The following is a 60,948-nucleotide window of genomic DNA, read 5'->3' as shown; positions in this document are numbered from 1 at the left end:
ATATTTATTTTTCTGTGTAACAATTCCACAACTAAAATTAGATCTGGCACTTCTTTTTCAAATTTCAGCCCAACACTGATAGGGGGACTTTGGTCCACAATATCAGATTAATTAATGCACCAAGCCTATTTGCATAATGATCTTTTTAGCAAAATCGGTTTTTGAACCTTGAGTTCTGTGGTTCGAAGTCAAGACCTTACCATTTGGTCATCTTTGCTTTTGATCCATAAAAGATGTCAAGCTGCTAAATAAATTATTTGAAATTTTTTTTAAAGTAATATAAGAAAAGGGAAGTATATTTGCAATCAATAAAAAATTTACCTTGTGAATAAAGTGACAAAAAAAAAAAAAACCCTCACCTTATCAATATGGAAGAAATACAATTATCTAACATACGCACACACATGTGTAAAACATAATTTTAGCAGTTGTGTGGTCGAATAGAAGAAATACAGAAACTTTTAAACTTCGATTTATTTCACAAGGGCAGGCATAGATTACATACAAAAAATGAGTGGTAAGAAATATATCAGTCTACATCATGACACAAGAGCAAAAGAAACAGACAATAAGCATAGTTAGGAAAGAGACAACAATAAAACTGATTTCCATTACAATACAAGTGCAAAACTGACTAACATATTTCCCTTCAATGGCTTTACTGTGAGATTTTGATAGGGATTTCTTTGACACTTGAAGTCTTAGGAAAGAGAAATTTAGGTATCTTTAAAAGAATGTGATAAACAAAGGATTTTTATCCCTTCACTTGGATAGTGGGAAAATGCTGAAGTGAACAATTTTATACAGTGCATGTAAAATTAATTAAATAAAAAAGTGCAAATTGGATCAGAAAATAAGAGAACATTTTAGAATGAAGTTAATATGGGTTAAATTAAGATAAAAGTTAGGAAATTATAAAGACTTAAATTAGATTAAGAGATTTCATTATAAATATATATAGTATTTATATACAATATAGTATTTTATGAGAATTGTTATTTTTTACAAAATGAATGTTTTGGAACAAGGTAAAAAATTAAATCATTATAAAATATACTTACACAGACGAATAAAATAATTTTATTGATATCTGACAAAGAATACAAATAAATTAAATGTCCATGTCAAAATAACATCCACATACAAATAGATGAATGAAAAGCATTTATATACAGACACATATTGCATATAGGATCAATGACAAAAAATTATATATAAACTTGTTCACTTGCAAGACTGTCAGCAAATGGTTGAACCAAAGAGCTTGTAGTAAAGTAAAATATCAATCCGAAAGTAATGGAGATTGGAAGGGCGGGAAGAGCTTTCTTAAAGATAGCTAGTAGGAGCAAGGTCAAACATAGACCCTGAAAAGAATAAAATTAAAAGTTATTGAAATAGAAAGTTTTCTAATTAAAAATAGATTTTTTTTACATAGTTAACAAATCATTTACGGAAAATGAATAAACATATACTTATATGTATATACGTGTAAAAGCAAGTATTATGTAAAATAAAAGTTATGCATAATTTAATATTAGACAATCTGATGGTTAAGCATTGATTATTTGTAGAATTAGGATCAGTGAGGACACCAAAATTATAAATTAACAGCAGTAAATCTAGAGATCTGTCCTTATTGTAGCAATAATACTAATGCAACATAGTTAACAATATATAAACAGCTATGTTGTGAAAAAAACATGAGTAAATTTACAATATTATAAGACAGCAATTTTGTTTCCCTCTCAAAATTTTGAATTAAATCTTGAATGTTGTAATTGTTTATAAAATAACACACAAAATGTTTAAATAACATTCAAAAACTATAGCTATTGTAAGTGAAATATAACTTCCTGCATATAGCAAAAATCTCCCACAAATGACGAACTGGAACTGTATAAGATTAGAAACATTTTTGAAAAGTATAAATTTATTGGAAATATATTTTAATGAGAAAATACAAGTCTTCAGCCCAATTAATTTAGAATCTAATCTTCTAAAATTATAAATTTTCAGTAAACTAAAGACTCAAACTTGGGAAGTATCATCATTAACATTATTCTGTTATAAATAAAATGAAATAAACATAGTGTGTAAAAAATATATATAAAAAAATGATTTTTTTACAAGAAAAATTTAAAAAGTTCTTAGGACAGATACATTATTTGATCTTTAAATAAAAATATTTCATTCTGGATATATTTTTCTAAATGCTCACATATTAAAAACTGTTAGTTCAGAAAGTATAAGCTTTTAATTTTTCATAAAAGTAAACAATCAAGATTTTTTTAATAAGCTGGGATCAATGCAACTAAATCTTTGAACTCATCAAATCTATATTTTATAGCAAATATATCCACTTATTCGATTGGCATAAAATTTATTGCTGTTCAGATGTCAATATTTCTAATTTAAATTTTAACAGAGCATTATCTACAAAATAATTTTTAATTTCCTTCAGATTATACAAAGAAAACAAAAACTTTGTACTTACAATAAGTATAGCAACAAAGCAAGCCAAAGTTGTATTCCAGTCCCCATGAGAAGATGCTTTTCCAACAAGAACACTGTAGAAAATAAAATCACCAAGACCAAGTTTCACTCCCCCTAAAATTAAAAGCAAGTACATAACTGTAGAGGCTGTTGTTGGCTCTACAAATGATACTGAAGATAAGCTAATAAATTGTGGTGTAGCTAAAAGTGGAGAATATGATGCTTCTGTAAAATTCAGTTTATTGAACTATAATAAGGAGCATGGAGTTCTAATTCCCTGCTACTAACGGTAAGCATCACGTTTGGAGTTCAAACCTAATTCTGGCAGGTCATGACACGCACAGTTACAAAAGGGTGCACCAACAATGGGAGTTCACCAACTTGGCATGTTGGTAGCCAAGTACTGAACAATAACCATTAGACTTTTCAAACACATTAATTATATGAATTTCGTCATAAGATTAAATTTATTAAAGCAAGAAATATTACGCACATGTGAAGGCAAAGTGAAAATGATAAAAAGATATGTAAAATTAAAAGTACAATTCAGCTTACTTATTTGTAATGCTAATTTGAATTTAAACAAACCCAATGAATTTATTACACTAAAATACTGTAATAAATTAAATAAGTTATTTAAAAAAAAATCGTAGCAGCCAACTATAAAGGAATCTTTAGTAACTGATTTTTTTAAAAGAAGCAAGTTTCACACCAAAATGTGCTAATTGTAATGGACTTTCATATCAAAAGAAGTTATCTCAAATTCTCAAAATTACAAAACACTTAAGGGGGAGGGGGCAAAATATTCACCACTTAGTAAAAAAACACCTCTTGAACTCCAAATAAATAAATAAAAATATGATAAAATCTTCTCCAGATAGAAGCCCAACAAATAATTGAAAACATTATACCAAAGGAAACTATTTATAATCTTGAAGAATTCTCTACCTTACTGAAGCCAAGAAATACAAAACATTTGTTAACATGTTATGTAAACTCTTTATACTCTCAAACTAATTGGTAAATGAGAACCAAACAATCATGAGGATCCATGTACTCCTAATCTTACCAAAAGCCAACTTTATGCCATCATCAAACTATTAACTTTAAACACCTCATGAATATATTGAGATTGCCACTGTAAAATTGTCATTTGACTGTGGTAGGTTTAATATTAATATCCTTCTAACATAATTTACAACTTCTTTATCTTCTTCTCACTTTTATAATACTTTTCTTATTTCTTGAAAATTAAATCCATCTAAACTGTTACCAACTTTGATCTGTAATTATTTGAAGTTGGATATTTATAAGGTATGTATATGGTGGAGAAAAAAAAATTAATTTCTCTTTTACCAAATGCAATGACAGATTTCCAAAGCAAAACCGGCAATTTCTTCTGTAGGCATAACTCATTTCTACGTAAATTCTGATGAGAATTTTTTTTTTTTCAACATATGGAGAAGTGAAAAGCATGTAGATGAAATCTTGGACCAAATAATTCTACAAGATCAATCAGAAATTAGGCAGTTAGACTTAGTTGAGTTCCAAAGTTACCAAAGGGCTTTAACTGTATTAATTTGTAAACTGAATTAAACATCATATGTGAAAATTTGGTCTAATAATGTTTTTTGGAAAAATGAAATAAACTAACTAAATAAAATGTAATTTGCTGAATAGTACAATTGAAATGAAAAGACTCCAGAATTAACCAATTTTTCCATATTCTCTGAATATCACTCATTCCATCTAACAAGAATCTGCTTTTAAAATTTAATTGTTCAGAAATTCCTACATATTAATCTTTTTAATGACTATAAATAAAATTCTAGATAAACCTTTTGCCAAAACCACTTTCAAGACACGGGCAATTAGACATAAGGTTAATCGTTTGTTTCAGTTGTTTTCGATTTCTGAAATATACAATTTTACCTAAAGGAGAGTTTTATATACTTCTAATTAAAAAGGATAGTTATATTTCCATAGCAGATAAAGATCTTTTTTTTTTTTTTGCAGTGTAAAAATATTTTTGAAATGTCAAAGAGTATTATTTTTAAATATTATGAGGCTGAAATCCAAACCTATGCTCTAATATTGCCAGCATTATATGAGATACAACAATATATACACTTCATAATTTTAGAAAGCAGATACTACAGTGTGGATGATTTGCATAGCATCAGATCATTTGGTTAAACTAATTATTGTTATTCCTTTTTTTTTTTTAATTTTGCAAAAAAAAAAAAAAAAAAAAAAAAAGAGATTAAATGCATTTTAACTTAATTGAAACACATTTGTAAAGGTCAGAACATATGTATATAAACTTTTATTCAAAAGATTTAATCGTGTTTTTATAATGAACAATATTAATTTACAATAAATGAATAATCTAATCAGACATCGTGCATCAGCATATTGTAAAAGGTTACATATAATAATGACTGTTAAATGAAATTAGATATATTAATGGTTTGCTTTTACTTACATTTTTATAAATTTTGAATATGAATACATAAATCATGAAGACTGATGTGAAAAATTAAATATTTCAGTTGTCATAAATTATTGTTTAGCTCGTAAAATGTATATGCTACAAGATAATGAACTTTTTTCATAGTGTGCAGTTTTCATTATATGTTTGAGCCAGTTATTCCTTCATAAAACATATTACACAAATGCATGCCACAATGATATTTTCTTCGTCATGCATATTAATATTGTTACAATTTTGTAACTCTGCTTCCCAGCATACTAAGTCATTTAGTAAGGAAGACAATTTTACAGAGGGCTCTTATGGATGCTGAATGGATACCAGTTCAGACAACCCCCAGTAGAAGACAAAATAGAAGATTCCAGAATCTACAGAAATTTTAGTGATGGGTTCACAAGGACATATATTATGTTGATCTTTAAAAAACATTCTTTGCTCTTTTATGCGAACTATAAAAAACTGGGGAAAAGAGATGAAGTCATTCAATTTCTGAGACAGCATGGAGTTGTGTGTTGAATAACAATCGCATAGAGCTCACATAAATAGTTGAGTGAATTCTGTTTAAGCATTTCATGTTGTTTTGATGCTTGTGTGCTGTTGTGCACTGTAAGTGGTTTGACTATGTTTTGTTATCTACGTGTTTGTGTCTTTACAGAAAAATAATTCTTTATTATTTTATAGTGTTAGACTGTTTCACTGTACACCCATTACGCTGGACCAATTGATTACTAAATTTATGGACTATGAATTTTCAATAACAATATATATATATATCTATTTTGTATATATATGAATATATTATTATGCATATTAAATTACGTGCAATATATATTATACACTGATGATATAATGGTTATATGTGTGTGAGGTGGGGGGGGGAAGGATGTTACAGAGATGACATTTTAAAACATTAAGAATATAGTAATTTGTTTTCCTTTTATTTTCAATTTTGTTATTTTTAGTAGTTTATTGATTATATAAAAAGATGAACATACACTAAAACTTTGCATCACAAAAACCAAATTCGTAATTTTAAAAATCAAATTGTACATTTTATTACATAATTTTACAAATCTATCAATTCTAGACCTACTCACTTTAGATATTACTTTTTTTAATCCTTGAAAAAGTAATATTTATGTTTCATTTCTTTGTTTGTGTGAGATTAGATATTAAATTCTGGTAATTGCAACATTTATATTTTTGCTCAAAAGCAAAAGGTTCAGTTTCAATAACAAGGCATTTGAAATATATAAGGGCTTTTCACTTCACCTTCCAATTACAAGAATAGGATTTTAAGTATGCATAGCAACAAATTTAGAGTATGAAATACTGCAATGGGAAGGTTATTGGCTATAAAATAATGATTTCACAAGCTAAATGGCTATACTAAAATTTATCCTAACAATATTTTCTAATACGGTCTTGCGAATGATTTTCTGATTTAACTTCATTAGCAGTTTTATTTTATAAGAGGGAAATACTGATAGAAATATAAATAATATTATAAAACTATCAAATTATCAATCACTTAAACTTGATACATTGAAAACTTAAAAACTTATAAAATCCCTGAATCATTTATATATTTCACACAAAGTTTAAAAACAAAAAAGAATCCTCATTTCAAAAATATAAATATTTCTGATTAAAAAAACAACAGATACACTATTATTATAGATATAACTAGATCATGGTTATAAATCTACTTTTATAATCCTAATTACATTGAAAAATACTTTATTTATAGCTACCACCATACTGCTAAGTTATCATTAAATACATATAGAATAAGGGTCAACAACTAGCTTTTTCAGTTAAATGCAATTTTTAGAATTACAGTTACCAAAATAAGTTACGTAGAGTCACAAATCAGCAATTTGATTATAAAATTGCACTCAGATAAAATGGAATTTAATTTATTATCAACATTGCAGTTATAAAATAAAATTATAGAAAATTTGTATATATAAATTAACTTTTGGCAAGTGCTTATATCAGGATTTAAATATTCTATAACAACAACTTAAATGAATGTTATATGAGAAAATTAAAATGTGTATTTCATTAAAAAATACATAATTTCTAATGGAATTTCCACAACTGAAGCATGATTTTTAAAACTTGTGATGTCAATTGATTCATGCCATCAAAAGAAAAGACAAATAGTCAAGTAAAGTAATTAGGATGGACTAACAGTTTTCAAAAAATATTGCTAGAAATATTTTTCTGAAATTTAAATATATATATATTTAATTTTTATATATATCATTTGTTAGCTTTAAAAAAGAGCTGCATAGAGCTCTGAAGCCTTAGGTTGCCACTCTGTGATGTAGAGTATAAACAGAAAATAACAGTTTTTTAATGACTTTTACCCTTTTATACTACAAATCATAAACAAATGAAGCATGGTTTTTCCACTAGGTTGCTTCATTGAAAAAATCTTTCAAAGATAAAGAAGCATAAAATAAAATATAGAGTAGAAAAAAATTACATAAAAAAATTAATTAACTGAACAAACTTACTCTCTTCTTCTTCTGCGTGGTCCCCATGATTGGGTACTGACTGATTACGATTTCTATTGGACCAACCAGTAGCTCTGCGGCTTCTCTCAGAACGCTGACTTCCTCTAACATCACGAGGTCCATTTTCTTCAGGTGCGTCTGCATTAGCACTGTTATTTCCTGCAAGGAAACATGATATTTAATAAATAAATACTTAACAGATATTAGTAAAACCCTTTTAAATCAACCGTAAAACTTTATACATTTGAATTATATAAGTATTAGCTTAATATGAATTATTTTTTTTTAGCTAACAGAATAGCGACCTCTATGTCCCCAAGAATGTTAAACTGCTACTTTTATCCTTTTTGCCAATTTAAACTCATAAAGAAATTAAACATTTTACAATAACAGAATTTGTATTTCTGAACCAGCTATATATTAGTGTTTTTGAATAATATCCTCTTCTCACATTACTAGAAATTCATAATTCTTCTCTTACTAGAAATTCATAAATTTGTTATCATACTTTTAATAAATATTATTCTAATTTTCAAATTTTCACTTTTGAAGAAAGTTTTTCAGGCAAAAGCACTCTAACTTATAAGATGTCAGATAAAAAGCCCTCAACAATATAAATTCAAGATTCATCTCCATTTTTATATTACTGAACATGTTAGGTTACTGAATTCAGGATTTTGACTACATCTAATAAAAATAGCACTAATATGTTTACAGAACCAATATATGAGATATCATAGAGTCCCATGACAAATGTAATTATACATGCTATTTAAAATCTATCAAACTATTTAAATTAGTTCTATAACAACATTTCTGTCTTTGTTTTGAAAATGTGGATTGAACTTTTAAATAAAAAAATAAATAGCTGAATAGCTCATAAATAGCTGAAGACCTTTAATTTCAAAGCAACATAAGAAGTTTGCTGCATTTTAAATAACCAGTAGATAATACTAAAAAAAAAAAAAAATGCGAATATTGAAGAGATAGTTTAACACATAAAAATATTAGAGCTTCCCGATCCCACTCCAAGCTCCCCAGTCAACTTGATATTGCTAATTCAAAAATGAGTATCAAAAAAGGTGCACTACATTCATTAATTTTACTATTAATAATTAATTTTAAGTGATCCATTAAAAAATTTGTAACTGAATTAAATTTTGGAAAATTATCCACATACCTTTTTCCAAAGAGTAACCTCTATTAAAAGAATTTGAATATTCAATAATGCATATATATTTCTATCAAGGCAACAAGAATTGAAACTAAAACTCAAACATCCAATGAGAGAGATGGTGAGAAGAGAGGGGGGTCCATGAGAACAAAGGCAAATTTTGGGTACGAATTAAATAATAATAATAACAATGCCAATGCCCCATGCTGAGTTTTTTTTGTTGGCATGAAATACTTCTAAATTTGAAGTGAAAAAAGTTTTGCTTCTCCCACCCCAAATAAACCAATCAATAGTATAATCAGTGGGTTTTTATGAGCTGCATAATGAATTGCTTTGATCTGCATTTCTTTTGCTTGTTGGTTCATTGTCTACCTTATTTCTTCTTTTTCTCTTTCTATTTCAGTCAACCATCAGATTCACAGAGTCACAAAGTAAGCATAGAGCATCCACATAGCAAAGAAGGAGGGGAAGAACTTTTTTAAAAAAATAATTGTGTGGGTACTGCAGTCCGTTGATTAAGACCACTATTTATTCGAGTAGTAATACAAAACATTACTGAGAAAAAGAATTAAAGTAAAAAAATAATCTATGTCTAAAATAAATAGATACAAATATAAATAAAAACTTTTCAGCAACCAATTAAAAATTAAATACAAAATCAATAATAAAGATCGACTAATAATAATAAAAAAAATAATAATTTGAATATCCTTCTAAAATGCCAAACAATGAAGATAAATTACATAAAATGAATGAAAAGAAATATTTTTTATCCCCATACATAATGGGCAATATTCTAAAGGAATGGATGAAAGACAAGTTGCAGCCATTATGAGTCAGATTTCAACATTTCAAGTTAATATAACTATCTTTTTGACATTTATGACCCAATATTTGGAAATAATTAATTGTTCATTAGTATCACACAATTAAGTTTATTCAGAAAAAATCTGTTATATATCTTTCAACAACTCCTTAGTTACTTTTGCTAATAGTACATAGATTTAAATAAATGACTGAATGAAAAATGCCTTAGTCATCAAAAAAATTATTAGACTAATAATAAAAATTAAAATAATATAAAAGTTTAATTAGTAAAAATGTAATTATAATGATTAAAAGTATTTATCATATTATTTTAAAATAATGATTCACAGTTCACAATCTTTCACAATATATTTTTCAGAAGGTTTTCAATGACCTCCAACAATTATAATCTACTCTTGAATGTACTGGGGCTTAGTAAGATTTAAAAAGGATAGCCCAGTTCTCGCAAAACATTTCAGTAATTTTGGTAATTTGTAGAAATATAATAAAGTAAAAAAATAATGAAAATAATAATGCTAAAGACCTTCATCATTGTCCGTTCTTTGATCACCAGAATGCCTTGATTTGGTTGTGCGATCTGTATCACTCATTGTGACATACCAAGCCATTGCAGCTATATAAAAAAAAAAAAAAAAAAAAAAAACAAGAAAGTCAAGAGTTTCCTAAATTGTAAGACAATAAAAACAAATTATATTGTATATAATATTGAAAATTGAAATACAATATATTGCAATTTTTTTTTTACACAGGAGCATCACGAAAAAAACAAAGGTATTTTAATTTTACATATTAAATTGTTTTTTCAACAAATGAAATTACTAACATTCAACAAATATGTGTTAGATAAATGGGCGAAAAAAAACACAACATTTTAAACGTTTAATTTTAAAATAATTTTTTTTTGAAAATTTTTCACTTTTTATATATTAGCATTTAACATTTGTATATTGACTATCTTTTCTGTATTTACTTATAAACCTATACCAGACCACTGATGCTGAGAGTAAAATTATTTCTAGGAAAAGAAACTTAAAAAAAAATTATTTACTCTTTTCATGCAGGCCCTACTTGCAGAATCTTAAAACAATTTCAAGTAATTTGATTCCTAAGTTTCCATCATTATTAATTATTAATGCAATTTTAGAATAAGTACACACTTACAAGAATAAATTAGTGCAGGAAAAATAGGTTCATTTCTTTCTTGAGCTGTTTCGACTAGAATTCTCAAAGGGCCCTTAGGACAGAGGACAGCAATTAAATCTGGAAATAAAAATGAATTATACAATCATTATTAAAAAAAATACAAAAGCAGTATATATAGATTAATACAATAATAATGAGGAAATACCTAACAAAACATTCAAACATTCCATTTAGATTTCAATCAATAATGAACAAATGGAATTATGAGTTCTTAATAGAAGAGGAACAAGAAATATATATTAATATTATTTTGTTTTTATTTTAATATAAATTGACTTTATTTTAAATTAACATTTCTTACTTTTACAGAGAAAAATCATGTTTAGAAATAAGAAAGAAATTCAGAATAAAATATGATTTTTTCTTTCTTTTAACACAATGTATATATTATTAAATAAATCAGAACATTAATTATGATCTTATGCCCAAATAATATAAATTAGAATCTTATTTTTGAAATTTTCATGAACTTAATAAATACCATATCTGTGCTAAGTGAATCAATATTTGTAAAACTGAGACTCAAATTTGTTACCATGTGATAGGTTGCAATCCAAAATTTTTATTTGATTAAATTTTTTATTTTATTTCATTTTTCAAAAAATTAATATCTAAAAGTGGATGAAAAACTATTCAGATTATAACTTGTAAACTATTCAGATTATATCGAAATTTTGACATAATAATTTACAGTTTTCTTAATGCCATTCTTTTTACCTACACAATACATGTCCATTTGATCATCAAAACTTTCCAATGTATGATGCAGGTGATTGAGTGGTCATTTAATTTATAACAACAAAGATTTGAGTTTGGGGCACATGCTATTTAAAACAACAACAACAACAAAAAAAAAAACAGCAAGAGCCCCAAACAAAGCATGAGTAACACAAACTTATTTTTTTAGAAATAAAAACATATAAAAAAATCAAAATAGTTAGGCTACTATTAGTTTCTTTTCATCTCACCCATTTGGATAGGCAAGATTAACTTGAGTCATTCAAAAAACAAAATCAAAGGCATGAAATAATCATACTAGAAATAAATAAAAAAGCCAATTCTGGGAGAAGAGACTGAGATTCTGCATAGTTGAAGGAAGCTCTGTCAAAAGAAATTACTACTTTTTAAGTGCCAGTATTGCAATTTTTTTAGCTTAAAAGAAAAGAAAATCATTAGCCTGGGATTGTAAGAGGAACAAGTATTATAACATTTTTTTAGGTATGTAATATCACTGACAATATACTTTTCTGAGAGCAGAATATAAATTTCCTCTTTGGATACTGCAGAAAAAATATTATCATTTGAACTCTGAATCTGACTGTTTCATGAGAATTTTCGAATGCCTGAATTCAAACTAACTGCTAGTAACTAATAACTAATTACTACAAACAAACTAATTTGGTAAGAAAATATTAACACAGATAAAAATCTGAAAATGATGATTCAATATGGAAATGCATACCAAATTACAAGGATAAAAATAAAGATATAAAAAATCTCAGCATAATTTTTGAGTTCAAATTTTCTAAAACCATTCTAAGCCTAGATATTAATTTGAAATCATAAGTAAAATTTTAAAAAGTAATAATTAAAACTTCAAATATAATTATTAAAGGGCAAGATGAACTTATTCGAAAGGGCAAGTGGAAACTTAAGAAACTTTTTAACAAATTCTCTAATATTTTACTAAAAAATAATACCACTGCTATAAACAAACATCTATGAATATTAATTGAACTATTCATCAATTTAAATAAATTTAAAAAAGCAAAACATAAGAAAGATTTAAAGCTAGAGACTTTTGTAAAGTTTTTTTTGTTTGATATGTAACTTTTTATTAACCACTGAATTAAAAGTCCTTTAATCAAACTATCAGATTCTAAAACTTATAAATAAAAACAGAATTATAATAAATCATACAATAACTTGATCATAAAAACAACAACAACATCACAAATCCTTTATGGATTTTCAGTTCAATTAAAATGACAACACCCTCAAAGCATAAGATGTCATTTAATTAAACAGTACAAAGAATTTAATAGTTTAATGGTTATGAATCTAAAACACATCTAGAAACATATAAATAATAAAGCTATTTGTGACTAATTTGTTTAAAAACAGCCATTTTCTGAAAAAAAAAAAAAAAAAAAAAACATTTTTCCGTTTTGGGAGATGCATTGAGACTGAGAAAAAAAAGAAAACAGTAAAGAAGTTTTTCCATGCCTTATAATAGAATTTTCTTTTATATAACTCTTTGTAATTGGTATATATTCAATACATGAAAAAGAAATAACTGAAAATGAGCTCACCCCATACTGAAATGACTCCAAGAACAACCCAAGCTGTCCAATTAGGTAAGTACTTAATGAAAACTAAAGCCATAAGGGCTGAAACCAGAATCAAATAAGCTTGTTGTAAAAGCAATGGTCCTTTCCAATGTATGCAAATCATTCCTACGACTCCAAAATTCCACATAATGACAGATACTGTAATGTAATCCATTGGAATGTTATAAGCACGAAGAACTTCACTGAAATAAAAAGAAATTGCGATTTAAACAAAAAAACTACAAATCTATAATTATAATGAACTAAATAAGATATCTGTCATTGCTCAAAATGAAAATATTTACATATCTTTAATTTATAAAAAAAAAATTAATGACAACTCTCACAAAACTCTTCTCATGCTCCAGTAATTATAAGCAAAAATTGAATAACTTATAACAAACAAATATAACAGATAAAATTACATATATTATAGCTATCATATATCAAAACAATTATTTATGGTCACTTGTATAAATATCAAATGTAAAAAAGTAAAAATATATTAAATAAAAAATAATTAATAGACTGCAAATACACATGTAAATAAATAAATGTTACACATATATAGGCAAATTAAAAAATACTTTTATATAAAATGAGAATATAAGCTGCACCAATCTTTAAATCTTAGAACTTCATACAAGTTGCCTGAGCATATGATTTTTAAAAACTGCAGAAAGCTTAGTTTTCTGCAAGTTAGGAAAACTTCTTAAAGGATGAAATAAAACTTCAAATAATAGCAAATGAATAAAATGGTTCAAAAATCTAAAATACTTTCAATCAACAGTAATACAAAAATAGTTTTTATTTTATATACAGAAATACAATTTTAATCATTAAAAAATAACTAATTAATAAATACTATTCTTTTTTATAGATAATCTATACTTATAATAAAGTTCAATGTGTGTGTGTGTTGGCGCTCTACAGGCCAGATCATATGAACTACAGCTATCAAATTTGGTACGTGTATACCTTGGAGGCTGGAAATGTGCACCTTGGAGCGATTTTTTCAAATTTTGAATTAAAATTTTAATTAATTAAAAATTAAGTATAATTTTGGCATTTTTTCCACTATAACTTCTGAAAATAATTACAGCCCAAAATTGATTTATACATCATATTGAAGATTTAAAAAAATTATCTTTTCAATGATACTAATGTTTTAACCAAATTACATTTCTATTTTAAGTGAATGAGTTTTAAAAAAAATTATTTAATTATATTTTTCAACAATTTATTTCACTCAAAATAAAAATAAAATTTAAGCTGCATGTTGCATGTTAATGGGAAAAAAATTAGCTTTTATCAATGTGTTGCCATCACATTAACAAAAGCTCAAATAAAAAAATAAGTTAACTACTGTTGCAAATTAAACATATAAAAGTGCAATTTTCAGCACATGTCTGTATGATATGAAATAAATGAAATGAATAATATTTCAAAAAAGTAAATGCAAGAAAAAAGTTCCTGCTATCTTTAAGATCCATATTATTGATTCAATAAATCAGTTTTATTTAATGCATACATAATTTAATATATACAGGATATTCACTCTAATTAAATTCCGACAGCTAACATGTAAACCTTATGCATCTGCTAAAAAATTGTTTAAATTTTAAAGATTAATCAACAAATTCTCGGATAAATTATGAATTATAAATTTTTACATGGATTTTCAGTCCTGTAAATTATATTTAACAAAATATTATTGAGACATACCAAATTTTATTTAAAATAAATCCAATCAACTAAATCACAAAAAGTGTTTGATTTATGTAAATTTGAGTATTATCATTCTAATAAAAACACTTGATTTTGGACCTTTCCATCCAATGTCTTAAAGAAAATACTCCACGCAGTATCCGGAGTTTCTTAAAGGTTGATTATTGGACGAATGCTTGTTTATGTGTGTATGTGTTGGCGCACTACATGCCAGACCATATGATGTAGAGCTACCAAACTTGGCCAATATTTTCTTTGGAAGGAGTGAATGAATATCCGGGAGAAACTGCTTTGAAATTTTAATTAAAAATTGAAAGAAAATTTTGCATATTTCCGAGATAACTTCTGAAAATTCTACAACTCAAAACTGATATTTTTACATCATCTTAAAGTTCAAACAATAATCTTTTCAATGATGCTAATGTTTTAATATATAAATTAAGTTTCTATTTTTAATTTCTTTAAAAAAAAACTATTTTAATCACATTTTCTAACAGTTTATTTTGCACAAATTGAAAATAAAATTTAACCTACCCGAGCACATCATGAGTGAGCAAGAAAAAATTGTCATCACCTTGACAAAAATGAAAAGATTAAGTTAAATTTCAAAAATTCTTATGATAAATTAAAGACCTAGGAAAGTGTAATGTTCAACATGTGTTTGCAAGAAATGGAATGAATATGAAATGTAATATTTTTTTTAAAAAATGAATGCGAATTTTTTTTGACGTTTAAAAATAGTTATATTATTATTTCAGTTTTAGTTAAGGCATACATAGTTTAAATATATATACAAAATATCAACTCTAATCAGTAAACAGCTAATTTTTAAAACTTTATTGATTGGTGTATATATCTAAAAAAAATTGGCTAAATTAAATAAATAATTATATTTTAAGTAGTTTGTTATCAATAAATGTTTTGATAAATTATGAATTTTAAATTTTTATGCAGAAGCTCTGTTTTGTGAGTCATGTTTAATAAAATATTCTCAAGACACTAATATTTTAAGTAAAAAAATTCCCACTTTTTTTCAATTAAAGTTGTTTGAGTTATCAAAATTTATATGTCTGCATTCTATAAAAACATGTGATTTTAGACCTCTCCATCACCTTCTTGAGGAAAATACAGCAATCAGCTTTTGAACTTTTCCTGCTACTGATTGACTAAATTAATGAAATCATTGATTGTTCTAAAATGATGATATTCAAAACTTTATAACTCTTTCAGGCTTGATTGCAGAGGATTGAAGCATTTAGTTTCTCAAGATAATTTTATTGGATATGCTTTATAAGATCAAAGGATTGCATAAAAGTTAGATTGCATAATTGTTTTCAAAAGTACATTTATTGATTCAAATAAAATTAAATATTATTTCCCGTAAATCTAAATAATACATTAGTAAAGTACATAAATACATAATAAATAATACATAAATAAAGTTAAAACTGTATTTTAGGATGAACAGAGACATTTTTATAGATTAATTCTTTGAAATATTACATAAAAATATTTTGTGGTACACATGAAATTAAAATGTGGAAAGATTTGATCTATTTAGATTATATATATAAAGTGGCTCAAGAAATTGAGAGTACACAATACTTTTAACAGATAAATCCTACTTTCAATATAAATAACACATTACCGGGAAGTGCAAACATATTTTTATTTTTACACATAACAAATGGTTTAATTTAGAGTAAAATTAAAGAAAAATCAACAAAAAACTTCTAAATTGAAAAGTTTCAGAAGCATTTTAAATAAATATGCGTAGAATTTTGTCTCAAAAAATTGAGAATACAATGAAATGAAATTTTTGCAATATCACGCATAGAAACAAAGTGTCACTATTAAGATGCATGTCTTTTGGCTCTTAAAATGGCCTCTAAACGTCATGGTACCAATTCGACCAATTTTTTATGATATCTGAAGATATTTTACTCCATTCTTCTTGCAACACTTGTTTTAAATGGGTTTTGTTTCTAATTTTGTGTTTTTGGACCACTGCTTCGAGAGTGGTCCACAGATAGTCAATGGTATTGATGTCGGGGTACTGTGGTGGTGTGTGTAACTGCTGTTTACAATGAAAAAGGCACCATCTTTTGGCGTTACATGTATTCTGTTCGACATCATTGTCCTGCTGGAAAATGGAATTTCCATCTAAATCCAAATTTGTAACACTTTCTTTCAGATTGCTGCGACTATATGGTTCATCCAACTTGTTGCAGAAACTTTTCAAATCATAGGCAGAAGTGTAGGTGCTGAATCTCTGCGAAATGCCATTGGACAAGCTGGATATAAAAGTTGCATTGTTAGAGAGAAACCATTCATCAGCTTGCAAATTCAGAAAAAGCATTTGAAGTTTGCAAAAACTCATCAATTGAAGCCCAATAACCTTTGGAAGAAAGCTATATTTAGTAATGAAAGTAAACTCAACATTTTTGGCAGTGACAGCCATCGTATTGTATGGAGAAAGCCTAATACTGCTTTGGATCCAAAAAATTTATGTCCTACAGTTAAACATGATGGTGAATCCGTCATGATTTGAGGTTGCATGGCTTCATTCGGGATAGGAAATTTAATTTTTATAGATGGCATTATAAACGATATGGTTTTCTTGGATACAAATCTAAAGGAAAGTGCTAAAAATTTGGGTTTAGATGGAAATTTCATTTTCCAGTAGGACAACGACCCCAAACAGAATGCACGTAACGTCAAAATATGTCTTTTTCATTGTAAATAGCAGTTACACACATTACCACAGTATCCCGACATCAATACCATTGAATATCTGTGGACCACATTCGAAGCAATGGTCCAAAAACACAAAATTAGAAACAAAACCCATCTAAAACAAGTGTTGCAGGAAAAATATCTTCAGATACCACCAAAAATTGGTTGAATCGGTACCATGACGTTTAGAGGCCATTCTAAGAACCAAAAGACATGCATCTTAATAGTGACATTTTGTTTCTATGCGTGATAATGCAAAAATTTTACTGGTGTATTCTCAATTTTTTGAGGCAAAATTCTACGCATATTTATTTAAAATGTTTCTGAAACTTTTCAATTTAGAAGTTTTTTGTTGATTTCTCTTTATTTTTACTCTAAATTAAACCATTTGTTAAGTGTAAAAATAAAATCATGTTTGCACTTCCCGGTAATAAGTTATTTACATTGAAAGTCTGATTTATCATGTAAAAGTAAAGTGTACTCTCAATTTTTTGAGCCGCTGTATATCTGGTTTTAGGAAAAATGTTTTCGTATTTATTGAAGCACTGTCTCTTCCATTTCAGATTCTAATTTAAATCTTTTGGCAGCTGACAGTAAATTAGAAAGATATATAGCACAATGAACAGAATATTGTGGGGCTTCTATAATAACATGAATTATGTGAGTATAGAAAATTAAAATTTAAAAATATTTTACAAAATGAGCAATTAAGAGACCACATACATATTTAATTGAAAGTTTAAGGGAGCATTAAGCTGGTCACCAAAGACGGTTAGTCTTAAATAAAAAGAGTTACATTCAATCAACTAAATCAATCGCTAAAGCTGACTGATTTATGAAAATTTAAATATCAAGATTCTATAAAAACGAACAATTTTAGATTACTTCATCGACCGTCTCAAGGAAGCCAATTATATCCCGGAATTTCTCAAGAGTGATTGGTCTAGATTACAAAAATGGTGATTGTTCTAAAATTGTAATATTACAATTAATGTAATTGTAATATTGTAATATTCAAGAAATATTTTATTGCAAAAGATAAGCACATTTACTTATTTATTTAAAAGTTGGAGTGTGAAGAATATTTTGCAGAATATGATTCACTAGGACCAAGGGAGATTAAGAGTCACAATATTTAAAGAATATTTATAAACCGAAAAAAAAAAACTATTATTGACATCAAGTAAATCCTTTTGAAAATAAAACTAAAAATTGAATTTTACAATGATTCCATGAAATTTTTGTTGAATAATTCTTTGAGATATTATAAATTATGAAAATTATTCTGTAGTGTAAATAAGACTTTAATGTCGAACGACTTTGCTTCCAATCTCAAAAAAAGACTCTCTTGATTTCAGTAAAAAAATTTTTTTAATATTAATTGTAGTTTAATCATTTCATTTTTAATTTCAAGTTGAAATTTTACGGGAGCCAACAGAAAATTAGTGATACATAGTACATAATGGCTTAAGGCCTTTATAATAGTAAGAGTGAATTACATGACTATTGAAATTTGAAGCTTAAAAATATTGTGATGTAAAAGCTATTACAAGACAAGTTAAATAAAATATTTAATTGAAAATTTTAATGAGCATTAAGATTGGTGAACCAGCTGGTTGCCAAAAGGCAGCTAGTATCAAATAAACAGCAACTAAAAAGAAAAATTATACTTTTAAATTATACTAACTTTTCTAAGAACTTTACAGATGCAATTAATTCAATTTCAAAGAATTGAAATGCAGATGCTTTTCAACTTCTTTATTTCACAATCAAGATTTTAATAAATTATTACTGAAAAAAAAAACAGACAATAAGGGCAGTGGTTGGTATTTGGACAATTTGGATCATTACTATATGGTTTCGAATAGATGATATGATGTTTTCTGTTGAGGAAGGGAAAATGAATACATCATTCCTTTGCCAAAATCATTCCAGATAATAACAGAGAAATTGTATCACTATTTGTAAAAACTATCATTGTCATCTCTTAATCCAAGAATAGGAATAAAAACATCTTAAATATGGGCAACTGTGATTTGATGTGTAAAGAAATCAAAGGCAAAAGGATGAAGATTATGGAAATGAGTACATGAAACAAAATAGAGGCTGTACAGAAGTTGATACCTATTATGGATAGAAAGTGAATTCCACAATAAGAGAATTTCAATAACCCCAAGATTGAAGTAGAAATTTCTGGGATGAAAAGTTAGGATATGACCATAGAGGGAGATAGTTATAGTTTTAAATGATAACACCAATAATTCATCAGAACCCAAGCATTTGCAACTGTATAAAAAATAATTTTTGCAACAGTATTTTAATTATATGCATAGTCAAACCTAAAGAATAATCTACAAAAAAACTATTAAAAATTCATGCAGCAAGGCTGATAAAAAGAATGCAGTTATTGTAATTTTTTTTTTTTTTTTAAGATATCACATACAGAATCCAATTTCGTCGAAAAACTTCTGTATATTTTCTTGTTAGTTTTATTCTTACTATACTAATTTTATGAAATTTAAATTTACTATGCAATATTAGTATTTCATTACCAAATTAACTACCATTTATTGATTAAAATACTGAAACTGTTTTCAAGAAAATGGAGTTAATTAAAACTAAAGGAATAAAATGACATCAAAAGTTACACTATATATTCATTCAATTCACAGTCTTTTAAAAATATTTCAATAAAAAATCAACTTACCCCAAATAAATATAAGCAAAGAGAAACAGCAACATTAGAGATGACAGAATCAGCCAGCCATGAATAACCTGTAATCATAACATGAAACACTATGATATTTAACAATGTATGTTACACAGTATGCACAAGAGTGAAATGTTAAAGTAAAAACCTATTATATATATATATATATATATATATATAATGATATTTTAAAATTTAATTTAAACTTAATTAATTTCCTAATTTTTAGCTTAATTTAGCCCCGATTAACTTCATTCTAAAATATTCTTTTATTTACTGACCTCATTTCACTTTTTCTGTCTAATTAATTCAACAGAAGCTTTGTAAAATTTTTGAATCGGCTAAAGACCGACACGTTCTCATACTCTGAGAGAAGGGATAAATTATTGCTGATATAAACAAATTCCACTAAAAGATCCCTGTGTTTCCCTTGCCTGTGACTGACATGTGTTAGAAATCCCTATTAAAATCTCACAGTATATATTCACAGGGATAAAATTTTCATTAGCTTTCCCTCATTTTACTCTGTGTCATTCTGTGTTGCGTGTATGCTTGTCGCTTCTGTTTGTATATAATGTGTGCCTTCCTGGGATAAAATAAAGCAACATCAAAAAAAAAAAAAAAAAAAAAATCGAAAGTCTTTTCACTGTCTTCGAAACTATCCTCTGCTTCAAAAATTATGCTAATATATATATATATATAAATATAATAGATGCAATAGGATAACAGACACAATATAAATTTCTTGTAATAAAAAAAATCTAATTATTTAAAAAATTTATCTAATATATAAAATTCTCGTGTCACAGTTTTCGTTGCCATACTCCTCCGAAACGGCTTGACCGATTTTGATGAAATTTTTTGTGCTTATCCGGTATCTATGAGAATCGGCCAACATCTATTTTTCATCCCCCTAAATGTTAGGGGTAGTCAATTATTAATTAAAAACTAACTTTCCCGCCAAAAAAATCTTCCATTTTCCACACCGCCAACTTTTCCGCCAAAAAAATCTTCAATTTTCCCCAACGCCAAATGATTTAGGCTTTAGTTCTTTTTTTCTCCCAACAGTAATGAGACTAGGGTTAAGATTTTTCGGCGGATTATTTCAAACGATTCTGTTTATTTTCTTAATGTTTTATGCATTTAAAATTAAACATTGTTAATTAATCCATGTTTCAGATTCATTCTGAAGTACTTTTGAATTAAAATAGCACAGAATAAAGGAAATTAAAAATGTCTAATCTTCATAGCGTTACCCCAACTGGCGTAGAAAAATTCACGCATTTGCGTTACGTAAAAGGCGAAGAAAATTCACGCATGCGCACTGTGTTCTGATCGTTGGCATGGCAACCCTTATCAACGGACGATTTAAATTACTTTTAGGTTAGTTGTATGCTTTTATAAGTAAATTGTATTTATGTTAGTTATATATTTTTTGTATATGCTTATAGTTTTAAGTACATCGTTTTTTAAGTAGTTTTTTTTAACCTGTTTACAATGATTTAAATTATTTTTAGGTTAGTTGCATGCTTTTGTAATTAAATTGTATTTATGTTAGTTATATATATATTTTTTATATATGCTTATAGTTTTAAGTACGTCGTTTTTTAAGTAGTTTTTTTTAACCTGTTTTCAATGATTTAAATTATTTTTAGGTTAGTTGCATGCTTTTGTAATTAAATTGTATTTATGTTAGTTATATATATATTTTTATATATGCTTATAGTTTTAAGTACATCGTTTTTTAAGTAGTTTTTTTAAACCTGTTTTCGACAGATTATTTTAAACGATTCATTTTATTTTCTGAGTGTTTGATGCATTTAAAATGAAACATTGTTAATGAATCGATCCGTTCATGATGAATCTGAGAAAATTTTGTTGACAAATTCTTGAGATATTACATAAATTAAGAAAGATATTCTTTAGTGCCCATAAAGTTTAAACGCTCAGTGACTATTATCAGTAATCATATTATTAAAAAAAAATGCTTTGTTTCAGTAAAAAAATATTATTATATTAATTGCAGATTAATCCTTTACACTTTAATTTAAAGCATAAATTCTACGAGGGGTAACAGAAAATTAGAGAGATACATATCACGTTATGACTGAAGGCCTTTATAATATTATGAGTGAATTATATGACTATCAAAATTTGAAGTTTTAAAATATTTTGCTGAAGAATAAAATATTTTGCTGAAGAAGTTGGAATTGCATAAAATATTTAATTATTAAAATTTTAACGAACACTAAGATTGGCGAACCGGCTGGTCGCCAAAGGCGGCTAGTATACATATATATTTTAATCATTATTTAGTAATAGCCCATACATTCATTTGTTTGCATGCTTGCCTTGGTGGAAAAATGTGAGAAAAGCTATTTTTTAGAATTTGATGATAAGAAAAAAATCGGTGTAACCAATGATTGAAATACGAGAAGTTCAGTAAAGCACTGAAGAATCATTCCAATCAAAATGAATGAGATAAAGAAGTGAGCATCTTCATTTATTGAACAAAATTTCTGAACTACATAATCACCACCAATTAATTTCACTACTCTGAAATATATCTAACCACTAGGAATGCTCAAGTATAATTTAAAATAATATGATATCTTTTGTAATAAGATGCAATCAAAATTGACTGACATGAATGAATTAATCATATTAATCAACTTAATTATATGACATACATTTTATCAAAATAGAGAACAAAAGTATATTCATTTTTGATTTTTCAATACCTCTGAATTATGTATTTTTGCTTTTTAACATTTACGTACATATTTCTGTGAACAGAAATTTTTAATTTTAGAAATTACATGAGTTAGTTAATAATAATTAATGTTAGCAGTTAATGCTATTCGATATAGTTAAAATTTATTTCTAGTAATGAATGTATTTATAATTTCTTAATATTAGCAGAAATGCATTATTATATGACAAGCAAGAAAAGTGAGCTGGGATTACAGAGTGATTTAAAATGAATCACAAAGTGATTCTTGGCAGTTGATGGACAAAGCAAGCTGGGGATGCAACCCAAATGTATAATAATATGATAAAACAATGATGATAATAAAAAATAATGATTATAGCCATATGGGCTAAGATTCATTTTTAAATATATCTAAAAATATGTTTTAAGCCTGAGATGCATGGGAACAATTTATAATGATCATATTTTGCAAAGAAAAACATAAGAAATTTCACATAGAAAATAACTTTTAAAATAAAATAAAAATAGGAAAAAAAAAATAATGATGCATCTCACTTTATAAAACCGGAACTTATACAGGACAATCAGCAGCATAGTCATTACAACAATCACACCCATTAGTATAAAAGCATTGGCAAATGACTGCCATACTTTTGTAGGGGTATCAACTGTTTGGTCTGTGAAAGGAGTATATACTCTGCAAGAAGAAAAGATAGAAAGATTATATATAATTCTTAATATATTTAAAAATCTGAGAAAATATATTACTGTAAATGAAATTTTAAAAATAATCAAAAAGTGTAAAATGAATAAACTTACAGATAAGTGTTTGTCTGAGTGTAGAATGTTATTGAACTGGTTGTAGCAACAACAACCAACATACAAAGTGAAACTGGAATGAAGAGTTTTATAACATGTTTGGCACCATATTTCAATTCTTCCTCTTCTTCTTCATCCCAGGATTGAAGATTTGATCTGAGATTGATTGAAAAAAAGAGTACTTTAGAACAAATAATATATATAATTCTATATTTATAACTAATAGCAATGCAAATAAAATATGTACATTATTTAATAAAACACCTGCAAAGTATTCTATTTTCTATGTAAATACAGAATTAAGCAAATCACATTAAAAAAAAATATGGTACATTGACTTAGAATAATAATTTTGCATGATTTCACATAATTCAAAATATTTACCTTTAAACTACTTTATTAGCAAAACAAAGAATTCAAATAATTTTTTTTGTTTTGATATTACATTTCTCTCTATTAACTTCAGTTTCTTAATGTTTAAAAAACTGCTGTCTTTAAAATTGTTAAACTTTTTTCCTTTCTTTTTAACTAAGGTTTTAAGTATTTGATCATTCATATTGATTGCTGAAACTTGAATTCTACATTTCAAAAGTTCACAATGTTTCTTTTTCTATTTAAAAGAAAGATAAGTGGCCATCTATTTCATAGTCTCTGACTTCAGGATCTAATAGAAATTCTTTTGACAATGAATTTAAGAAAATCAGTTATTTTGCTCAAAGCAATGAAAATAGCCATTTTTAAAGAAAGATCCATGTTAAACTAATGGAGTTAAGCATTTTTAATGAATATCTTCTTCCTAATAACAGAAGTCACATCAAGTTTTATGAGGCATTTGAATCTACTAAGTAATGATGTTGTTCACCTCATGGTTAAATAGGCATGGCGGCTTTTTTTAAAAATTTCATTTTTATAAATATACAAAAATTAATGTCTATTATTGCATTAAGGAATTATCACATGTAATTAATATGAGAAATACCTAAATACACTTTACTATTAATGCCAATTAAAACTGATAATACGCAGGGTGTCTCTGAATTCATGGGCCAAACTTTAAGAGTAGGTATAACACATATAAAGCAATTTTTTGTGCAGCAGTATAGGGTCAGAAATGAAAATTGTTGGTGAGAAAATGAAAAGAAAGCTCTTTACTTGCATAATGTTAAAGTAAGTGCACAAATATGCCACCACCAATATCAATACAAGCTTAGTGGTGATGGACTGGCAAATGATAAGCATGCTCTTTTGAAGATGCTAGATATTTCAAATGAACAATTGCACCAGTGACTGAAAGCTTTGCAATGAGGTCTTCCTCATAGTCAGTTGGAGTTTCATCAGCACAAGGTTTTTCTGCCTTATTTGTACTTAAATTTATTTGTTCCACTTACACTTTTCATTTCCAATCCCATATTCCATTCAAAAAATGTTTCTTCATATATATTTTACCAACCCTTAAAGTTTGACCCTTGAATTCAGAGACACTCCATATAATAAACTATAAGCAAACAAACCTAGGATGAATGATGTAACAGGTGCTTCCATAGGTAAGGAATAACATTAATAACGATACATTTTCATTTTAAATGCAGAATTTATAAAGCAAAATATCAATTATTTATGTTTTAAGTCTCCTCAAATATTCAAATTATTTTTTTATATATTATAATTGGTACATTTTAGTTAACATCGCACCAGTACAAACATTTAATGCTAATATTTGACCACTATTTATACTATGTTGTAGCCAACATTTAGTGACAACATAGAGCTTAGTAGCAACTAGCACTAATATTTTAATTTGTTGATGAAGTAGTGCCATTTTAATAGAAAAATATCATGTAATCATAGTTATGGAATTCTAATAAGAGATGCTTTTCCTGTTTTGTTAAATTTAGTTATTGCCAACTTCAAAATCCTTTTAAAAGTATTCTTTATAAGCATTTACTTTAACACACTGATTACAAACCTGTTATGAGCAGATCGTCCAACCAATTGATTGGTGGCAACAGAATCTTCTGAAGGTGCATGACTAGATTCTCCATCTGGAAAATTAGCTTCACCGGGAGCAGGCTCTTGCTGCAAAAATTATCAAGGTTAATCTAACAGAAATTATGACTTTTTCCTTGCAGCAAACCAAATACATTTAAACTATAACAAAATATAGATAATTCTTTATTATTAATATCATATAACATGTAACAAAAGATATCAATGATTCACCACAACAGAATTTTAATAAAATCTCAGAATAATATTAATAATATAAAATCATAACATTAAAATAAAGTTATTATTAAATAAAAATTATATTACTACTTCGCAATAGATGATCTACAACTGAATTCTAAATTATAAAACAGAGTAGATCATTTTCAAATCAATTTTAAGCTTGAGGGAGAATACAAACTAAAACAAGTGTAGCTTGTAACCCACATATGATTAGATACATACATTAAATAAAAACCATTCCAGTTGAATAATGATACATTTTAAAATAATACTTTCATTTGAATATGCATTGTGATATTTAATGATTGAATTAATATATTAACAGTATTATTGTGTTAAGATAATTTGGTCAGAATAATTTAACCACTGGATTCAAATTGACATTTATCAAAATATGATGCCAAACAATTAATTTAATCTGTTTTTCAATAACTAAATTTTTATTTCAACATTACAGTACCTATTAAAATTGTTTAATCAGGCTTTCATATTTCATTTAATTCCATTTTTGTTTCAGGAAAAGATACAACAATATGATTCTTAAATCAAAAATTCCATATATAAACACACACACACACATCAGAAAATACATTGGATTCCATTTACAGCTTGCTGAACAAAATATCATAGTAAGTTAACAGTAAAGTCAAGGGTGTTTAGATATACAATTGTACATAAAATAACAATATAACTAGCAAGACATGTTTTTAATCATTATTACAAAGATCATATCTTATAGAAACCACAGTTTTTTTTAAAAATATATTTATTTAATATAATTTTTTAATTGTTAGCCTTATTTATTTAATAATTATAGTAATATCTGTCTTTACAAAGGATTTATACTATGAAAGAAATTCTTTTATAAAAGTATACCAGAGAGTTGACAGGAGAACAAAATTTATATTAAAATAATTCTAGAATATAATTTCAATTTCATATTTTTTATAAGATATGAAAAAAAAAAAAAAATCTGAAAATTAGAAAATAATAGATGGTACTCAATATCTATAAAGTGTTTTTTCTCAGTAGTAATATAGAAAGTGACAAATATCACAATAATGTCTTAAAATATTTATCTAACTGTAAATAAATCAATAATTAAGCAAGCAAACTATATTTTAATTTTTGCTTCAGAATGTTTGAATAAAATTTCATTAATATATGATTGTACTCATCTTTTCATGGAATGGGTACAAAAAATTAGTAAATCTATAACTTCATGCAAAATTATATCCAAATTTTTAGCAATAAAAAGTAGAGCCAGATATAAAATTTGATATGCAAATATTTGGCTTTCATCAACTTATAAAAATAACTGATATGAAATCTTAGTAGAAATTCAAAACTATAGTAGATTAAGCAAGCACTATTGCCTTTTCTGGCTGCATTATGTTTTGCTTGCTTTAAAATTTCATTTTCTTTGTTTCCTTTGAGGATTATACTATGCTTTGGATTAACAAACTAAAAAAAAACACACTTTAATATTTAGTAGTTATTCCTAAACTCACCAAGTTCCTAAAGAATAAAGTACTTTTCATCATATATATTCAGCATTTTCTAGCTTATATTCCTATATTTTGGTTTTAAACAAGTACAAATGTCTATTTTGAGTTAAAGCAGGTTTCATTTATTATTATTTTTTAATTCGGTATAACATGATTTGAAAATTCCTCAAAACAGAACAAAAAAAAAAAAAAAAACCTACAATGAGGTGGTACATATTTATTTCCTTTACTATTCTTAAAGTTCTTAAGAAACAAGTAATAAAATTTCAAAACTGATACAATTGGTTCTTTCTCGACTGTGATAGCAACATTTATTATAATATTTTTTTTGTAAGAAAAATATTTGATTTTAGTTTTAAATATTATAATTTCTACTTCAAAAGATCAGTACTTGAAACAGAAATTACAAAACACTTAACAAGCCATTTAGCAAATTGTAGAGAATAAACTTCTTTACTAAACTAATTAATTATACTATTAACTATAATACAGTTAAGACAGAAGAAAAGGGAGAAGAAGAAAAATAGAATTAAATCAGAAAACTTACAGAACATACATTCCTTACCGGTGAGTACATTTCACTACGTCCCCCCACCGATGGATCAGATACTGACTGTGGCATTCTTTCTCTATTTGCTCCTGTTAGAATAGATTGAAGACTACTATCTGTTTTGGAATATTGACTATTGACAAAAGAAGTCATGAGTTTAGTATATTCTGTTGCTGATTCTCCGTCACTCTCGTTCATATGCTAAGAGGTAAGTAAAAATTTATAAATGCATTTAAATTGATCTGAAGATGCCATATATCAGTGTCATACAATTATATAACAGAACTTACATATTATTAACATTGAAAATATCCCATAAGTATTATATGAAAAATGTTTTTAATGTGATATGTTTAAAATAAATATAAAAAGTAATTTGATTTAATCTTAAATATATTGTAATAGTAATTATATGAGATGAAAAACCTTTAAAAGCCTTGTTGCAATTACTGTACTGTAAATTATGTAAATACAAAAATTTCATGAGCAGTTGAAGTGATGAAACAAGAGTTAAAATAAAATTTGAAAACTAATATTAGAAAATTATTAAATATACACTATGTAGTATATTTAACAACGTGGCATATTCATAAGAAGTTTTTGATATTTTTCTTATTAATAGTGCTAAAATACAAACAGCCCATACTTATTCATTTTTATGTCAACATTTATGCTTATTGACATCGCTTTGCTATGAAGGGAAAGATATTGAAGTGTTGCTTTAGAAGAAGTGTAATACTTAATACTTATGCAATAAATAGTTCAAGTTAATTTAAACAGATAAAATACAATAAATAATAGTGTTTTACTATTTATTTAACCCATGCTAAGACTGTGGTAATTATACCTAACATCAAATTCATCAGTTTTTGTATGAAATTATGTAGGTTGTCCTATGTTCACAAATTTTTCAATGAAACAAAATTCTAGAAGATTTATTTCATATTTCACACCATAATGAAATGTCTTAGTTAGTGAGCCAAATCAATTAAGAAATCAAATTAATTATATTTAATAAGTTTGATGAAACACTTTCTAAAAACTAATCTTTATCCCAAAAATATTTCCATATATTATACCATTAATAAAAAAAAAAAGCCCTTTAAAAGTTTAATGTAATTACTTAATGGTTTTACTATTATCTACAGCACTTTCCAGAATAATTAAGCAAATTTATTATGAGAATTTATAAACTTAAAAAGTATTTTTAATACTTGATGTTCTTATTAGATATATTTTAAATAAGAAATTTTGTTATTACAAATTAAAGATAATCATTTCTAGCACATCTATATAAATTAATAAATGATAAAGTATTTAAAAACTTTTACATGTCAGAAAATTATATTTTTCACAGATGATCACATATGTAAGAATTGTAAGTAGGTTTATATGAAACAAATAAAAAAAATATGATATGTAGACACTGTCGAAAAAAAAATTAGACAAATGAGAAAATGTTAATTTTATAATATTAATAGATTCCGAATTCCTTTAGGATAGATAAATCATAAATTTATTATGTTTAAAGTGCTTTAACAAATATCAGGTCTATTATAAATATATAAACCTGATGAGGAGAATGTTACTAATAAGCATATCAGAAATTTAGATAATATTTAATGGCAGATGAGACTCGCATGAGAATTAAAGTCAAAGATAATAATTATTAAAAAAATTAATATTATTTTCTGTATAATTTAGCAGAAGTGAGCTTTCAACTGTACAGTTCATTACCTACTAAAAATTTGAACAGGAGTTTTAAAACTTAAAAGTTTGCCTTTATTTTTCCATGAAATTTTAGAATTTATGAAAGAAATTCAATCACCTTAATCTTCTCAATAAAATTCATTATATTCTTAGACTGTTACTGTAAATGATCAAACTGATAGCTAATAAGTCTGATTAAATGTAATTATGAAAACTGGGGCGGAAGGGAATAAAAACCAAGCAAAAAACTGAAGAAACAATTTAAATTCTGCTTCTTAAAATTGACGAACTATTTAACGGAGACAAAGATAAGAATGATATTTATCAGTAAGTGATAAGGACACTTCAAAGAATAAAAAATGACAGTGAATACTTAATGGGATGCAAACTTGTAATTTCAAAAAAAGTACATAAGTGAAAACAAAGTAAATCTTATGGGATTAATATTGAAGTTTCAACATATTGCGGGCTGTGCTTATTCATAACATAGAAAGAAAAATTTAAATTCAATCATAAATTTGAAAATAAAACAAATGTCTATATCTTACTTTTAGATTTATGACATAAATAACGTTTTTTCTTAATTCAGAACATTATTTTCAAATATAGCATAATCTATCAAATTTTGACTCGGCAATTTCTCTAACAATGTAAATATCAAACTAAAAACTAAACTGACTGATGCCACAATCGTTGCCAAATTCTTAATGCTAAATAATTTAGTTCTTGTTTCATTCCTGTTCCTCTAGAACCGAGGATCTTCTTACATACATCGGTGCATCCCTATGGATACGAAAAAATTATATTGGTAGCAGCGCAAGATACAAAACATAAGGTGTTAAAATGAAAAAAAAAAAAAATGCAGTAGAATTTTGTTTTCTTATATTCTCAATAAACCACAAAATTTTTAATAACTCTCACAAATACATAACTTGTGAAAAGATCATCATCATGTTATACACAAATTATTTATATACCTTATTCACGTATGATTTACAATGTGTTTCACAACTCATGATAGATTAGGATGTGCTGGAATTAAACTAAATGGATAAAATACCATGCAATGCATGACCGAAACACAGCATGCGAAACACTGATCACTTACTTCAATCTGCCCAATATTATCTCGTGAACATGATAAAGTAAAATATTGGTTCGATTTGAATTGCTGAGGAATATGTTACAGGAAAAATGAAAGTATTGGCCTATTTCGCAGAAGAATTTTTCAGCAAGAGTTGGATTATTAACAGAGCTTGAATAAGGCAGGGGCATACGGGGCAGTAGCTACGGGCCGCCATATCAGACCCCCCCAATCGAATAAAAAGTTTATTTTACGTTTCTTTCCTTAATGAACATTTTTTAAACAAAATATCAGTACAATGTAAAATCCGCCAGTTTTTTGTTAGCCTCTTCATTAATCAAATACGTATTAAATACGCAATATAATAATATAAAGTACAAATACATATTTAGATACATGACACTTTTTAGTCTCAGTTTTCATACAATGTTCTGTAACAGTAAAGTTACTTTATTCCGGTGTATCTATGAAGTAAGATGCATAAATGTTTTAGTTGTTTTAAAAATGTACTTTACTGAAGGCTATGATATTAGCATGTGTTTTTTTTTAAATATTTAAAAGGAAATTATTTTTTTATTCCATTGTTCATCGTTTTCTGCATCTATGCTATATTCTTTTAATGATGGACATAGAATTCTCAAAAAATCAATAAAATAGACCGTCAGACCAATATCAGATATTTCGTCAGACCATTGGAGGGAGGGGAAGCTTTATAGCTGTTTTAGGTTCTAGTCAGTTTTCTTGTTATATATCTATAATGAGATGAAAATTTAAATACCTCCATAAAGTTCGGCTTTTTATTCCTGTAGTAGTGAAGCAGAGGGGTGGGGGCAAAGAAGTGTTTTGCCCAGGGCGCTAAGTCGGGTCCTGATTATTATATAAGCAAGTGGGTAATTGCCTATGGACCCTACATTTTAAAAGGTGTCAAAATTCCATGTTTTTTTTATTTTGGAATATTTTGAAAATTATTTAATTTTGATATTCCTATTTAATTAGCATTTGCATTATTTTATTATACACCATATTACATTATTTTATAATCTTCAAAACCTGTTGCTTTACAATTAAAAAAATGCCCGATATCGTATTGTTGCATCAGCAAAATATTATAAAACTTTTCTAATTACCAAAATGCTGGAACATCAGATTCTTTTAATACGTAAAATTGATATGGAACTAGTCAAATTCGCTTGCGTGGTAAAACAATGCTCACAGTTGTAAGAGAAGAATTTTAATTAAACTAATATTTACAAAAAGAAATAATAATAATAATAAGAGTTCTGAAAGAATTTGCTTAAATTATCGTTTGCTTTTTTTACAAGTAATTGTTAAATTGAGAGGTTTAAATTAAATAGTGTGCGCGACACATATGATTACACATATAATCATTAAATATCATTTGGGCTATGGTAAGACAATTTTTGTCATTTTTTTTTTACTATTTTCCTAATATTGCTTTTAAATTTCAGGTCTGACTTTTTTTTTAAATATTCGATATAACGAAATCAACTTTTTAGAAGGTAATCTGTATCTAAGAGCTATAATGTTTCAGTTTTACTAAAAAAATTTCTGAAAATTATTCATACAAGTTCAAATTAAAATTGATAAGAGATTTTGGTTTGGAAAATTTGAAGGTAAAAAGTGGCTTCACGTTTTGTATTACTTAAGACTCTGTACAAGGTTTAATCTAGCCTTGTTTTCAGCTCAAAAGGACTGGGAACGGTAAGGTTTTGAAATTTTCCTTCCCTATAATTCCTTATTATTGAAAATGGAAGACCAGTTTAAACTGGACGAATTATTGCTTATCATAACGAACAACTTTTGAACTAAAAGCTTTTTCATAACTACAAATCCTTAGAAATAAAGAACAGAATTTTCAACTCCTAATATTGTCTGGTTTTCAATCTTTTTTTTAATTTCAAAATTTGTGACATTTCGTTGGAAAACTTTCATTAATTCTTTTCTTCTCTATTTTCTTTCATACTCAACATTCAAACCCTCGTAAAAATTATAAATGTACCTGGCGGAAGAAATAATATAAAGCTTTAGTTTGCATTAATTATGTTTTAAAGAACATGTTTCAACAATTTCAATGTAGATGCCATGAGTGAACGATCGTTGCATTAACTGAAATTGATATTATTTTGTGATCAGTTATAAAATAAGATATCTTTCATACGTTTTTTTTTTTTTCAATATAGATAAATATCCCATTAGTAAAAGACATTGTAAAGTATCTCCATGATACTGCTTGATATTATGAATGATGGACAATATCGCGAGGATATCTAAGTTTTATTGGGCGTTTGGTACTAATAGGATGCATATTCAATAGAATAATTTAAGTGAATATAAATAACCTATTAGCACATCTCACGATATCCCTACGATTTTGCTAGATATTCTAAATTGCAGGATAATGTAGCAAAAATATCGTAACGCTGTGCGATTTTGTGTTAAAGGGATAGAAATTTGATACAAAATTCAAATAACCACTAAAAATGATCACTTGAGCCTCTCCAAGCTGCAAGACTGGTAGCTCATTCCGCTTCAAAGAAACTTCTTTTTCGGAAACTCGACTTTTTATAAAAAAAAAAAAAAAGGGCAAGAAAGAAAAAAGAGCAAAAAGTACATAAACCGAAAAATAGCACCGGGAATAAAGTCGAAATTAATTATTCCTTTGACAATTTTGAGGAAAGTCAACATCAATTGGCGTTGGACACAAGATATCACTTTTTTCCAGAAACATAGATCTTTGATCTCTAAGTGATGTATAAGTGAGTTTTCCAAAAAATAATCTAGCGTATGAATGTTTTATACTAATATGGAAACCAGAAATCAGTAAGAAAGTTAGCATCTTCCCGTTTCTCCAGAGCACAAATAAACAAAATCACTATTGGAAAAGTTGAGATTTTAAGAATATGGATATTTAAAATTTCGTGGTGCAAAATGAAAGGGTCAGGAAAACTATTAAATAAATATAGCTATAATAAGGCATATAGGCATAAATAAAGCTATTCTAGAATAATTTAGAAATGCAACATTTTGCGCTGATAGAGGTGTTTATCTTCACCGAAATGATTCTGTTGAGTATGTATCTATCAATACAGAGAATGAACTCTCTCGAAAAGTTGAAAGACTGAGGGAAACAAAAATTGTATTCATCTTCCAAAAACAATGAGAAATCTTCTAATAAAGCACTTATTTTCTTTCGACAAGTTTCACAGATCAAGAATATTGCATGAAAATTAGTTTATTTTCCAAAAATGAAATCCTTTTAGGGCCCATTTTTGCTTTGAGCAGAGAATGGAAGCTGTAGAGAGTTCTTTTCACTGTTTGAATTTCTATGACAAAATTCAGTTCTGCATCAAATTTTGAATCAAATCCATCAATCACAAGACAATAATTAAAAAAAAAGAGAGAAGATTATTAATCCGAATTATTATTTCAAGCTTGTTTCACCTATCTTTATACTATTTTCAAAAATTTGCTATTGATACTAGTAGCGCGAACAGATTTTATATTTAAAGGAAACGCATGTGCATTTTGTGCTTCGTAGAATAATAAAGAAAGCTGAGTATGCATTTTGAACGATAATATTTTCAATCGATTGAAACCAAAATTTGACACAAAACTACACTTTTAATAACATGAATACATACCAAATTTCATTCCTGCAAGTTGTTACTTATATTTTGAGTTGCACCGTTTGCATGCATACAGAATATTTAGTTCAAAATTTGATACTTATCTATACTTTAGATGTTAAAACAGTGTTAGAAATTCTATCTACCTAGCTCTTTACATTTTGTGTTTATTTTGTTCACTTGTACTTTGAGAGATGGGTAGACAAGCCTCCTATGAATGGATTGTTTTCAGAATCTATAGATAAAAAACGCTAATGAAAGTGGTACAAAAATCATTCTTATTACTTATCATGGAATGGTAGCAATCAAATGCAAACATATCGATGGATCAAAGTTTCATCAGCTTTATTTAGCGTTTTTACAGCTGTATTTAATTCAATTCTTCGATAATTAAATAAATTTTTTATACTTCCTTCAGTCAGAAGATGAAAAAGAAATTAAGAATAAGCATTAATCGGAAAGTTTAATAGTTGAGAGTGAAAATATTCTGAATCATCACTATGGATACTCGCCATGACTTACAGGAGGTTATCAAAATAATGGAAATTCCTGTGAATAAAAGTGACACTTTTGAATGCGCTTCGTAGGCATTAAAATATAATAATAGGCACCAGTTTTTTTATAAATAGCAATGTATATATTCTGGTAGTATGTGTTAGCTTTATTAAAGTTCTGTAATTCTTGGATTTTTTTCAAAAGCGTAAAGTGTCGGGACTCTCAGATTTTCAAAGACGTCAAATTGTATGAGCCCGTCTAGTTGGAGCAAGTGTGACCGAAACATCCCGATTTTTAAGCGTTTCTAGAGGTACAGTATTTAAAATCATAACAGTATAAATACAGCGTGGCAAGACAAACTCGGCAAAGCAAAATAATGGGCGGAAAGAGAAGCTCGGTGAAAGAGACTGGAGAATATAGAAGCGTATTGTAATGTCTAAAAAGCGAACAACTGCAGCAAAAGTGGCCACCGAACTCAATACCCATCTGGATTCTCCAGTGTCAATGATTACAATTAGAAGGTACCTTCACAAACATTTATGGCAGAGCAGCAATTCCCAAGCCAGTTGTCTCAGATGTTAATAGTAAACATTATCAACAGTGGTGTCACACTCACAAAATTTGATCGATTGATAAGTGGAAGCAAAGTAATATGGTTTGACGAATCGTGTTTCACACTTTTCACTACAACAGGAAGGGCACATTTTTGGAGTGCACCTGCACAAGCCTATGACCATGATTGTCTTCTTCCAACTGTCAAGCATGGAGGTGAATTTGTCATGATATGAGCAGCCGTGTCGTGGTTTTCTGCTGGACCAATCGTAACCCTTAATGGAAAGATCACTGGGAATAAGTATAGAGAAATTTTAGCTGACCAGGCCCATCCTGTGATGCAAGCTTTGTTTCCTGCAAGAGATGGAATTTACAGGATGATAATGCACCTATCCATGCAGCAAGACTTATCCAATTATAGTTTGATGAACATGAGGATAAAGTTAAACATTTGCATGGCCCGCACAGTCACCCGACCTCAATACAATTGAAACGTTATGTTCTATTTTAGAGAGTTCAGTATGGAATAGATATTGTTACAAAATTTTTCTTCTACAACAAATACCGCCACTCAATTGTAATTACTCAGCGCATTTAATTGCTATAGTTCAGCAGCTTTCTTGCTGTCTAATCCTCCAGTTTCTTTACTTGTCGGCGACTCCGACTCCTCACACACATAACTTCTCACGATCCACACAAATTCTTCCGATACACACGACACGACGACTTCGTAGCTTGATGGTTGGGTTGACGGGGCGCCTGGCCCCGGCAGGGGCTTATCCCCGGTAAGGAGAGACTTCACAGTGCTTTGCTGTCTATACTTTGCCGTGGCCGTCTTCGACGAAATTTGGAGATGACGAGTGTCAGGACTCATTGTGATTGTCTGATATTAGGGTGAGGGGGGGGGAGGGGGTACGCTGCAGTTGGGCTTAGTAAGTTTTTACTGCTTGTGAGCTAGAATTGGCTATTGAGATACTGTTTAATTTGAGTTTGAAAAAATAAAAGGAAGAAAAACTAAAGGGCTGAGATAAATTAAAGTAGTATATTACGGGGTCTTCTAGAGTTTGTAGATGGTTTATATTTAGGGATTTTAGCTATTGCTTCATTTTCATTCTTATCCATGTTTTTAAAGAAGTTAGTGGCTAGATTTTGAATGAATTTTTTAAGAGGGGGATAGTCTAGGCATAAGTACATATTTGTATTGGGCATGTAGTATTTCATATTGCAGAAATTTCTAATTAAGTTATTTTGCTGGCGTTCAATAAGTCTAAGATTAGTCTTGGCAGCATATCCCCACACAGGGCAGGCATAAGTTAATACTGGACGCAAGTAGGCAGAGTAAATAAGCATTTTATTTTGTCTACTCATTTTGGAGTTTCGAGAAATTAAGGGATAAAATTTACGAGTTAGGTCTCGAAACTTTTTAGCTGTGTAAATAAAGTGGGGTTTCCAAGTTAATTTACTATCTAGAATAACACCTAAATATTTGCATTCCTTAGACCACGGGACAGTTTGATTTTTAATTTTAACTGGGGAGAAATTCTTTTTACAGTTATTTTTATTAAAAACTATAGCTTCAGTTTTACTAGCATTTATTTCAATTTTCCATTCGACGAACCAGTCCTCAAGAGATTTAATATGTCGGTTTAAAGCTATGGTAATGAAATTTTGATTTTTGTTTCTAGCTAGTATTGCAGTGTCATCAGCGTACATGCACAACATAGTGTTAAATTGCTTGGGGATATCATTAATAAACAAGGAAAATAAAATTGGCCCTAGTTTAGATCCTTGAGGTACACCTGCAAGAATAGGTTTTACTTCCGAAAATTCATTGTTTATCTTGATTTTAAAGGATCTGTAACTGAGGTAAGAAATTATAATTTTGATAAGGTGTGGGGGTATGTTGTAATTAATTAGCTTGTATATAAGACCATCTTGCCAAACTCTGTCAAAAGCTTTCTGAATGTCAAGGAAAACCGCTGCAGTTTTTTGTTTATTTTCAAAACCTTCCTCAATGAATTCTACTGCTCTAATTAATTGGTGGGTTGTAGATAGGTTACGGCGAAATCCAAATTGTTCAGGTGTTAGTATATTATGTTCTTCTAGGTAATTATTTAATCTATTGAGAATTATCTGTTCAGCAATTTTGCTGACAGAGGAGAGTAGGGATATGGGTCTATAACTGCAGGGATCAGTTGGGTCTTTTCCTGGTTTTAATATGGGGATAACTGCAGCTGTTTTCCATGACATGGGAAAATATCCTAATTTGAGAATGCTATGAATTATATTAATTAAAAATTTTAGGTAATTGTCCGGAAGTGTTTTTAACATTTTGTTGTTAATACTGCCAAGGCCAGGGGCTTTTTTGATATTAAGTTTTTTAATATGATCCTTTAATTCATCAGTTGAGGGAGGGGGAATTTCAATAAATTTTTGTGGCAATGAGTCGAGAAAGCCTTTGACTATATTATTTACATTATGTTCTGTGGTGAAATTGCTCAATTCATTAAGTTGAAATCGTTTCTCAAGGCTAGCCGCCAGGCAGTTTGCTTTTTCTTTATCAGTTATTGCAATACTAGCAGGGCCTTTAAGGGCCGGAATTTTTTGTTTTTTACTTTTAAAAGTTTTTACAAGTTTCCAGATTGATCCGTCTTCTGTGTTAACACTAATTAATTTGTGTATAAATTCATTGCTTTGGATTTTATTGTTAAGTTTTTCAATTTCCTTATTAATTTGGTTCATTAGTCTCTTGAAGACTGGGTCTCTGGTTTTTTGAAAATTTTTCCTGGCAAAGTTCCTGTCCCTGATTAGGTCTCTAATTTTAGGGTCAATAAAATTTTGACTATTTATAATGGGGGTGGAGGCTAGATTTTTTGCATTAATAATTTGCGATTCGAAGATGTTTACAAAATGGTCAAGTTTATCTGGGTTTGTAAATTCATCAATGTTTGGGGTTTCTGATTGACTGAGGGTTAATTTAAAATTATTCCAGTTTGTTTTGAATTTATTAATATTATTTGGCAGGGAATATTTAAAGAAAAAATTTAATAAGATGGGATTATGGTCAGAGCTAAGTTCAGGTAAGGAGTGAATTTCATATGGGTACAGGAAGTCTTTAATTAAGGTGAGGTCTATTGTATTGGCTGACTGAGGCCCAAATCTAGTGGGGGTGGACGGTGCTATAATGTCTAATTCGGCCTGAAGGGCGAATGATTTTAGGGAATTACCTTTTGGGCAGTTACGCTTACAATCCCAGCTAACGTGGTGAGCGTTAAAGTCTCCGCAAATTATTTGATTAGGTCCTGTTTGCATCAAGTTTTCGATGTCGAAAATAAAATTGGAATTATCTGCACTAGGGGGGATATAAATAGAGATTAAGGTTATTGGATCTTTATTTTTAAAATTTAATTTTACCACGCTAGCTTCTACATGTTGTAGTAAAGGTGGGGGGACCTCACTGTGAGGTAAACCATTTTTAATTAAAATTGCAGTACCGCCGCCAGCCTGGTTAGCTCTGTAACTGTAATATGAGAAATAGTTTGCCAGGAAAATTTTTCTTTGTGGTCTAAGGTGGGTTTCTTGCAGTAGGATTACATCGGGGGTATACTTATTTACAAAATTACGAAGGTCAATTATTTTATTGTTAATGCCATTTGCGTTCCAATAGACTATGCGAAGGCTATTGCAGGAGAAAACTAGTTAGTGACAGGTAGACTTGGGTTATCGAATGCCTTCATGAGTATATCCAGTTTTTCCATAACAGTGTTTGCGGTTTTTAGTTTTTTAAGCTGTGAAAAGAGTAAAGACGACTTCGTAGCTTCTGAGTGCCCGTCTTTTATAGTTCCGGGAGGCGGGGCTAGAGTCTTCAGACCAATCAGGGCGTACCTGACTGTACCTCGGGTCTTAGTGGATGGATCGTGAAAGTTCTCGAACTTTCAAGTAGTATCCATTTAGTCGCCAAACTCGCCAAATTCGTCGCCAAGTCGCCAAATGATCGCCAAGTTAATCGCCAACCTCTGAGTTCATTGACACGGCACCCGCTCAGCACACACAGGACAGATCGTACAACGGTCTTTCTTAGGATGACACTATTCGTCTTGCTGGGAAGCAAAATTACAGGTTTGTAACAATATTCTCTACCGGCATCGCTTCCAAAACTTTCACAATATATCCAGGAAGAATGGTACAATATCCCTCTAAACACTATTCAACACTTGTATGAATTGATTCCTAGGCGAACCAAAGGTGGTCCTATACTATATTAATAAAGGTTTTTTTATAAATCTAAGGTGTTTCCATTATTTCGATAAAGACCTGTACCTATGGAAATACATGGCTTCCAAAACTATAAACTTTCCCAAAAAGGTTTTTGCATTATCTTAAAACTCAAAAAGTTATCTCTATAATGATATCGATTTCATCTCTGCACAGGTTTTTACCTTTAATTCTTCAAGTTTAACTTATAATGGGGTGAACCGGAGTTACCTTCTTCGCCAAGTTGCGGTAAAGCGCTAAAACTGGTAACCTCCAAACTGGTAAACCTATTATCTTTCGTCTTTATTATGCGCTATGATTGGACATCTGCTCCCTCGCTTATGAACATTTCGCAAAACATGGCGCAAGACCGTTGTTGGCGAGTTGGCGATTTTAGAAAATTGCGCCAAGCAGGGAGTTAAACTCCAGTCGTACCTTATAATGTTACGATGCTTTTAATGTTATGAAATTTATTCAAATTCATCTATCAAAATATTCAATTGCGTGCTTTTGCCAATGTTAGAATTAAGATTAAAAAATTGCTTTTTTTTTAAATCATTAATTCTGAAATGGGATTTCCAATTCCACTTTTATTTCATAGTATACGGCTTTTAATTTGTGCCCACAGTAATTTGATGCAGAATGATTCATTTCAAATCATATTCTAAGTCGTATAAAATAAAACTAAAATTTTAAAAAACGTATTCCATATTGATCGTTTTACAGCCTAAAAAGACAATAATTTTGGCGAGCAAGCTGTTCGCCAAATGCTTCTAGTTTAATAGAAATCTACAGATTTCATGTCAGAATCACATGCTGAATTTTATTTGTCAAGTTCAAAGCATATTTGAGTTAATTTTTAAGACGAACATAATTCCATAAACGCGTTTTTTTTTAATTCAGTGAGGTTTGAAATGTAAAGATTCGCCAAAATCTGGAATACGAATATTTTTATAATCATATTTTTTCTTTGTAGACTTCACATACTTAAAAATGTGTTGAAATTCGAAAAAAAAAATCTCATGGAAGTAAAATTGGTATTAAAAAGCTAATTTTAAAATTTTTTAATAGGGTGTAAAATTGATTTTTGTGCGATTTTATATTCCTAAGGTACTGAGTAAAAAAAAAATTTAAATTTTAATTAATTTCTGGATGAATATCCGAGCATCTGCTATTAAAACTATATTTAAATTTTATTAACTCTGTTGTTGTTGTTGTTGCTTATGGCACTTCTCATAGACAAATCCGCTGACTAAGTCAGCGATTTTAAGCCGAGTTTTTGCGTCTCTTGTTTCAGTAGCACTATCTAGAGCTAACAGACGCCTTAGCTACTCATGTTTCACAGTTCTTTTCAAGGGGCTGACTTCATTCATACATTTCATTCGCTCATCCACAGATCGTAATTTAGACCTGAATCAGAGAACGATCACATCTGATCTAGTACCCCCAGTGGTATTGTTTCGACTTGGAGGACTTTGCGGCTACGACAGGTTTAAACGTGCACCAGCCATCATATACACAGAGAGTCTTCGGTCGACGGGTTATTAACTCTAGATAATACAAACTGCCTGTAAAAATAATTTGCTAAATTTTGATTTGAACCACTTTTACATCAAGCAGCTATAGATAGCGTCAATTCTGTAAATGTTATATTTTAAAGTGACTTTCTCAGACTCTGGAAAATAATTTAAAATAGGGAGATTTATTAAAATTCCAAGACCTAATTTTCCGTCGATTACAGTATATCTAGAATCGTTCACGGCCCAGCCGACATGAACTAACAGTAAAAAATAATTTCGTACGATATTAATAAGCTTATTAAATCTACTGAGGCATTTCTTCTCTCCCTTCAAATTTCTATAACAATGCAAACAATAAGGTGCTTATATGCTTAAATATAGCATATTATTACCTATTTGTAAGTTTCCTTTCCTGCAATGTTAGTCTTATCGCTGGAAAGAGAAATTTACAAATATTTTTAATGCATGCTGATTGGGTACCAGGAGATCAAGAAGATTCTTCTCGAAAATTCCATTTGATTTCACGCCTTATCGGGAGACTATATAATGTGAGGCGATTATGAAATTTATCTTTGAAATGACGAACTGTGAACGAGCTTATTTTCTGGCTACTTTTACTGTTAGTTTCTAGAAATGCCTCCATTGTGTATAATATTGGTTGTATTTTTACTGGCAGCCTTCCGTATTTTATGATATATCCGTAGAATAAAAAGTCATTTACCATTATTAAATTTGATGGATTTTATTCACCGACACTCAACAGATGAATTTTTATAATATGACGTGGCTGCCTTTAATCCGATGAACTCATTCCTAACTCCAAAATAAATACAGAGTTTCTGGTTTAAAATAAGTATTCCAATATTGATATCATATTCGCACATCTTAGAACAGATATAAAGGTAATATGTAATCGTTTTAATGGATTTGATGCAAAATTTGACAAGGACACTAATTTTGGTATTTTAACATTATTCCTCTATCCTCACATGGCAATTGACATTCAGACCAGATGTAACATCACCCGTTTTCTCACACATAGTTAAGTGCATATGGACCGCCAGATACGGATCCTATTCATTAGTAGAGTCATTATGTCTGGTCATTTGTTATTATTCAGGTGTGGCAAAGCAGATGTGTAGCCAGCCGTTTCAAATAGACCCATCATGTCTTCAAGACAGAGAAATGTCAAAACAACTAGATGCTAAACTTTATTTTCCCTCATGAAGAGACACCTCGAGTTATCAAGAAAGATCAATCACCAGCAAGCGTTGTCATTAAATGTCAAACCCAGATGCACTTCAGACGGTGTTAGCTGCGGTTGGCCACAAAGAGGGATCCTTAACAGACACTCCCTTGATCAAATGGAGACTATTGAGGAAGTGTTGCCAAGCAACTATTGGGTGAGAGGGAATTCAAGTTCACTAATGAGAAACCAGAGGCGGATATCTGATGGAAATAAAATGCATTTTTTTTTTTTTTGAGAAGAACAGAGAAAGGTTTCGAATTGAAATTCGGAGAGACGTCGGTGTGCGGAGTTGACCTTGTTTTTTTAGAAGCTCTGATGTGATATTCGAGTGTTATTCGAAATATTGTGTGTTAGGATCCATTCGATAAAGATCGGTGAATTCCTGGAGCGGCCTTGCAGTAGTCATTTAGAGCTCTTATTTGATTGATCTTGTTCAAGATATTACAGTATAAGGAATACGCACTAAAATTCATTTATCTAGCATAATGCATTCTTCAAAGACTGCTTCCACATAAGAATAAAGGAACCATCAAAATATCAGACATCTTGAATTTTTTTCTTCTGTTTTGTGCCGATTCATGTAAATCGGCAAAACGCAATAAATAGGTAACCATTTAATGATATTGTTCAAAATTAATTATAGTAATATAATATCCAATATATTGATAACGTCATGTATTAAATTTCATCGATATAGCTTCTTGCGCTTCCGAGTAACCTTGTTCATACGGAGATGGAAGGACAGATAGAAAAATTTCTCACAGGTAGATTTTGTATAAAATTCTGCAGAAATTTGAGAATTTGGTGTAAAGGTCACTTGTAAAATATCATCTCTCTAGTTTGGTTCATTTTTGAACTATCGTTTCCTCAAACAAGCAGACAGATCGATAAAATGACATGAATCTATGTTTTCTTTTCGAGGTTAAATTTTCTGAAGATTTAAACACACACTATACTGTGCTTTATAAACAAAAAAAAGCCCACATAAGAATCATGATTTCCTTGAATAAGGAATTTTACATCTTCGGTTTCATTCAAAAGAATTTCGGTTTATATATTCGTTGTTATTTCGTACTGATAATGCTATATTTATAAAACGAAAACATCTATTTTTAGAATAAATTCGATGTTCATTTCTCCAAGTAGTGGTATTTCGCTTATTTTTTGCATATAAAAGCACTCACAGAGATAAAATCTGTTTACAACATCTGTACTTTGACAGAAATAATCTTTTTTCCCTTAATGGATACATTTTCTACAGATTAAATGCACAGTTTCGTATTTTTCAGTGACAGAAAATGGTATACTTTACATTTCGTCTACATAAAATGTGAAATTTTGGTTATAATATTGAAGATTAACTTCTCATGTTGCCAGAATTGATACGTAAAAAGTTATTAATCTCAAACAAAAATAGCTTCGAGCTCTTTAGAAGATTACTCTCTTCGAAATTTCAACAAAATGTTACTTTGATAAAAAAAAAAAAAAAAAAAAAAACATTGCTTAGCGATATTTTCAGCGAATAATATAAGCATTATATTAAAAATAAAACTGCATAAAAACCAAATAAATGTTGTCAGGTTTAATAGAAAGATAAGAAATAAGCTGTAAAATTTTAGAAAAATGTCATTTTCCTAGAATATTATCTGAAAAAGTATAAAATAACCAACACGATTTATTGGACTTTTTAGTATTATCTAAAAAGTCTTAGCTATACAGGGTAATTTTGCTAATTTTCCGAATTCGAAAGGGCCATTAAATCTGAGATTAAAAAAAAAATTCACGTATAAAACAATGTTTAAACAAAAAATATACTTGTGTTAAAAATAATGTTCTATAAAATTCCAAATACTATTTGATAATTCTCTTTTTATAACAAATGAATTTATAGTGCTTTCCTATAAATAATATTGTGTATACTGAATTGTTTAGTTAACTTAATTCATTTTACACTTTCTATTATTAGTGAAATTTATAGAATATTCTTAAGAGGTTAATCACCCTTTTGTAGTTTGAGAATGTTAAAAAAAAAAAAAAAAAAAAAAAAAAAAAAAAGACTTCAACTTGCTGGGTGTTAGAAACTGGAAATCTGGGGTGCTAGATAGGCAGCGATAGCGCAAGCTAAATGGAACGGTCATGAGTTTTAGTGTTGAAAAAAAAAGAATTAAAGAATGGCATTATTAATTTATTACACATTTGATTTTAATTAGATTATATTATTGATTAGCGGTTTGAATTATTATTAATTAGATTTAATTCGAGTGGATAGCGAAGCAACGGCGGAGGGCCATCGTTGTGTGGAGCCCAAGCTAGTGCTGAACTGAGCTATGTGCTGAGCCCTGTTGTCTATTATGGAAGCAGTATCAAATTGTGTGTGGAGTATCCAGTTGTGTGGTAGTGATTCGGCAGTAGGATACAGCTAAAGCGAGGAGACAGTGGAGAAGTTCAGCCGTTTGGAGAGACCGTAGAGCCAAGCTCCGAAGATTCCCTCTTCTGTTGAATTCTGTATGGCCGCTTTGTGTCCTGTGGTCGAATACTACTTGTGGGCTACTATGTGTTGTTGTAGCTGTGCTGCTGTGTGTTCGTCTTGGCTGTATATAGTTGTCGTCTTTGTACTTGTCTCGTCTGTGTACTCGGGTTCTTCGTGTAAATAAACGTTGTCGTTGTTTTCTATTGAGACCTGCTGATTGTGTTTTAAAACCATACACCCACTGTAAGCGAACCCGGTTATCCGTAACAATAATAATAATAAAAAAACGCGGCATAGTTATAAATAATTTTAAAACTGAAAGTATGCGGCAATGGATTAAAAAGTGACAGAAATACGCTAATGTTTGTCTCAAAGACACTCCCGGAAACTGGCCCTCTTCTTAATTGTCGAGTTCGCACACAAAAAAGACACAAATCCATTAATGTATTTGTCAGATTCAGAAAGATTTAAAATATAAAAATTCACAAGAGCTCGGGGTCGAATTATTTGTTATAAAATTTTTTATTTGTATTTCTCCAGAATAAAAAATAAGCCATTAAATTGACTGAAATCAGAAATCAAAACTTTGCTGAACTATTTGCCTGAAAATTTCAGCACAATTAGAATTACAGATGATGATATTGATGCAATGTCGATTGGATTTCTTTGTAATGTTTGCTCAATGAAATTTTTTTTCAAATATTAAATACAGTAGCTGCACTCTAATATGATCATTTCGGGTCTTAAGAAATTTGATTGCATTAACCAATTGACAATGATAACAAAATAGGACAAAATCAATTATATTTTTATCACATCAAGGAAAAGGAAAATAAATAAATAAATAAAATCTTTTTTTAATGCCATGTTTTTAAAACGGACTAAAAAGGACAAAACAGTTTATCTTAGCCTAATATGGATTTATAACCTTATACGTATTGTCCAGAAAATTTGTGATTGTAAATTTTTAAAATTTACATTCACAATTTTCAGGATAAAGGGTATTCAGTTATAAATCTGTATGGGACTAAGAGAAAATTTGTATCTTTTTGTCCGCTTTGAAAACTTGATGTATTAAATTTTTTATTTAAATATTCTTTTGCATTTTAATATAGTTGGTCTGTGAAATTTTGAGATGGATTTTAAATTAATTTCCAAATTAGCTAAAAACTTTTCATGGCACCATCTGTCGGAATAGAAAGTTTTAATTGTTTGTAAAATTTGTACCGAACAGACAAACAAATAGACGGCAAAAGTGAGTTAATATTACATTGCCGCCCAGTTTTGAAATATTTTTGAAGTTTAAAGTTCCTAATTTACTGAGAAGTTAATTTAAAATCGATTGCAAAATTTGCTTCCAACAAACAAAGCAAAAAGCGAGTTGATAAAAAAACTTTTATCTCAAGATTATCTATAATTTTTTACTTCAAAAATAGCAATAAAAGAATTAATTGTTTCCAGCTTATTGAGTTATTCCTTAATAATTCTCTTATATATTGTTCATAGTTTTTTAGTTAAATTTGTCAAAAGATACTTTAAGCCGAGTTTCAAAATATTAAACAGCTGGAGGAGGTTTTCTCATAACATATGGGCTCATCGGAATCTTCAGCGTTTATTGCTTGATCTTTATCACAAAATGTTCGCGATTTTGCAACATTTTACTACGAAGTGGCTGTAAAATGTTCAACTGAACCGCAACATCGCGTAACTTATTTTAGGTAAACTTTCATAACTATTAAGAATCCCATTTTTGTATTTAATACTCAGGTCTGTTTTTTTAAAAGAAATTCTACTTTGCTTTTATAGTTCAATCGCTTGCAACAATGGTTTATGGGTTTTCAACAAATTTCGATCAAAATCTGGCTGGTTTAAAATTGTCCTATTAAACTATCCAGACCGCTCTGTCTGGATAGTTTAAAAAAAAAGATTAGATTAAAAAAAAGAAAAAATGTGAACCCTATTCTCTGAGTAAAAATGATACCCAAATGTTTCATGCAAGATATTTTATGAACATCAATTGTTAACGCTGGTTGAATATAAAAGATCGGACAATTCACTTCAAACCCGATAGTATTAACCCTCTCGCTGCGTATCCCGAGATTTCCACGAACAATGTATAAGTAGCAAAATTTAAGCAACCCGCAATTTCCGCGGGGATGTTTTTTCCCGTCTATTTAGCCGTGCGACCAGCGATTTATGCGGGGATGCCTTTTCCGGCTATTTAGCTATGCAACCCGCTCTTTTCCCATTCATGGTTTCATTTTGGTTTTTCTTGTTTCATTCAGATCTGAGTTCACAGATAACGTTAGCTGTCCATGGTTCTGCGAAATATACAAGTAGTTTTGCAATATTTTGCGAGCTCTTTTCAAAGCTCAAAGATGTCTGGCAAAAAATGTTTCGCAATTTTCGAAACTATTTTGATAAAAGAATCACGCAGCGAGAGGGTTAAACTATGTAGTGATCATACCAAACGAATGTATTTTCCGGTATTCCTCGTCACTTCCCGAGTGCGTTTAACAGATTAAAAAGATTTTTTTTTAAACATTCCCTTTAATGCTTAAATTTTGCTTCTCTGTTGCTTTACTCGGAAAAACGTTTATGATAATACCGGGGAATACATTTTTCAATTTAGGACGAACTCTTTTTCAAATCACGGAAAGATCGTAATTTTAATTGCAAATAACTCCACCAATTATACAGATAATTCTATGAAACTTTTCCCTATGTTTTTATTATGGAATAGCACACATTTTTCTAACTGGACGTTTTGGCCGATTTCCATTATTTTTTTAGATATTCTTGTAACTTTCCTATGTTACCACTAGGGGCGCTGCGACATATCTCAATAAACGCAGTATAGTTACTTTTCTGCAGGCACACGTTACTTCTCTGGTTATATGAGACGACGTTTTAAATTAAAAGGGCTTAAAAGGACTCTACCCATTACCTTGTATATAAAGTAAACAAAAAAATATAACTATATATATACTTCCATTAAACATAATTTCTCATTAACGTCTCCTATATAAAAATTTACAGTATTAGCCATTTTTTTTACAATAATTTGGTTTTATACAAAAATTTTCTCAGAATTTCGTTCACTGTTTTAATATTAGGATTTGCTTTCATTCTATTCCTTATAAATAAGTCAGAATTCGATTTATCATTATATCAAGGAAAGGCGAAACCTGTTAAGTGAAAGTTATCTTAACCTGTTAAGTGCAGTCAAGAAAAACTTTTAATTATATTTCCATTAGTGAATGAAACCAACTGTTCTTTGAAATAAAATGCGAAGAATTTCAAACCGGAAGGAAACGCACGGAAACCGGATTGAAGCTCACTAAGTTCTCCAAAGAAATGGAACAAAAGAAGTGAAACCAAATCTGGCAGTCTCAAAATATCAGCGATTTATTTGTCAATGAGTCAGATTTAAATAAGTTCATTTCTAGGATGAAATCAATTCTTGGGATAAAGTTCTGCTGATTTCTTGAAGCATTTAAGAATTAAGTTTATTATCCCTGATGTTTCTTGTTTAATAAATTCAAATAAATGATTTTAAAAGATTTTATTAGGCTTTATAATCTGAAAGTATCAAATTTGAAATATAATCAGTTATTTCAGATACTTTTGGGAGTAATCGTGTAAATTTAATTAAATTTTGATTCCACGAGCATTTTACAGTGTGCTAGAAAATTTTAATAGTTGATTTTTTAAGATTGTGTAGTAACAATTATGAAATATAGAAAAGTATAAAAAGTGCAAAATAATAAAAATAAAAAAGGCATTTAAAATAATTCTTATGAAGGGCATAAATATAGAAAATAATTTTTCATCAAAATTATGAGCGTCAAACGAGAATCGTAAAAGCATAAAACGATAAAAACAATAACAGAAAAAATTAAGCTATAACGAATATAACACGAAAAAAAAATTATCAATCAAATTTAAATTTTAAAAATTAGTTAGAATATTTATATTTGCTTTTTAAAACACTTATAATAAAGTTTTATTTTTTGATTTTTATCATTTTTAAAATAATTAGGATAATGGTTCCACAGTAATAAACTCCTACCAATAAATCTTCTGGCAAAAAAAAAAAAAGATAGATTTTCATATACAATATTGGTATTAAATGGCTGGGGAGTCGATGATTCTCGGCCTTGGCTACAAACTTGACGGAGAATTTGATGATTTCAGAGACAAGAATGAAATATTCGGAACATTCGAGAATCTTGGTGTTTTGAATTCCAATGTTTATCTAGAACGTTCAATGATCTTCCACAGGAGTTATAAAAATTACTTAGAAGTTATTCACCGATATTCAGAAGTTATTTAGTGATGAGTAGTAGTTGAACTGAGCTTCAGCGAGTAGTTAGGCGAAGTCTCTCTTTAGAACATTACTCTCCTATGAAATTTCTCTGAAAGTATGCTATTGAGGTTGTTTAAAAACTATTTGTTGCTTGTTCATTGCAAATGCTGTACTTGCACACGTTTCGACTGTGTTTTTGCTACTATGCATTAGTGTTTTATTGCAGAATAAAGTGTCATGATCCCTTATTGAGCCTGTTGGACTTTTTCTCCGTACATTCATTGATACGATTTTACCGGTTATTCAAAAAGAAGGAACAGATTTGTAATATCTAATTCTTATGAAGGAGCAATAGATAGAGACGCAAAAGATGTCACCGCACAAAGGTACGTTTAACGTTTTATTCTATGAATCCTACATGTGTTACATTTGTTATGTGACAGACATTGAGTCCGAAGTTCCTTTCTATCACATGTGAAATAACTGCTCCCTGGCTAACAATTAGATCTTAGAAATCTGGAAGAGCAATAGTCATGAGGTTTAAGCCACATCCTAGTGTTGATTACAAATTCTAACCTGTCTGCCTCCTCTGCTACTGGATTTTATATGACTATGTTTTCAGCTGTTCAAACACTGACATTGCTGCAGCAAAGTATTCCGTAAAGGTCACCAGATTCACCTATAATGAATGTATGGTGTAACATAGTCAGCAAGCCTCAATAACAAATAACGACGTTTATTAACACGAATACACAGACGGCAAATACACAGCTGAGACGTACACAAGTAACACAGAGCAGCACTTACAACAAACAGCAGCCGCTAATTAATTATCATTACTATAGATCTGGCCTCTCAACACATGACTCAATGCTGTTTTAATACTTGTCTCCACGACTCGATGCAGGGCTCGAGGATGCAATGCACCAGTCGCTTGATCTCCACTCAATGCTTGCGTTTCACTGGACTAATTAAACTAATTGGTCGTTGACTAATACGACTGACTTCGGCTTAGTCAGTTGACCTCTTATAGCTTCTGGAGCAGCGCAGAGAAGGTTCTCGAACAATCAAACATAATTTGCCTTCTTGGTTATATCCCCCAAATTCCTGAGATTCTGGTATCATCCATTTTGTCGCCAAATTCTTCGCCAAATAGTCGCCAAGCCCGGGGGTCATTGATCTGAAATCCGATCAGCATCCTAAAAATCTGACCGTAAAACTATCTTTTCTACAATGGCATTAGCTGTGCTGGGAAGCAATATTACAGATTCGTAATAATATACTCAACGTTTTTATCTGATCAGATAGGATAATATTGTTTTTCCTTGCATATATGTAACCATCATTTATGAATTTCTTGTATAAGACAATGTACTCAACGTTTTTATCTGATCAGACAGGATAATATTGTTTTCTCTTGCATATATGCAACCATCATTTACGAATTTCTTGTATAAGTCAATGTACTCAACGTTTTTATCTGATCAGACAGGATAATATTGTTTTCTCTTGCATATATGCAACCATCATTTACGAATTTCTTGTATAAGACAATGCACTCAACGTTTTTATCTGACCAGGCAGGACAATATTGTTTTTCCTTGCATATATATAACCGTCATTTACGAATTTCTAGTATAAGACAATGTAATTTACTGCATTCAGTTGCATTTGTCTAAGCTGTGTTAATAATTTAAAAACGAATTTTCTTGAAACACCACACAGATCTGCACGATATTTCATTTTACAAGAAGGTTAATTTTTTTTTTGATAAATATCCTAAAACAGTTTCTTCAAGGAAAAAAAAATGTTAGAATTTCCTATAAAAAATCGGTACTCCAAGAAAGTTCTTTGTCAGTAAAAAGATTTTTTGCTTTTTGAAAAATGCAATAGCCGAAAATAAACTCGAAATAATGAATTCACTTTTTACATCATTCAATCATTTATAGTTTCTATTTTTCTTGGCGTTATTATTTTCAGCAAGTTCTTTTTATGTGAAGAAACTTTATTTTCTCTCATAAAAATATGAAAAGAAAAAGCAATAAAAGAAGCAACGGCGAATTTAAAAAAGGAAATTTATTCCTTTCCATATTTTTATTAGATCGTAAATTTAAAATGCCTTCTGCACTGATTTTTTAAAAAAAATACAGATAGAAGCTTGAAATTGGATTTGAAAAATGTTTTAATTAGTTCGATTTTCTGTGAGGACATTAAGAAGAGACGTTTGGCAATTTTATTTTAAATTTTAGTTAAAACATGAGAACGAAATTAGAACTATTATTTAACTCTCCAAGTTTCGATACCACGCCAACGTATGGCAAATAACACATCCTGATCAACTGAACATATGTTTGAAAATAGAGAAGATACTTCGAGAATGATGTTTTATAACTGTTTAGTAAAATATTACTAGAAAAAACAACAACAGTGAGCTCCTCAAATTTTTTCGCATACGTTCTAATAACCTGTCGTGCCAGAGAACGCTTTACATAGCATTGGAGCAAAATAGTTATGAAATTCTAAATTTTAACTTGAATTCAACATTTTTACTGAATCTATCGAGTCACCCTTGGCGAATTATTTGGCGATTAATCCCGACACCGAAAATCGGATTTATGTTTTAGATGCGTTTTTCCAACCGATTGAAAACAAAATTTGTCACAAGACTGCACTTGTCGTCAGAAATTTCCATACCAAATTTGATGTGATTAATTCCATGCGTTTTTGAATTATCGCATTTACTTATTTCTGAAAGTACAGACCGATAGACAGTCAACCCGTTGTTGGATTTGGCTCTAAAATTTGATAGATATCTGTATATTTGGCGTAAAGACCGTATGCCAAATGTCAACAGTCTGGCTCAAATAGTTTTTGAGTTATCTTTGTCACAGTTGACAAACAGATATTTTCCAAAAATGTTTTTTTTTCCCGAACTCAGTGAGATCTGAAACGTGGAGATTCATCAAAATCTCGAGTTCGAATTTTTTTGATGGTTACTATGCTTTCTCTATAATACGTATGCGAGAAAGTATAAATGCTAAATTCACGCCAAAAGTTAACCCTTAAGTGCATGAATTTTTATTTTTAATAAATAAAATTTGAAATCAATCGGGTAATAGATGTAGTTAGTGGGAAAAATACAATAGAAACCCCTCCCACTTCACATAAGATTTTTATTTTTTATTTTCAAAAAACACATTTCTACATCACCATGAACAATTACTCCATATTGTATTAATATTATTCGTTACCACCATAATGTATTAAATATTATTCGTTATTCTTGTTAATAAACGAAAACAATATTTTTCTTGTACATTTTTATTACTTTTTATATGAATAATCGTAATTCTTAACACCCACCGAAATGAAATTTCACTCAGAGAGCGCGCCAACAACGAAAATTGTCACAGATAAAGAAATAAACTGCCAAAGATTCTACTCGCGTTCGGAAACGATAAAATAAATAAAAAAATAAAATAAAATAAAAACACTATGTAAAGGTTGCTATATAAAGAGATATGATGTTTTAATCATACGATCGCTATGCCCCACTATGCATTTAAGGGTTAATATAACGTAACTATTGCATACCAGTGTCACGCCATCCATGTAAGGCATTCTCTGGTATAACGTCTTTATTAGAGAGTATGCGAGAAAGTTTTGGGGTGACCACTGCCACTGGTTGGTGTCGTAATTAGGGTTGAATGTATTTTTTGTTGACTCCAATTATTGAAATGTCTTAGAAAAATAACTTTATTTACATTTTAACTAAAGAAATTAAACATTTTAGTTTTTACTACGAGCTTTACCGAGACAGTGCGCGCGAGGGAGTTTCGAAGAGAAAAGAGTGTGAATCATTTTTTTAGAAGCATACCCGGATGATGAGCGGCATGGCAATTACGTCACACACAGCTTCGAAGGAGCCTGTAGTTTACACATATCTGATATGATTTATGATAGATATACAGTGTCACACAAAAGTGATGGGACACTTGTGCTTTACAAAAGGAAACTGTAATAAAATAAATAAATAAACATGTACAAAAATTTTTTGGGTGTGTTTCATATTTAAAGTTAGTAACAATTATTACATAACATACATTTTGTCAAAATATTAAAATATTAATTAAATAAAAATACAAATGTTTAGAACGGAGCAAAAAAATGGCTCACATAAGTGATGAGACACTTACTTTTCCATCAAATATTTATCCAAAAATTTTACTTTTCAAAAGGTTTTAATATTTTGTTGGATTTCCTTTTACTTTTAAAACATGATTTAATCTTCTTGGGATGGATTCGACTCATTTTTTTGTGATTTCTGGAGTGATTTTATCCCATTCTTCTTGAAGCACCGATTTTAATTGTTGTTTTGAAGAAATGGTGTGTTTGCGAATTCTTGATTCCAATTCTTGCCAAATACTCTCTATGGGGTTTAAGTCTGGTGATTGTGATGGTGTTTTTATTATTTCAGGACAGTTATACAGCAGCCAGAGTCTAAGGTGCAAAGCAGTGTGCTTGGGGTCATTGTCCAGGTAGAATTTAAAATCGTTATGAAGGTTCAATTTTAGTGCTGAAGATTTCAAATTTTGCTTTAAAATGTCAATATACTTGTACTGATCCATTATACTGTAAATAAAAACAAGATTACCAACTCCAGCGGACGACATACACCCCCATACCATAACTCCTCCTCCACCATGTTTTACTGTTGGCACCAAGTTCTGTTTGCGAAATTCTTCCCTGGGTTTTCTCCACACCAAGATTCTACCGTCAGAACCAAATATATTAAATTTACTCTCATCAGCAAATATAACTTTATTCCAGTAATCAGAATTCTTATTTATGTTGGATTTTGCGAAAGCTAGTCTGAGTTTTCTATTCTTTTCACTTACGAAGAATTTTTTCGTGGCTACTTTACCGTGATATCCAGCAGGTCGAATTACCCTTCTAATAGTCTCAGGATTAACAATTATTCCATATAATGCCTGTAAATCAGCAGCAACTTTAGGAGCACTCTTTCTTGGATTTTTTTTTAATATTTCGAACGATAATTCGCTTTATTCCATTGAATAGCTTTGATGGTCGGCCAGGTCTTCTTTTATCCTGAATAATATGATTCTTTTTATATCGTTTAATGATATTGAAAACTGTTGAATGACTCAAGTTAACTGTTTCAGCATTTTTTCTAATAGATTGTCCACGTTCAATATGCAAATTAATAACTAATTTTCGAATTTCAGGCGAAGTTTCTTTTCGTTTAGCATTCATGGTTGCACAGAGCTAAAAAACACAAAAGTTCCAAAACAAACTGGAGAGAAATACTGCAGACGATTTTATAAATTATTGCCAATTGCTTCTGAGTTAAAATAAAACCACCAAAAATATTTTTATTGCTTATTTCAGAAGATTTTTGTTGCATATCTAATGGTGTCCCATCACTTATGTGAGCTATTTTTTGCTCCGTTCTAAACAATTGTATTTTTATTAAATTAATATTTTGACAAAATGTATGTTATGTAATAATTGTTACTAAATTTAAGTATGAAACACACCCACAAAAAATTTGTACATGTTTTTTTTAAATTTATTTTATTACAGTTTCCTTTTGCAAAGCACTAGTGTCCCATCACTTTTGTGAGACACTGTACATTGAAATCAATGATTAGTTCATTTTCAATTAAGATTAATCCAATTCTCAAATTTAAACTGTTTAAAATTTGTTAATAAAATTTTATGATCCTAATTAAACTAAGCACAGGTATAGCTGCATGGATTTTAATTGTACAAAAATTTGTTTCTGAAGAATTCCATAACTTGGCTTTAAGATACTCATTTGTATTTTGCTTTTTTCCAAGCAGACACCTACACAGTAATTGTTGGTAGCATAATTTGTTAAAAATAAATCCTTATTATATCCATTATATATTGTGAAGGTCTTGTCATCTTATTCCTGAATGACTTGGGGAATGTCTTTGTTCTTTGATACTCCCACCAACTGTTAGCACCTCTTGGTATTTACATTGCAACAATAAAGAGACATTGCAGTAGTAGCATTTTTCATATCTTGTAAATTGCCTTTCCTATTATGAATTAGAATTTTGTAATTCTGTTGCAATTTATTGATGTAATGATGCGTCAGCTCTCCTTTCTCACTTAGCATTTTAGTTTATTTTTAAAGTTTATTGAAGGAGAATTCCAACTCTTTGCTATATACGATCAATACGTTCTAAGTTTTTCACGCAATTCACACTGCTAATGCCTTTTACTGCATTAAAAGCAAAATCACAGAAAAATTACAAGATATTACAACTTTAAGGTCACATGGTTTCGGAATGCTATTTCCGATTTGGTTTTCCTATAAACAAGAATTTTTAATCGTTGTAGTTTATTTTCTAATACATTTGGGAAAAAAATGGTAAACGGATTTGGAAAGAGAAAATTTTGAGTACAAAAACGGCAAAAAGGATTTTAGATATAATAGCTAAAATTCCAAAATATTTACAACTACTATATCAGATATTTAAAAAAATATGTACGGAAATAAAGTTTCATTCACCAAAAACCTTTTTTCAATTTTAAAAAAGCATAAAAAGATTTTTTTTTGAAATAATAATCTTTAAGTTTATTAAGGAGAAACTTTAAAATGTCGATTAATTTTTAATTAATTAAAAATTCAATTAAAATTCTGAAAAATCTTTCTAATTTGTACCTACTATTCAGGAAGTAACTATATCACAAATTTGCTAGTTCAAAGTTCAACGATCTACACTGTGCAACGCTCCGAACTATTTTTTCATCATAGACGACTTAGTACAATTTGCAGATTATATCTAGATATTAAATCTTTTAAAAATTTTAATGATATATTTTCCCCTTATGATGAGGGAATTTTAATGACGATTTCACCACGAATTTTTCATCATGGATGACTTATCAAGCAATTAGTAGAATGTACATAGCAATTAAATCTGTTAAAAATTTTAATGATAGATTTTTTTCCATCATGATGAGGGAATTTTAATGACGATTTCACCACGAATTTTTCATCATGGATGACTTATCAAGCAATTAGTAGAATGTACATAGCAATTAAATCTGTTAAAAATTTTAATGATAGATTTTTTTCCATCATGATGAGGGAATTTTAATGACTGGATTTCACGACGAATTTTTCATCATGGATGACTTATCACGCAATTAGTAGAATGTACATAGCAATTAATTCTGTTAAAAATTTTAATGATAGATTTTTTTCCATCATGATGAGGGAATTTTAATGACGATTTCACCACGAATTTTTCATCATGGATGACTTATCAAGCAATTAGTAGAATGTACATAGCAATTAAATCTGTTAAAAATTTTAATGATAGATTTTTTTCCATCATGATGAGGGAATTTTAATGACGATTTCACCACGAATTTTTCATCATGGATGACTTATCAAGCAATTAGTAGAATGTACATAGCAATTAAATCTGTTAAAAATTTTAATGATAGATTTTTTTCCATCATGATGAGGGAATTTTAATGACGATTTCACCACGAATTTTTCATCATGGATGACTTATCAAGCAATTAGTAGAATGTACATAGCAATTAAATCTGTTAAAAATTTTAATGATAGATTTTTTTCCATCATGATGAGGGAATTTTAATGACTGGATTTCACGACGAATTTTTCATCATGGATGACTTATCACGCAATTAGTAGAATGTAAATAGCAATTAAATTTGGAAGTAATTTTCACAAGAGATTTTTTTCCATCATGATGACATAATTTTAATGACTGGATTTCACGCCGAATTTTTCATCATGGATGACTTATCACGCAATTAGTAGAATGTACATAGCAATTAATTCTGTTAAAAATTTTAATGATAGATTTTTTTCCATCATGATGAGGGAATTTTAATGACGATTTCACCACGAATTTTTCATCATGGATGACTTATCAAGCAATTAGTAGAATGTACATAGCAATTAAATCTGTTAAAAATTTTAATGATAGATTTTTTTCCATCATGATGAGGGAATTTTAATGACGATTTCACCACGAATTTTTCATCATGGATGACTTATCAAGCAATTAGTAGAATGTACATAGCAATTAAATCTGTTAAAAATTTTAATGATAGATTTTTTTCCATCATGATGAGGGAATTTTAATGACTGGATTTCACGACGAATTTTTCATCATGGATGACTTATCACGCAATTAGTAGAATGTAAATAGCAATTAAATTTGGAAGTAATTTTCACAAGAGATTTTTTCCATCATGATGACATAATTTTAATGACTGGATTTCACGCCGAATTTTTCATCATGGATGACTTATCACGCAATTAGTAGAATGTACATAGCAATTAATTCTGTTAAAAATTTTAATGATAGATTTTTTTCCATCATGATGAGGGAATTTTAATGACGATTTCACCACGAATTTTTCATCATGGATGACTTATCAAGCAATTAGTAGAATGTACATAGCAATTAAATCTGTTAAAAATTTTAATGATAGATTTTTTTCCATCATGATGAGGGAATTTTAATGACTGGATTTCACGACGAATTTTTCATCATGGATGACTTATCACGCAATTAGTAGAATGTAAATAGCATTTAAATTTGGAAGTAATTTTCACAAGAGATTTTTTCCATCATGATGACATAATTTTAATGACTGGATTTCACGCCGAATTTTTCATCATGCATGACTTATCACGCAATTAGTAGAATGTACATAGCAATTAATTCTGTTAAAAATTTTCACGAGAGATTTTTTCCATCATGATGAGGGAATTTTAATGACTGGATTTCACGACGAATTTTTCATCATAGATGACTTAGCACGCAATTAATATAATGTACATAGCAATTGAATCTGTTAAAAATTTTCACGAGAGATTTTTTCCATCATGATGAGGGAATTTTAATAACTGGATTTCACAACGCATTTTTAATCCTTTTTTTTTAATCCATCACACAATTTGCAGACTATATATAGCCATTAAATATTATATTAAAAATTGTAATGATTTTTTTTCAAAATTGATTTCTGCATTATAAAGAGTTTCTATAAAACTGTACAACTTGAGTAGTTGTTTCAATTTTCTAGTGTAATATACAACGTTAAGTGTAAAGATGAAATCCTAAAAATTGTGATTTGCCGTTGATTACTTTACCACAAAGTTCGTCAGTTTAATATGTGACGCTTAGATTAAGGTTCATTTTCTAAATTTCCATAGAGAAACACGCAAAAGAATTTGAAGCCGCTCTCGTCTGGAAAGCATACCATCTGGAAATATCACTTAACTCCCCGAATTTTCACACCGTTCCAAAAGGCCAGATAAGATTTCGGTTTTAGGAGCGGAGGGCTTTTTAAGCCTGGAACTTGAGTTCACCAAAGAATCTTCACTTGACTGATGTTCAAAATTGTGATTTCCATTCTAAAATAACTCAAGTTACTTGAAATTAAATAAAATAAATCTAAACTATTTCATAATTTACAGTGATGAACAAAAAAAGATTTTTTTTTTATAGATGTCTTACAAACCTTATTTATTTCACTTTAAAATATATTGTTCGCTTATTGTTACAGACATTGTGCTTGAATTAATATTCAACTCATTATTTAACTCCTACATTAATCATGTAATATAATTTTTTGGGGAGGGAGGGAGTTAAACTGTATGTTTTTTTGTTATATATTAAATATTCTGGGTCCAAGCGGCCTTATTTTCTTATTTAATTTTCATTATACTTCTAATGTGGTTGCCTTCAAATATTATGGAGCAGTTTGTATCTGAATTTTTTTTTTAAATAAATGCCCGGGATTAGTGCTTTTCTACCATACATGACCTGACACCTCCACAGATAGTTTGATGATAAGAGTTTTTGATGTTAATAAGATGATTTATTAACTCGCATTACCGAGTACCTAAATATTATTAGTTAGCATTATTTAACAATTTTGAAAAACCTGCTCGATTCATACAACGGCATAGCTAATTAGTCATTACATCGCGATAATGAAGGCATTCATGTTAACAACATTATTGCAAAATATTTAATAAATTAATTAAAATAATTAATGTTTGAGTTACAAATCTATCATATAACTCGGACCTAACACCGTGAGATTTTCTTAATTTTCTATTCTGAAGTCTCAGCTCCAAGTAAAAAATATCAGTTTCTCTCTGCACCATTTATATTTATTATTAGCCATTTAAAGAAAATGAAATTGACTTTAAACAAGAAAAAAATCGAAACTTTAACTTGAATCATAAACTTTATATAGAATTTAATTAAAGTATTATGATTGAGAACAATAGTACAGACAGAGCTTTTTGATGCAGACTATGAGAAACAAATTAATTTGAGTCAGCATATTAGGAATCTTTTAAAATGCAGCCTATTTCCTTCAATTAATGTATTTCTTTAATTGAAAATATAAATTTGAAACAAAAGAAAAATTAAATTGATTCCTGTAATATTAAGTAATTACTTAAATTTAAGCAACTAATTACATAAATCTAAGTAACTGATTACTTAAATCTCAGTAATTAAATTCATTATAGAATAATATTTTTAGAAAGAATCCGATCAAATTTAGTTATGTAACTTGTTTCTTAATGATATAAAATTGTAGCAGAATTTAGCAATGAATAAATAACTAGTTTAAAGCAAATTTCATTTTAATGCAGCATTTTCATTAAGAAGTCTTTTATTTTGAAATTCATTTAGAGATTATATAGCTAATTTAAATCAACTATTTAAAAAAAAATTGTTCTTTAATAAATAAATTAATCTGATTCTTTGAGAATCTCTATATTATTTGGGCAATAACTTTATAAAATGTTGTTTTGGTTAAAATATTGATGGAGATTACAAAAAAATATGTAAGCAAAGAGATAATAAATATGTTTAATAATAAAGAGGAATATGTATTAGCTTTGAAAAAGCTAATTAGTTTGAACTATAGGTACCACTTTCATACATATATACTTTGGAGGGAGTAAATAAGCAATTAAAAGTGATTTTTTTAAATATAAAAAATAAAGCAAATTTTAACATTATTGCTATAACTTCTAAAAATATAAGTCCCAAAATAATTTTTAAATAGTTTTCTTTTGAATTATGCAATTTTTTTTGTTCTATAACTTTCTTTAAACTCAATTAAATAAATAAAAATATATTTCAAAAATATTCTATAATAATATATTTTATTGCCCAGGTCGTTTACATTATTACCATTAATATTTTATCCTCGCTTATTTTTTACCCAAGTTGAATAGTTTTCAGTATAATGCTTGTTTTAGCAAGATGTTTGAAATTTGGTTGTATTTACAGTTATGGTTTTGCTTCAGAAACAAAAATGGCTGCCAATTACACCTATTTTTAAGCCCTAGGACTCTTTCGTGTTAGATGATGCAGAAAATTAAGAAAACACGTTGCACAATTAATGGTGCTATGAAACGCGTATATATGCTTATCAAAATTTGTTTTAAAATATTTTGCTGAAGGAGCCATTAAAAGTTACCTTGTTACAGAGCATTTAATTGAAAATTTTCAAAAACATTAAATCCGGTGAACCAAATGGTTACCAAAGAT

General features: G+C 28.9%; 1 protein-coding gene across 4 annotated transcripts; it reads right to left on the bottom strand.

The window, feature by feature from the left end:
• Window positions 1–456: 456 nt before the first annotated feature.
• On the bottom strand, window positions 457–30,432 carry LOC129976228 (presenilin-1-like). 4 transcript variants are annotated; one of them, XM_056089690.1, is made up of 12 exons: window positions 30,296–30,432; window positions 28,035–28,238; window positions 25,717–25,826; window positions 23,751–23,906; window positions 23,487–23,628; window positions 20,216–20,283; window positions 13,027–13,247; window positions 10,673–10,771; window positions 10,035–10,124; window positions 7,510–7,668; window positions 2,495–2,607; window positions 457–1,364 (listed from the first exon to the last, which is right to left on the bottom strand). In XM_056089690.1, the coding sequence occupies exons 2-12, from the start codon at window positions 28,233–28,235 to the stop codon at window positions 1,209–1,211; spliced, it is 1,515 nt and encodes a 504-aa protein (XP_055945665.1). In that variant the 5' UTR covers window positions 28,236–28,238; window positions 30,296–30,432; the 3' UTR covers window positions 457–1,208. The 4 variants fall into 4 exon arrangements, with proteins under 4 accessions (XP_055945665.1, XP_055945661.1, XP_055945662.1 ...); XM_056089686.1 differs by lacking the exon at window positions 30,296–30,432 and adding an exon at window positions 29,866–30,016; XM_056089687.1 differs by lacking the exon at window positions 30,296–30,432 and adding an exon at window positions 29,866–30,016 and having other exon boundaries at window positions 28,044–28,238.
• Between the last annotated feature and the right edge of the window lie 30,516 nt (window positions 30,433–60,948).

The sequence above is a fragment of the Argiope bruennichi genome, chromosome 7 (genome assembly GCF_947563725.1).
Source record: "Argiope bruennichi chromosome 7, qqArgBrue1.1, whole genome shotgun sequence".
Taxonomy (NCBI): domain Eukaryota; kingdom Metazoa; phylum Arthropoda; class Arachnida; order Araneae; family Araneidae; genus Argiope; species Argiope bruennichi.
The sequence above is the reverse complement of the archived record's forward strand: the minus strand, read 5'-3'. Positions and strand labels throughout refer to the sequence as shown.

What these genes read in the sequence shown, in the direction of transcription:
- LOC129976228 (XM_056089686.1), bottom strand. Translation starts at nt 29,889, where the DNA reads ATGAATTTTATTGAGAAGATTAAG. An exon ending in TTTGCTTATATTTATTTGGG is followed by an intron (nt 13,248 to 20,215) that starts GTAAGTTGATTT and finishes TTTTTATTTCAG; the next exon opens with TGAAGTTCTTCGTGCTTATA. An exon ending in TGGAGTCATTTCAGTATGGG is followed by an intron (nt 10,772 to 13,026) that starts GTGAGCTCATTT and finishes TTTTATTTCCAG; the next exon opens with ATTTAATTGCTGTCCTCTGT.